This window comes from Erigeron canadensis, chromosome 2, assembly GCF_010389155.1.
Source record: "Erigeron canadensis isolate Cc75 chromosome 2, C_canadensis_v1, whole genome shotgun sequence".
Lineage (NCBI taxonomy): Eukaryota > Viridiplantae > Streptophyta > Magnoliopsida > Asterales > Asteraceae > Erigeron > Erigeron canadensis.
Window position 1 is genome coordinate 6,705,571 of NC_057762.1, and position 70,493 is coordinate 6,776,063.

Here is a 70,493-nt window from a genome sequence, read left to right on the forward strand (position 1 = left end):
TCCTATAAACCTACGAACTCACCAACATTATGTTGACATTTTCGAGCATTCATTTTCAGGTAATAACAATGCTTAAGGAGATTGAGCATAAGGACTTTAAGAAGACTAATAAAGAGATCCTTCATGGACTCTTAGTTGCATTTAATCATTGAACTCTATTTGCTATTTGTTACATCTTTTGCTATTTGAGGCGTGTTGCGTAGACTTATCCCGCTTGTGGGAATTACATTTATTTGGATTTCATTTAGTATAACTCTATTACAAATTCCATTTGCTATTGCTATATCTTTTCGTCATATCCTACGATTCCGCCTAAGGTGGGGTGTGACAGATGTAGATAATGCATTAGCTTTTGAATTTTTAATCTTTGAATATGAAGTATAAAGAGTAAAATAGTGTGTGTTTTATACGTTTAGATCAATCTTCTTTATAAGATAATGAGTATTTTTTGAGTGAAGAATCGGTTGGTAAAAAAATGAAATATGTATGATCTGATCTGATTTGGATTTTATTTTATTTATGAATATCAATATGAACATTATATCCGTAATTCTAAGTTGGATTGGCTTCTAAAGTTCATCTTAGTGCTATGTATATAAGTATATTGTTACAACTACTCTTAAGCAAAACATGAAAAAATAAAACCTATTTATTGAATAAGTTTCCTATGGTCAGTTTGTAGCGTATAGGCTCGCATGTAACTATGCATTTTATTTGATAACTTTAACATTTGACTGTATTCATGGTCTTTAATATAGACATTAACTTTTAATAAACTTTATAAAATGTTTGAAAAGATGTAGCTTAAAATAATCGTGTATCGTACGGGTAAAAAGAGCTGGTGACATATATAAAGTTTTCCCTTATATAAGGACATTTGATGCAAAAACAAAACGTCATGAATTAAAAAAAAAAGAAAAGGAAGGATAAATGCATGGATTTAAAATTGAATGACTTTAAAATATTTTAATACTAGATTATTTTTCCGCGTAATACGCGAGATAAAATTAATTTAAAAATAATGATATAAATTAAAATAATATAAAATTAATTTAAAACTGATAATAGTTATTATCAAAATTATTTTGTTTTGATGTTTGTAACATATAGTTGTTATTTTGCTATACAACAACAATGTAAAATTAAATATAACTATTACATGTTTATTTAGTGTAATATATAATTTTCCAAAAAAAATATTATCTTCTTATTTTATAAAAAATCAAATATCAAATAACCACTATAAAATACAACAATTATCTGTTTAATAAATCAACATAATATTACAATAACCGAATGACATTAAATATTACCTAATCTGTTTTAAACTAAATGTTAACTATAAAAATCAGACACAATTATTAAAAAAAAGTATAATCATAATATACTATTTGGTAAATGGTAAATTTATCATTAAATTTTAGAAAAAGACTTTTAAAATATATTTGTGTGGTTACGACAATTATAGTTTAACAACATGAACATGTGATAATATCGGTAATATAATTAAGTGAACATTGTTTATATAAATTAAATGAAAATGAAACAGTAATTTTGGGGTTGACAAAATAATATATATATGTATTTCTTTAATATAATAAAAATAATATTTGTATTAGTGATGCTTAGTAATAAAAGTTTAGTATGTATCCATTATAAAGGCTTAAATTTTTTATTTTTCTTTAAATGTTTGCTTTCCAATCATATAAGTGTATATTAAGTCTGGATACTTTTAATTTTATAAGTCTCAAGAAACTTATGTATAAAATTATGCGGTTTCAATAAAATTTACTTTCTAATTTGAATTTCATATTAAAATAGATGATACCATATATATATACCCTTTTATATCACAATTAACAAAAGATTAAAATGCTCATTTATATGAATTGTTTAATTTACATCTAAAGTTTTAATATAACTTTAACTTGTTAAATTTAAGGTAGTGAATAACATTATATGTCGACATTTTTTTTGAATATTCGATCGTAGAACCGTTCATCCTTAATGGTCTCTACGTGAATGCCACCATATGGATTATGGGGAAATCCCTTTAATAACCCGCCAAAGAGCACAACAACTAATTAAAGGTAAAATCTTCGCCCTCTTCGGTTTGAACCAAGGTCTCCCCAAGCCAATCCTTCACTGAGGGACTTAGGATACCAATGGGTATTGCCACAATGATATTATATATATAGGGTAAAGTTATTTTGAGAATCCTTTTCAAATCTCCACATAATTGTATAACGGATGATAATCCATGCCTCCACACAATTATAAACTTCAAATTTACACATAAGTTATTCAGAAAACAGTCAAAAAACAATTTTCATGTAAAGAACAATCATCGGTTGGGCTTGATTTGAAAAGTTCTCAAATGTTCTCGCAATAAAAAAAAAGTTTCTCAAAATAAATTTTCACGATATATATATATATGTAAAGATATTGGCATTTTTTCACTAACATTACATTTTAAAAGATATATGTAATATAGGTAATTACTACTTACCAAGTTATTTAATAGTAGGTATATCACATGAGAGGGTGCTTAGCAAAGGAAGATTTTTTAAGGGTATTTTTGTCTTATCAGGTTCTTAATTAAGCTAAGGGGAGGAATCCAGATTTTTTTTATAAGGTATTAGAATTATTGGGTAAAAAGTGTAAATTCGTGATGGAAAATCAAAAAGTGTAAATTAAATATAAAGGGGGATTTTTTTGTATAGTTATAAAAAGTATAAGTATTAATATTGTCATTTAATAAAGATGAAATAATTAAATTTGATCTAATGGTTCTAAATCAAAGATGAAATCTATCCAAGGGTTCTTGTTTGTTTAGGAATGAATTTAACACCTTGGTATATATATATATATATATTGGTAGATAGTGAAAAAAAAAATAAACCAACAAATCTTGTTTAACAGTTAGGAGGTTTCCGTTTTCCTTATAATTTATTTTAAACATAATCTAACTAAGTAAGTAATTTATTTTACAAAAATCTAAGTAATTTATATGTAGACAGCCTTAAAACCTCTGTTTCATTTTAAACATAATCTCCATCCATAAAATAACCCCGCCATTACGCCAGCGCGAAACCACTGCCTTCGTCGCCGCGGCTGCCCGCCCGCCACCTCCGCCACACCTCCCGTCATCACCATCATTGCCGTCATCACCGCCATCCCGGGTATTTTTCTGGTACGCCCTAAATCAAACCGATTGTTGTATCTATACTTGGTAAAAACCCTACCCGTTAGTTGTATCGCGGTTTTTAGTTAATCAAATAAGTACAAATACAAATGGGCAGAAGTAGCAGCAAGAGACAAGAAGAATCATACAGAAAAAGCAGACAACATATATCATCATCTGATTCTTATTCTGATTCTGCTGATGATGATTCCGTCAAACGACGTCGTTCTTCGAGCAGCCGTTATCGGGACGCTGACGGCCGCAGAAGAAAGAAGAAAAGTACCGAAATTAGTGAAGAAGATATTGCTAAATATTTAGCCAAAAAAGCAGTGAAAAAGGCATTGAGAGTTGCAAAGATATTGAAAGCAGAGAATGTTCATGTTTACGCCGATGACTCCAATCCTTTCGGCGATTCTAATCTTAATGAAAAGTATGTTTCTTGAGCTTTTCTTATCATTCTTTTTTCACAAAATATATCCGTTTTTGTTTCGATTAGTGTTGTTTTAGTAATCTGTTTGATTGGGAAACTTTTGTTGCTTATGTGGAAACGTAGGTCGATTAGTTAGACGTATGTCGGAAATAACGTTGGTTTGTTGGAAAAAAAAAAAGGCATCGAGAGTTTTTTTGGATCATGACCCTTTTTCTAGGAGCAATCATAGGCAATGAGCAGCAGCTAGTGAACTTATGTGATGATGAAAGGGCCGGTTTCTATTAGTAACTGACAACTACTATTGGCAGTAATTCCCTTTAAGGTTAGGTGTTCCAGGAATTCTTATTATAAGCATGCTAACAAGTTATTTCTTGGAGAATGGTAAATATTTTGAATACATAAATATTCTTGACATCATGGGTAGGTGTATGTATAAATTAGTTTAATACATTTAGTCTTTTAGACTTGTGAATGCATTACTTAGACCCAGATTATCTGAAAGTCCTTGCGTTTTTAAGTTGACTAGTGACTTGATCATTGGTTAAAAGGTGTTAACGCTAATTAACTTTTTTGCCTGACTAGAGATGGCAGATCACATGGTTTATATGTAACAATTTAGTATGAGAATGAATTCTCAACACGTCACATGCTATATATTTGTTGTGTTAAGACTCCTCAAATACATTTTTAAAATGGAACTTGAACTTCTTTGGTTGTTCTTTGATTTTTCTTTTCAGTTGGGAAGTTTTTTTTTCTCTGCTGTGATTATATTGGCATGGATAGCCTTTTTTTTTTTGAACGTTAAAGAGATTTTATTTATATGAAACTAGCGAGAAGCTAGGAGTACATATAGAATGGGAAAATACATTCGAGAGATTAAAAAGTAAAACTATCCCAGAGTTTCCAATCCATAGTTTGGGATAGCCTCTTTTACGAAGCCATTTATTTCAGTCAGCTTCCTTTCTTAACACAAGTATCGTATCCTCCCAATCTTTTGAAATTAGGGAATTCTCTAAAAACTTTAAGATATTCGGGTAACTACTTTTTAGTTAGCTTTGGAAACCTTCAACGATTAAACCACTCCTACTCTGTCTGTGATGCATCATTCAATTGTTAGCTAGTCATCTAACTGCATCATTTCCTTTACTACAATAAATTTCTCCCTTTTTCTCTCTTTTTGTGGTGGATCTGTAAGCTCTTTATCCCACCATATCACTAGTTATATTTGTCAGTATACCTTTTGATAAGTTTTCTAGGAGGTTCCTTGGCATATTTCCTACTCTTAACTGTCTTCTTCGGCTTTTACTGAATGTTGATTCACGACTTCAGCTCTTCTGGACACAAATATTCACAATTGAAAACTTCAGAGAATGGCCGTTCTACATTTGTATTAACTTGGTGGATGATCATCGCCTTGATATGCCACCTCTAAATAAGAGTATTTAGCAAGTAGGGATTTTGCTACTAATTTCATAAGGTTGGTAGTGCTGTTGTGGAATGAGAGGATTTAGGGTGATTTTAGGTTTGTAGTCCTGAGCTCTGTATAGGATACAGATTTCCAATTCCTTGGAGTCTCAGTTTGATGAAAATCTCAATGTTAGTGCTGTTGAGAGGAGTGATATTATTTGTATATATTTTGTTTATAGTTTTTCTGTAAATCAAGGATGGTGGTACTTGTAATTTCATGCTTATGGACACACACATCAAATTATTTTGTGCCGTTTTTAACTTAGCAATGTTGATCGGTTAATCGATTACATGAGGCAATGGAATGGGTCAGTATGTTTGTTATCATGTTTGACTGGTTTGTCATGCAGTGGGTTTTCATATGGGGCGTGTGCTTGTATCAATTTTTTAAAGTTTAACAAGTATTGAGATTTTTTCCCTATATAATTATGCTATTAAAGAATCACATCACGGAAAATTGATCAAACTGTACTTTTTCGTTCTAATTTCTCGGTGGAATGGTAGAAACACATCCAATTTTATTAGATTGAACATAACAAACAACTTCTTAATTTTGACCATTAGAATCCTTCTCCCTGCTAGGAAACACTATGCAAGTGTAATATTATTGAAAAAGAGTAACAAACTACTGCTAGGATCACTACTCATCAATGGAAATGGGCAGTAACATTTAATCCCCAATATTCTCTGTAACGCTCTAGCACCCAGTTGAGGGTGTTGAGTCACTGTATTATGACTTAGCAATCAGTTTTAATCTTTTTTGATACCATTCTTTATGCATTATAAATCTGCAAACAAACACCCCTTAAGTCTGAAAATAGTCCCATTTCTGTATCCTTCTCAGAATTTCCTCAGGTTCTTACGATACTTCGTTATAAATTATTCTACTTAAAAAACTGTGTAGCAAGTAAAATAGTTAATGATAGCCTATATTAAGTAATCCCTTTGTTTTACCCACTCATTTTTTGCAACATAGGGAATTAAACTATGGCAGGTTTTCTACCCACACTGGTATAAGAATTTTTTAGGGAAACCTTTAATCTTAAAGTCGGTAGGCCCAACGAATGCTACTGATCTTATATAATTTGCAGGTTCGTGTGGGAAAATAAGATTAAGCGTGATGTTACCCAAGGAGTTCCTCTTGACATGTTTTCTCTTAAAGCTGAAAAAAAGAGACAGAAAGAAAGGATTGTATGTAACTACTTGTCCTACTATACTTGATGTAGGCTTCTTTTATATTCCTCTATTATTCTTTGTATATATTCTTTAGTATATTGATCAAGTGAAATCTATAGTAAGAAGAGAATATAGAGAATGGGTATGCGATATTACTACTTTTAGAAAATATTAAGTAATTCTACAACTTAAGTATGTGCTCAATCTGTTTCATGCAAATCAAACTTTAAAGATCGTATGATGTTTATTAGTTGCCTGAATTGTTGAAGCCTGTTCATTAAACCAAATGTAGTGGCCCATTCACGTATATGTCTATATTTTACTACCTGTTCATGATACTGCAGGCTGAAATCAAAAAAGTTAAAAAGAGAAGGGAGGAAAGGGCTATTGAAAAAGCACCACATGAGGAGGAAATGGTAAGTTTAACTTTGTACAACTATTCTTATATTTACTCCATAAGTTTATGATGCTTAGAAACCTGAATCCAATATATATTAATTATCAATTGCTGTTTGACTGTTGTACTCAAGTGACAATGTATAACTTGATGCTAATTGTATTGCAGGCCTTGCTGGCTAGAAAGCATGCTCGGGCCGAATTCCAAGACTGGGAAAAGAAAGAAGAAGAGGTGAGAGTGCTTTATTGTTGTTTTCACATTGAAGTACTTGGAGGTGATGAATTGAGCATGTTAGGAAGGTTAGGTAGTGGGTTCAAGTTTAAAAGGAACTTTTTTCTCAGGTTGTGTTGGTTTGACCCAAATTACCTTTTCTGTCCCATTTATTTTAAATTTTGTAAGTACTCAACATGTCAAAAGTGGGTGTTTTTCAGTTAAATTATACTTGGGATTATTAAGTGTATTCTTTTTAAGCTATTTCGTTTTATCTAGTATGTTGACTTGTTACAGATTCAGTGTAGCCTAAATCAGTCAAAATTACCTTCTTCAAAACTACAACTCAGTTCAGCTGTAAAAATTTCAAGTATTGACTCATGTTTTCACAGTTTCATTTTGATCAAAGCAAAGTTCAATCTGGAATACGGCTGCATGAAGGGCGTATGAAGCCAATTGATATACTGTCTAAGCATCTTGACACTTCTGATGAATTTGATATAGAGATAGAGGAGCCATATATGGTTTTTAAGGTACAGATTGTAGTCCTTTCTGTTCAGATTCTTGTTTTTTTTTTTGTTTTTTTTTTTCATGCTTCTCTAAAATATTTTTCTATGTCTAATTTTTTTTCTTACTAATTCAATAATAATACTCTTGCCAATGGTTGGAAATTTTGATCCATCCTATATGAATAGCTCAAATTTGGTAATGTTTTATCTAATTATCTCTAATGGGTCAAATAGGTTAAGCTCAAAAAGTCAGATTAGGAAAGGGACAAGTCAAGTGGGCTGAGTGGATCAATTGGTTGAAAGTCATCTGAATTGTATACAAGTTCATAAAACTTTATAAGTTGCATTGTTATAAAAATTTGTTTACTCATCTGAATTGTATACAAGTTCATAAAACTTTATAAGTTGCATTGTTATAAAAAAAAATTTACTTTATTGTAAGAATATATGTTTGTATACATGTTACAGAACTAACAAAATATAATAGAGTAGTGCTTATAGGCCAGTTGACCTTCAAAGCTATAAGATTTGACTAAATAGGAAGCAATATATATGGGCTTTGCGGGGTAAATGATATCTTAAATGTAATCAAATGCTTAAAATCTTCTATGTTACTTTCAAAAAAGCTCAAGTAGCTACTGTAAAACTGTAGTTTTGCAATTGCCTTAGATGAAAAAGGGATTAAAAAAGCTGTTTACATGTAACCCAACCCGTGGCCCATGCTATAAACTCTGTTTTAACTTATTGTTAAACTTGCCTGACCTTCCATAATGCCACCCTTACCCTCGCCTCGTTTTATATACATCGACTACTTTCTCTAAAAAAGCTGCTCTCGTTCCTTAGGATAATGGAAAAGGACTTTCGATACATAATGGTATTAGATGCTTTTCTTTTTTTTGATTTACTTCTTTTGTTCTGATTTAGGGCAGTTTGTCAGGGGATTGTTTTTAAGACGTCTTTAGAGAATATAAAAAAAATTAAGACAGGAAGCTCCAAGAGCTCTTTGTTTTTTTGAATGTGGTTTGGTTTTTCATGTATCTACTATCAATTAAAACAGGGTTTGACTGTTAAAGAGATGGAAGAGCTTCATGAGGACATAAAAATGCATCTAGACCTGGACAGGGGAACACCCACACATATACAATATTGGGAGGTAATCTCTTTCTCTATCATTTTATAAACATCTGATGTTTCTTTTCTGGCTATAGCATTTTTTAAAACTAATTACATATTTTTCATGCTCCCCACTTTCATAAACATAGATATTTAATGACTTGTAAAATATGTGTGTGTAATTTGTCGATTTGGGTTATATTTCTTTAACGAGTGAATTAAATAAATAAAAAATCAGCTCAAAAGAGATATGTGGGTCGAAGTTTGCCTAACGTTTATTGCTATTGCATGAAGCATCTTAAATCATCAACATCTCAAAAAATTCTATTCAAGGTACCCCCTTTTGCTCGTAATAAGTATCCACTCGTATAATTTCACCCAGTTTTAATAATGTGCAACGTTGATTACACTTTTAGAAAGTCAACTGTCCATTTTATATACATTCTTGGGATCATTTATGCGATCATGGGTAAATAAGGGTAGAACAGGAAACATTTCTAAGTAGTATAATTTTGGAACAAATTAAAATAGTAGGGTGGATAATCATTTTGAGATGGATAGAGTGGTTACCCAAGATATCAAGGTTTTAGATGCCATGACGACGTCACAGCAGCAAAATTAAACGTGGTCAAAAGGAACCATCATTGTCAATTGCCATGTCATCAGCTCCGGTAACCGGGTCAGATTACCTTTAACTGAAAGTTTACAAATTTGGTAATATTTAAGAAGATAACTTGAACTGTGATGTATTTTTCTAGCCTCAAAATATATTTGTTATTAATAGTTAAAATTTGGCAAATGGCGGTTCCTTGGCAGTTTACTATCTGTTCGTAGTGACTAATATGTGTAAATGGTATTTATAGTTCATTATACTCGGAGAAGTGCTAACCACCATCAAAGTGGCGTAATGGTCAGGTGTCTTGAGGTTCTCAGAAGAAGTCTTATGTTTGAACCTCACTAGGTAAATCTTAATGTTGGGGGTGGCCGGGGTAAGGATTCAAAAATGTCGCGGGGATAGACTGAACAAGGAAAACCTCCATTTTTATATTCGGAAAAGTGCTTTTGAGCAATAACTGAAAAACCCTTCAAATATCGTATTAATCTTATTTATCTAGTTATTTGTTTTATTTTATTAAGAGTAATTTTTCCTTTTAGAAAGGCATATATCTTATACATTCACACATATATACAATTTTTCCACCATGGGACTTGAACCCACAAGGCCACAACAGTAATCCTTTTTAGAAAGTAGAAAATATGAAAAAAATTTGTATGTGTTGACTAGTACTTACAATATATGTTCTTCCTTGTTCCCTCCGGTTTTGCCACTTATGTAGATTTAATGTGTATAGGGTCATCTCTTAACTTACATGCATGTTGTTGCTTACGTGATCATGATGCTAAATAATTTTTGTAGGCACTTTTGGTTGTGTGTGATTGGGAATTAGCGGAGGCTCGTAAAAAGGATACACTAAATCGGACTATAGTGAGAGGTGAACAACCACCAGCTGAATTAGTTGCAGAGAAAGGGGTATGCATTCGAGTATTGAAGTAGACGTAAAGAAACTTCTTGATGGAAAATCATTTGCCGCACTTGAACAGCTTCACTCTGAAATTGAGTCACAAATGAGTTCTGGCAGGGCCAAGGTCGTTGAGTTTTGGGAAGCTGTTCTGAAACGTGTTAACATTTATAAGGCAAAGGTATGACTTATCATTGACACATTTGGAATCTTAAGTATTTGCTAAATGGGGGCTACTCAAAAGCAGTTCTGATCGATATGGGTATTGTTTGTGCTACTTAAAACGGTTATGGGGCTGTAAGCATTTGATCACATATTGAATGATCTCTCACTCTTTTAGCGAGTCCGACCATCTGAGCTCTTCCCTTTTAGCTACTTCCGGTTGTACCTGTTTGGCCAAATGAATACAACAGGGTGTAACTTCTACTTATAATTGGATTGAAACTGCCACCTCCAATTTTCTTTTAAATGCATATCTGGCTGCAGGCTTGCTTAAAGGAAATTCACAATAAGATGCTGCGAAAGCATTTAAAACGTCTTGCGCAACCGGATGGGAGTTGCAGGGCCATGGAAAAAGACAAAACTGTTTCACCTAAAGTGGAGGAACAATTTGATCATGATGGAAAAGGTATATATAGATAATTATTTCCAGTAAAGCATCTTAATATTACCATGTCTCAAGAAAAAAGTTATTAAACAGTTTCCGTTTGTATATAGACGATGAAATCCCTCTCTCTCCTTAGTTAATACCTAGACACGAGCCAATGGAGGAAGAAGAAGAAGAAGAAGCCGGTTCATTTTCGCCAGAGTTATTGCACGTTGATGAATTTGAAGCAGCAATTGACCCTGATGAGGACAGGGCTCTACTGGTGAGTGACACTGGCACTTTCCCTTTAAATTATCTTTTAGAGGTTGCAGATATCCAGTTGGTTAATGGGCCAAACTGGGTTTGGGTTGAGACAGACCGGAAACACTCTGCCAAAAAGTTGTCTTTTTGCATTATATAGTGTGTGTAGTATGATTACAAAGATATAGTTTATTTATTACCATGAATCTTGTGTTGTAATAAAAAAATAATGATTCATGACGCTTTGTATTTTAAAAGCACAATATGAGTTACCCTTGAGTTTCACGTACACGAACCTTATATGCTTTACTTTAACTTTTTTTTTTCCTCTTAATTTTTGTCTCTGTTTGACTCAGTAATAATATAACAATAATTGTAAGGGAACTATATGTGAGTAAACGTGTTGGATGTGCGACATCTAAGTTGTTTTTTGAAGCTATAGGTGAGTAACCTATTTGTGTCTTGTAAACAGGAAAGGAAGCGTACGGAAGTTGTGAAAGAACAGCAGAGAAAGTTCAAAGAAGCAATGGCTTCGTGCCCACCTCCCTCTGAGAATAATTTGGAGATGAGGGCTATCAAAGCAATGGGAGTGATGGATAATGGTGATGAAGTGTTTGGAAACAGCGATGAAGTCAATGTTGACTCTCAGGTTATTCTCTTCTCCTTATATGTCCTCATTTTATTACTACATGGCTTTGTATACATAGTACAAGTACTTTGTAACATAATGAACATAAAGTAACATAATTAACATGGTGAAAGTTGTCATACAAGGAATCATCCAACTTCATGTGCCTACTAAGAAGTAATTTTGTTTAATGGTCAAATATCCAGTTCCATGCCAGATACAACTAAATAATCATTGGAGTAAAATGAAGTTACTTATGTACCTCTTATCCTAACCTAATTTTAGATTTCTGATTTCATTTAACAAAGGCACCACTCATTCTCTTACTAGAATGTCCTTTTTGTTTATTTGATCTATTAATTCCTTGTACACTTAAACATTTTCACGTACAAACAACACTTTTTGTTCCATGTTTTACTACATTTGATTGTCTGATTACTATTATATTGAATATTGCATAATCACTTTTTCGTACTCAGATGCCCACTTGTGGGATAAGTCTTTTAGATTTAAGGGAGGCAAAAATCTTTATTTAGTAGGGGTAGGGTACCAAATTGATCATCTAGTTATTGTTTACATGACATGCATGCATCTGGATTTGCAGGTATACTGGTGGCATGATAAATATCGGCCAAGAAAACCCAAGTATTTCAACCGCATGCACACTGGATATGAGTGGAACAAATACAACCAGACTCACTATGATCATGACAATCCACCTCCAAAGATTGTGCAAGGCTACAAATTCAATATCTTCTACCCAGATCTTGTTGACAAAGTAAAAGCTCCTAATTATAAGATTGAGAAGGATGGAGATAGTTCTGAAACTTGCATCATTCGGTTCCATGCTGGCCCACCGTACGAAGATATTGTAAGTTTTAACCCAATATTTAGGATTAAAGTATAATTTGAATGCATACTTGTAAGATTGATATTTAGTACTTGAACATATCACATAACCAACCTATAAAAATCAGTAGAAGAATGGACTAATAATGGGTTTGCAGGTCGACACAGGCCGCCCCATTATGCCTAGTAAAAATGTTGCCTTTTTTGAGCTTCTACCTGACATGCCCATTAACCACCTAACCACCAATGCATGCAAATCATTCTAGAAGCATAAACTGCTTAGTGAAGTTCAATTAAGCAGTTCAGTTAGACTTTAGATGGCTAATATTATTTTTGGTTAGTGACAGTTGCTGGTATTGTATTCGGTATTAACAATGATTTCTAAATTTGAGAAATATTCATTTGACATCATAAGTCAAACTCTCTCTGTCCTGCAATGGGGCAGATTTAACGTACTGGGAACATACTTTGGGTAATTTTATGAATGTTTGGGTCCTGTGCTGTAGGTTTGTAGCCCTTGCCCAAGTAATTAGGTCTATCCTGATATTAGAAACTTGTAAAAGTAATTAGACATCGATTCTGAAAGTTCAATTATTTAAAAGAAATTGACTGGGAAGTAATTGTTTTTCACACTGAATTTGCCTTTCTTTCCTCTTTCTTTTAATAATTATACATGTTGCTGCATATGTGTTTTTTAATGGTACGCATACTGAAGAGGCCCTCAATCATTTTATAACAGGCATTTCGCATTGTCAACAAAGAATGGGAGTATTCACACAAGAAGGGATTCAAATGCACATTTGAGCGTGGAATCTTGCATGTTTACTTCAACTTTAAGCGCTACAGATACCGCCGATGAGTCATTTGCATCCATCATGTAGATATATTTTGCATCCAATCAAAGTTGTATTGATATGATAACTTCTTATTTTTAAGGTAACATATTGCTGTTCATCGGAAGAAAAAAGGTATAATGTTTTCTTTAACCATATAACATGAATGTGTGTTTATTATCATTGAGTAACTTCAACATTAACATGAGTTGATTATTAGAAATTTGAAAAAATAAAAAATCATACTCATATTATTTAGAAAACATAAAATACATATTTACCAAAAAAATCATTATATATAAAACATATTTATAAAAACCGTGCATCATGTACGATATTGAAACTATAATGAAAATATAATGGGAAATACTTTGGTTATGGAAGAGTAAATTGTCATAACTCATAACCACTTTTATTTGTATTTAGTAATTGATACTGTATAATTTATATATTTAACTAGCGTTGTATCCGCGCGATGCAGCGGGGAATAAGAAAAAAACGTCGGTGGTTTGTGGGGCGGCGGCGATGAAAAAGGAAAAAAATAAGCCGGCGGCAGTGGATGGTGGTTTGATGGTGGTTTTTGGGGAGGTGGTGGATGGTGTTTATGGGGGATAGCGTACATAGAAGGTGGATTGCGGCGGTGGATGGTGGTATTTGGGGCGGTGGTGGATGGTGTTTATGGGGGGAGAAAATCAGAGAAGGGGGAGGGAGAGAAAATCAGAAATCGGATGAACGTATGTGTGTGTAATGAGCGCGATGGAGAAAAAATATGGTAGTATAAATTAGGAGGGCATAAAAGACATTTTAAAGGTAGAGGTGTTAAAAGGGGGGTGGGGTAGTTTGCTTATTAATGGAGTATAGATAATATTTTATTTTATTATTTTTTGACAGAGAGCTAGTAGTTAGTATTTGAGACACCATAGTAACATTCAATTGGACAATGCCTGAAATGAAACCTGAACTTTTGAAACTCCCTTCTGGTAATTTATTCCTACAAATGTAAAAAGTAAGATTTAAACTTTGGTAGATTTTTCCAGGGTTTAAGACATGATAAATTTTCCACCAACCCATTGGCAATATTCTATTATTATGAAATTTATTTATTTTTTAAATAAAAAATTGTCACCCTGGTTCATGATGAACTCTATTTACACATGCTTTCTAAACTTTCACTCAATTTGTACAATTAGTGCCTCGATATTAGCCATGTGTATGGGTTGAAACCCTGGCCAAACTGACTTAGCCTGGTTCTCGGTGTAAAAGCTCGTGCCTAATGTAAAAGTAGGGGCTTTGAAAGATTCATTATCCTCTTACAGTCTTACTTGAATATGTTTTTTTTGTGATCATTTGGCAAATATTAAATTTTATTTTAGTTATATTATATATATATATATATATAGAGAGAGAGAGAGAGAGAAAGAGAGAGAGAGGGAAAGAGAGAGAGAGAATCAAAATATACTAAACGCAAATGAATTATGCAAACAAAAATCGGTCGTCATTCTCAATATAGGAAAAAAACAATGGCTAACGGGATTCAAAGAGTATTATGCAAGTACAATAAATATAGTTGAACTCAACTCTTTTAATAAAGATAAGCAAAAGACAAGTTTCTTTGACAAAAAAAACTAGAGACAAAAAGTAGGTGAAATTAATTTCAAAAATGTATACAACAAAAGACAATTAACTTATTTTCTTAAAACACCTTTATAAATTATTCATGTAATATAGTATACTTTTTGAAGTACAAATTGCAACTAATGTATACTATATAATTATATAAAAATTATAAACTCTATGTTGAAAAGTTATACTTTTTGGAATACGAGAAATGACTAATATACTCTTTTTAACCTATTTACATCATTTAATTCTGACTCTTAAAATACATATACTACCCATTTTACATTAATTGCCTACAACTAATTGCCACCGTCACCACAACCACCAGTCACAGCCGCTGTCGCTACCACCATTACAACATTGTGTGAGTGCCTGTAGTTCTTTTCTAACTATATATATATATATATACTCTATTTGCTATGGTTGTATTATTTAATTAATAATTATATAAAAAAATGCGTGATTGAATGATTAATAAGTAACCACGACAAAAACTAGCATTACATTTAAATTACAGATAAAAAAAGGTATTCAGACCATTTATTTACACCAACTTAACTCACTAATCGTTTGACCGACTCAAACCAGTTTGGAAATGATAAGTTCATCTCGCAACATCATCAAAAGAGATATATTAAAACGAAGTGCAAAGGTGAAAGTTTTAATGAAGTGTCTAATTCATGTCGGATTAGCGGGGTGATCATCGGGTATTACTACCTGCGCATAATTGAATTCTTGCCATATTTGACATATATCTTTTAATCAAACTTTTACTATATAATTGTTGATGAAACTACATATTTAACATACATAACAAAGATTTACTTGAATTTTCATACTTGAAACTCCGTAAGACATTTTCATACCACATGTTAAATAATATGGAATATTTTTTTTACGTTGTTATTTCACTATGGTTTCTATGTTACGATTCGTTTGACGCCGTTGGCCCATAGTGCTACCATAATTAACGTCATCTTAAATTTATATTTTACGTATAGCAAAATACTCACATGTTATTGTTTTTGTCATGGTTGCTATGTTATAATTTATGCTAAATATTAAGAGATATTCATAAATCGGTTAACAGTAATATGCACAAAATTATGTTTTGTCAGTTCTATTACAACAACAAGAACTATTTATTTGTTAATGTTTTAGAAATATATATATTCAAAACAAATATTAAATAACTTGTTAATTGAGTTAAATATATCCATCAATAAACTAAAACAGGATTAACATGTCCTTGAAATGACATGTGACGTAATCCTTGATTCATACGTGTCCTTTTAATTTATTTATTTTGTTAAATTCGCTTTTTTAGTTGTATATAAATTCAATTTTCTTATTAGACTTAGAATTAAAGTCTAACTCTTAACTTATTAATACAAAAGACATTATAACCTTATTTAATTGATCATTTTATCATTAATAAATTGTCTCTTTTTCTTCAACTACTATTACTTATATTAATTATAGTAAGTTATTAACATGAAGACTTTAAAAATTGAGTTTACGATCCGAAATCACAATACTGTTTGTCAACATCCAATATGCTTATAAGTTTCGATTTTAACGTGGCTTAAAAATTTAAGATAAATCCAAAACTCTAACTAAACATTTATTATATTTATTATTATAATTTAGCTTCGATCATCAATTTACTTTAACCATAATTTGTTACTTATGAATCATGTATAGTTACCGGACCGGTAGTGGACTATTAATAAAACCGAAAAGAATTTTTTTGTTTTGGAAGTTTAACTTGAAAGAAAGAGGAGATAAGAAAAAAAAGAAAAAAGAAACAAGAAACGGGTACGTGTCACGTGTGTGAGCGAGTGTTAAGTAAAAACCTCCTAAACCTATCTCTATAAATACCTGCCATCATCGACATTACCTGATTCCTTTTTCTTCCGCTTTGAAGCGCGTTTTCCTCTCCGCCACTTGCCTCCTCTTTTTTCTTCTTCTTCTTCTTTTATAATCAAAAGAAATAAAAGAAAAGAAACAAAGAGACAGACAGAGAGGAAAACCTAATTAATAATAATAATTTACAATAATTTTTATATCTATTTATCGAGGGTTTTGTTGTTTATCCCTAATCAAATTTGAATAAATTTTAACCCTAATTGTTGTATCTATCTATATCTATATATCTATACTTACCCTTCCTAATTATTCCGATTTTATTTATTTCAATTCAATTCGCCTTCAGGTACTTTCTATTCTCAGATCTGATGTAAATTATCATATATATATATATATATATATATATTAATTGTATACCTTTGTATAAACCTTAACTTCAATCCCCCATTGTTATTATTGTTATTATTATTGATATTATTATTGTTAGGGTTTTTTCTGATATAAGGATCTCATGTGTATATATATAAAATATTTTGTTATTCTATAGTTTATGTTTGTTTTGATTTTAATTTTTTGAGTTTCCTTCTGTTGAATTTTGTTTGTTTTGTGTGGACTTAATACAGTTAAATTTTGATTTTTAAAATGAACCTTTTTATATATATATATGTAGATATGTATGCTTAGGAAATTTTATAGTCTGCCGTTTTGATTGTGTGCCCGCTTCTGAGTGACCACTCTCGAAAACTCGAGAGTTTAAGTTTGTTGCTTACCGAGATATGGTGTTTCATTGGTGTAGGTTAATCGATTTTTGATTTGGCGATATGTCTGCTACTGCGACTACAACAGCTACTGCTGCTCCCCGTTATGCTCCGGAGGATCCAACGCTTCCAAAACCCTGGAAAGGGTTGGTTGATGGCAAGACAGGGTATCTTTATTATTGGAACCCAGAAACCAATGTTACCCAATACGAGAAACCATCAGGTCCTAAAGGTGCAGATAAACCACATAAGTCGTCTGCGGTGGCTATAAGCTCTGCAGTTCAGGTCCAACAAGAGAATGGATATATTGATGATGACGACGAAAGATATGGTAGACATAGTAACGGAGGATCAAAGCTTTCCTCTGGAACCAGAGGTTACGAAGTACGTGCTCTATCTTGCGTTTTGTCAAGTAAATTATGTGAATTTTTCCGGAACTGTCTATTTTTAATCCATGGTGTCTTGGGATTCAGTTTATTTGTTTCCGCATTCAGGATTGTTGAGCTTTTTTGTTTAGTTTGTACTTGACTTTCTTGAATCTTATTTGTTAGATGTGCACATATTTTTTAGTTCAGAACATAAGTGTTTGAAATAATCTATGGCATTGACACCCAAAATACAGGGAGAGTTGATTGTTAGTTTTGGCATTTCTCGTTGTTGCATCATAATATCGGAAACAAAGATAAACAGCACAATATAGGCAATAAATTGTTATACTTTATGTTAATATTGATAGTTTATTGTTAATATTGTAGTGAATTTGGTTTGTTGAGTCACTACTCTTTGCCAAATTTTTGGTAATGAAGTGCCTGAGTTTGGTGAAATGGGAGATTTGTTATTAAAAGTGTGATGATGTTTTATATAACATAATTTTAATTTTATTAGTTATGTTTTAAGGTTAAGGAAGTTTTTTATTTTTTGCTATTTGCGTAGATGAACTGATCAGTGTCTTGTTTTAATCTTAGAGTACAAGAAATGGTTCACATTATACACAGAATACTGGGGCGCTTGCTACTAGACCATACGGATCAGCAGGTGGTGGTGGCGGTTTATCCCCAGATGCATATCGCCGGAAGCATGAGATAACTGTCACGGTAAGCATCATATATTCTTTATCAGGTGCAAATTTGACAACCTATTGCATTTACTGTGCAATATATTGTGAGTTGTGTAGGATACAACACGAACTTTTTAATTTCTATTGAACCTATTGTTTTGCCTGTGTTATTTTTATCTTTTCTATTTTAACCCTTTTTATCTTAAAATCCACCTCTTTTATGAGCAAACATAAAAATCTGTGGTACTAAGGCGGCCTCTTTAAAGTCATTTGCACTTATAACGTAAACTGATCATTCATGTATATCATTAATGGACAAATCAACAATTGTATGTATAGCACATATATTTTATCTATAATGCAAATTATTCATGTCAAAGCAACTTACATGGATTGTAAAGAAACTGGGTGCATACTATTTTTAGATTTGTTACATGTTATTGTATGTTGTCAAGAGTTCTTATATACCAGTGCATTTTGATTATCAGGGTGATAACGTGCCTCCACCCTTTACATCATTTGAAGATACTGGGTTTCCTTCTGAGTTGCTTAGAGAGGTATATTTTTTGTTTTCTTACAGCTCTTGATTTCAGCATGACGTGCAACTTATGTGAAGTGAAGAAGGCATTCAAGTATTAAATACATGTTACTCTACTGTCATTGCTGAAGTTCCATCAATTTTCAGACTCATGTTCTGTTTTTTTCATTGTTAATTTTTTCCCAGGTGCGATATTTGCTCCAGGGAGGAGCTAAATGTCGTACACTGTGCCACCCTGTTTAAAGGGGTTGCATCTATCTTGGGAGTACTCTTAACGGTGGACCAACTTAATCAACGGGCTTTCCGAATCATCCATTTTCGTGGTGGTGACTTCCGATGGTGATGATTCAGTTTGCCTGCCGCTTGGTCCGACTGAAGAAGAGGCCTCCACCTGGAGGGAATGGATTTGTGGGGATGGTGCTTCTCGCATCTGTCACATGAATTAAGCCCATAACGAAATGAAATCAGATGTAGCTCTGCTTATGGAGGTTGCTGGTTCTTATCTTATTTTAGGTACTTGAGGCAGGGTTTTCTGCTCCTACTCCTATTCAAGCACAATCTTGGCCAGTTGCTCTTCAAAGCCGTGACATTGTGGCCATTGCAAAAACAGGATCTGGGAAGACATTGGGTTACTTGATTCCTGGATTTATTCACCTTAAAAGGGTCCATAAGAATCGTCAGATGGGGCCATCAGTTTTAGTTTTATCACCCACTAGAGAATTGGCTACACAGATACAAGTTGAAGCAGTCAAGTTCGGGAAGTCATCAAAGATTCTATGCACGGTATGTCCCTTGTAGTTCTTTGCAAATTTGCCAAATTGGATTTCAGAAAAATGCGAGAGATGGTAAAATAGGTGAGTCATATGGGTTGTCTAATGATTTAGAATGCTTATTTGGGAAGTGGGGGTCAAAAGTGTTCCGGCCAGGCTGAATCGCTGAAACTTAATAGAAATCACCTATATTCGATTCCCACTTCCCACATTTGTGGTAGTGGATTAACATGGCTTTTTCAGGAGTCCTGGGTTTTATCCAAGACATGCGTGTAATTAAGGAGTTGGAGTAGGCTAGAATGTAGTTCTAAAAAAAAAAGAATGATGATCTGTTTCTTTAGATAAAATGATTTAGGAGGTTTGATGTAGTACTAGACTTCGAGGAACTCTTTTGATCCCTGTTTTTCTTTCAGATAGATTTTGAAACATTTTCAAAGTCAATTAATTCTTTTACATATCCCAGCTTATGCTAATGCTGTATATTTTGAACTGAAGTGTTTGTATGGAGGAGCACCAAAGGGCCCACAACTACGAGATCTGGACCGTGGAACTGATATCGTGGTTGCTACTCCTGGTCGCTTGAATGATATTCTGGAAATGCGAAAAATCAGCCTGAGTCAGGTTACTTACTTGGTCTTGGATGAGGCGGACAGAATGTTGGACATGGGATTTGAACCTCAGATAAGGAAAATTGTTAATGCAGTTCCAGCACGACGCCAGACACTTATGTACACTGCTACATGGCCCAAGGAGGTTCGAAAAATTGCTGCTGATTTATTGGTTAATCCAGTTCAAGTGAACATTGGGAATGTGGATGAGCTTGTTGCCAATAAGTCAATTACACAGGTGATAGATTTATTCACCTTCATATTAGCTTTGGTGTACTATATTAAATCGCTCATCGAGTTGTTTATGATTGCAGTTTGTTGAGGTTGTGTCTCCGATGGAGAAAAATAGACGACTGGAGCAAATACTTCGATCTCAAGAACCGAGATCGAAGGTCATCATTTTTTGTTCTACAAAAAAGATGTGTGATCAGTTGGGTCGCAATTTGACCCGACAGTTTTCTGCCGCTGTTATTCATGGAGACAAATCACAGGGTGAGAGAGATTATGTGCTGAATCAGTTTCGTAGTGGCAAGTCTCCGGTGCTTGTAGCAACAGACGTTGCTGCTCGTGGATTAGATATCAAGGATATTAGGTATGAAATTGTATCTACTTCTTAGTGCGATCTTGCCTGCTTACGATGATTGGTGGTCCAGTTGGATGTTGTCTGCACTCTGCAATTAAAAGATTAAAATATACTTGATCAGGAAATTTACTTATTCAAAATGGATTAGTTTCGGTCTATAACCTGATGTCCTAAACTGGACACTCTGAATGCTTCTTTGTGATTCGTTTTAGTTAAAGAAAATATATCCAGTTTTTGCACCATGAAATGACTAGTTCTCTTCAGGTTTTAGATTGGACTTGCCTAAATGGTGGCTGAGTAATATGTTACAGTTGGTTCTTGGTATTGGTTCCCAAACAACTTTTACTGTCTACCCTTGCTGTTTATGATATGTATCAAGCCCGAAAACAGCAATATATTAAGAACACGACAATATGTTGATAATCTGGATAGGCTCCAGTAGCCTGATTCTGGATTAATGCCCCAGCAGCAACCCTAGTTCCTAAGAACAATGATAATATATTTCTCTACCTAAAAACCGTGGCCTATGGCCTTATTTAAATAGACAGACTTCTTAACCTAACTTGACCCACTAGTAAATAATAATAATAACTAATAATATTTAATAATAATCTTAGACGGCCCTTAATCCCCTGACCCATTTGGCCCTTAAATTTCTTCAGCCTGATTCATATCAGTTTACAAGCTGATGCATGCCCTTTCGGTTTTGCTTTATTTGATATTTGGTTGAATGAATGCTGATCTCTCATTAATTCTTTATACAGGGTGGTGATCAACTATGACTTCCCTACGGGGGTTGAGGACTATGTGCATCGAATTGGAAGGACCGGTAGGGCTGGTGCAACTGGAGAGGCTTATACGTTTTTTGGGGACCAGGATGCAAAACATGCCTCTGATCTCATCAAAGTACTGGAAGGGGCAAATCAGCGTGTCCCCACAGAAATTAGAGGTATGGCGTCACGCAGTGTAGGGATGGGTGGCAAGTCTAGGCGTTGGGGACCTGGTCCTGGGTCTAGTTTTGGAGGTGGCCGTGATGGAGGTCGTGGAGGACGATCCAGTTCAGGCTTTGGTGGACGAAGTAGTTTTGGAGGCCGTGATAGGTACCAAAAAAGAAACCTTTTTGATATTATTTAATCACCACTATTTTTTAGTATGCATTTTGACCCTTGTTGACTACAGTAATAGGTTTTCTTCTGGTGGGTACAATAATCACAAGAGCTTCAATGATGGCAATGTGGGTCCTGGAGAGAGGCGGGGCAGGAGCAGAAGTCCACCCAGCAAAGTTGGTTCAGGATGGGGTAGAGCCCGCAGTCGCAGCCCTGAGAGATTTGACAAAGCACCGTTAGCGGCAAGAAACAATGTGAAACCCTCACCTGATGTGTTTCGCCCTCGTTTTCGTCAACCTGGTGGTGATGAAGAGGAAGAAGGTATGATTCGGGAGTAAGCTGATGCTGGTAGCTGCATAGTAACCGAGTGTTTTTTATTTTTTAAGTCATCGAAACATGGTTTTGAGAAGGTGAAAGAATTCAGTATTAAGTAGGAGAAATGATCTTGGTTCGCTGGTATAATATGTTGAAATTTTAGCAAGCACGATCAATGTCCTAAAAAGGTGGTTGGTTGTGTTTGGTCTCAGACACCTAAACACATTGGTGTCAATGTAATGTAGATGTGTTTGAGAATGAGTGATTAGTGTATTAGTTTGTTGTTGGATGATGGAATCATATGAACTCGTGTACAACATTTAGGTCTTTGTACTATTGGTTTCGTTTAATGTTTGGTCTTATATATAATCTATATATAGAACTGGAACGAATTCTATTATATGTTAGTATTTCGTTCCGTTTGGTTGATGACAGTTGGAGGACTTGAAGACCCATGTTAAACATTAAAAAACTGATTACAAAGCTATAAAGAAATTCCTGGTCTAAAGTTAAATTTAGCACAATGTGCATAGTAGGTTAAATGCCCTCTTCCCCCAACCCAACCCCCCTTCTTGGATCACCAGAGTATCTACAATGTTTAGAAGCTTATGTTTGCTTCAAAGGTTGGTCGTCTGAATGTGCTACACCACACTCAGTTTCTTTCTTAGCACTATTTAGTTTAAATCTTTCTCCAAGACCCCCCTTTGTCTCCTGAACGAGCTCTAGCCAAGACCATCACTAACATTGAAGAGCCCCTGTTCCTCCCATTGGGTGAGGCTGATAGCACCCTCGATGCTAACCAGATTATATTTCTTACAGCTTTTACAGTCTAAACAAGTGACCACATTAACATAATATTAGTAACTCACAAGAATTTATTAGCCTGCATCTTTCATGAGTATGCTGTATGCATAACACAACATCTCTTTATGTAAACCTTCTCATGGAAACTTTTGAGACATTAGAGTGCATATTGAAATCCGCATATTCGGAAATAAATGAAAAGGATAAATTTTTAATACAATCAGCTTTGAAATCATGGAAGGTGTCAACTGTTACGGAAAATACTTTCAGTTATATCCTAAATTTCCTATTTCGCTACCATTTACTAACCAAGATTCTTGCTGTTGGAACATATAATCATTCTTATGATCCATTTAATCCATATTGAGCATTTTCACTTAATGGTTTCTTTAATGAGTTGATCTCTTTAAATGGTTCAACTTCTTGGAGTTGAACAATGAAGACATACAGAGATTATCAGGAACCAATGGATAAAGCGGCAGTTTTTCAACCATTCAACTTTCAGATATTCGGATCAGCCTTCGGAAATTCTCCCAAAGAGGTTTCGTGCTTGAATTTAGTTGAAAACAAGAATCAGAAGACAGGAATCGGCAGGAAAAGCAAGGGCAGAAGGAAGAGTGGGAAAGCTTGGCGGAAACCTCTAATCGTAAAAGGACAGTGGAATCCTGAAGAAGACAGGCATATCTCCTTCGTGTTTAACTTATTTTGCTTATTTACTGTATTCTCAACAGCTATCCATCAAATGTTAATTTTGCAGGTTGTTGGTGCAGCTGGTGATGCAGCATGGAGATAGGAAATGGTCACTTGTTGCCGAAAAGCTTCCTGGAAGGATTGCAAAGCAGTGCAGGGATAGGTGGCAAAACCATTTGAGACCAGATATCACGGTATCCTTTTCAGTCAACAATTTGTTAGCAATAACTCTCAAACCCATAACCACCAGTTTCAAGAAACATGATTAGTGTAAATAGGTTTTAAGGTCTAGTTGCTATTTTTACGGTATTAGATTATGTTCGCAGAATATCGATCACTTGGTTTTATGGGCACCCTTTCTTCATTTGGTCACTTTTGTATACGTCATTATACATCTGCAGAAGAACCCTTTCCAAAAATCAACTGATATGGATGTGAAACCAATGAATGCTTAATGAAGTGGTAGCAATGTTAACGCCTTAAATAAAATTGGGTTGGTTCAGGTTATAAAATATATATGGTGGGTCAAATGGGTAAACTTCTTAAACTATAGAAATACAAAGCATGTCAAATGGGTCAAAAGTGACTTGAGCTGATATACTTGAACCTTCAAAATACTTGATTGAAAATACTGTTCACAAATTGCAGAAATAAGTTGCAAGAAATCATTGGTGGCTCAACTGGTCAACCCAACCTAACCAGTACTTAAAAACAGCTCTTCTGACCCAAACCCATTTCAATCGTCAATTTGGAATCAATTGGTTGTCTTTTTGAATTGTTAAAATTATCTGCAGAAAGATGCATGGTCTGAGGAAGAAGACAAGTTACTGATCGCAATTCACAAAGAAGTTGGGAACAAATGGTCAGAGATAGCAAGAAGGTTACCAGGTAGGAGTGAAAACACCATCAAAAACCATTGGAATGCAACCAAAAGGAGGCAGCTTTCGTCCAGGAAACGTGGCAAGCCTAAGTACCAGTCCTTATTGCAAGAGTACATCAGAAGTGTCCCTTCAGCTTCTTCATCTGAAGATCAACTCAACATCAACAAAAATGACGATAAAGAATATCGGCTTGTTAATGCGCCAAAAGTTCCACTTCAGACAAGCCACTCGTCTGATGTGAATCACTTGTTTCCATCTGCTTTAGAGGAATACAGTTTAGGTCCTGTGTTTGGTTATATGCCAAGTGGGTCAATGGCCAACGAAAGCGGTTTTGAGTTTGACAAGGTGCCGTCTCATTTGACTAGTCAGTTGGAATTTGATTTCAAGAAGGAGATGGACTTTCTGGAGATGCTCTATCAATAGAAATCTTTAATAAGTCTAGTGTTTGTCGGGATTATGAATCTAACATTGGACAATAATTCATGTTTGTAGTAGATTTATGTTATTGTTCTATATGCACTTTTAACGGGAATAATGGATTGTTTATTGGAAAGGCACATGATTTTTGAAAGGTAAAGTGAAGCATCGTTTCATGATGTAATTTAGTTTCCTACTGTAGAACTCTTTTGCTTGTGGGATGATTTCCCCACGAGAAGGTATTAGAACAATGATGGGACGAATTGCTACAATGATATATTCTAGTGCAGTAGTGCTCAATGTAAATTTCCATATTTACTGCTAATGTAAAGAGGCTATCTATCTATCTTTCTTCTAGTTGTATTCCAAAAACACATCAAAACTATGAAATCTTCAATGGTTCGTCAAGTTGCCCTTAGAGCGACTGACCACCATCTCAGTTTTTTCTTAAAGAAAGGCAAGAAAGAATAGGAATGAAGGGAGAAATCTTGCTTAACGACACTGTAACAAGGTATAAGTTTCTTTTCTTCAAGAACTTAGATTGAAAGCCTATAAATATGGTGGGATCAGCTTGCTTTAACAGAATTTCAAAACAAGATGCTTGGAAGTAAACTTTTTGCTAGACATTGTACCTCGTTAAAGCTACAAAAAGACATACATTGAACCAAAAATAACCGGCGCACCAAAATTAGAGTCTAATGCGGACCAAGGGTTTCATCATACGACACATTTAAGTCTAGCAAATGTTAGATAGCCGGTGTGCCCTTTTGCCTCACCAGATGGTCTAGCCATCACAATAGATGCACCAGAACTATCTTGTTGCCAATCACTAGCTTCAGGTGAGTTGTGCTTCCTCTTGTTTGGACGGGAGCCAAGAGTACCTTCCACACTTTCAAATTGGCCCAATTTCACTTCTCGAACTTCATATGTGCGCAAAAGGACCTCAAATGTTCTTATATCTGCAAACCCCCAGCATTGTAAAACATTATAAACCAGTTCCAATAAACCCTCATCATCAATTTAGTTTCATTCCATCAAAAAGTGCAAATTTGAAATGTGAAGCCAAATGCAAGAATTTATACTGGTTCATACAAGCAACTTTTAGATCATAGCACTCATTTGATACTAAAGGTGGCAAAATGGGCTGGTAGGTAATGTACTAATGCTTAGCAGAAAATGTACTAATCTATTTATAAGTGTGGAAATTGAGAAAGATTGAGTAAGTTGGGTTGACCCAAACACATTGTTCTCCAAATAATAGAAGTCTATTTTCTCGGGCATGTCTAACAAGAATTATATTAGTTCAGTCACAATCACACTTCTAGTTTAGAAGAGCTTATTCACTAAGACTTCATTCAATGCAACTTTCGGCTCATTTAGAAGCAAATAGGTCAAAACTGCACATCTACAGGTTTCGGAGATGAAGTTATCAATACAGTGGACTTCATAAGTTCCTAAAATTCAAAAAGAGATAGTTACATTTCTATACATTGAACAGGAACATACCAGTAAAGTTTGACGTGAGAGTTTCAGATGAACGTTGTACTTGTTCAATACAAGGTGAGAATGAACACAAGACTCCATCTGGTTTCAACATTTCTCCAGCTGAAGGAATAGCAAGCCAAGGCTGGGGTAGATCCAAGAAAACCGCATCCGCCATACCACTTAAATCTTTTGGGAACCCCTCACCTTGGATATCTCTGACTCCCACTGTGACCAAATTGTTCAATCCTGTCTTCTCAAAATCTTCTCTGTTGCAACAAAATACAAACACCTCAGAAAAAATCATGTCATGTTTACAACTCATCACTTGTAATAGAAGTGACACTTTATTCTGGTTTTGATATGAAACCTTATCATAATTAACTTTTGAAACACCCTACTTCAGCAAATCCATATTAGGATTAGCAATTTGCTACAGGATACGGTATAAACAGATTAGGACCTAAAAAGGGAATGGGTTTGGTGTGACCCCCCAGACCCACTTACAACCTGCTGACCCGTTTATAAACATATAGTAATAAAGTCAATTTCGTTTCCCAGAATCCTTAACTACTTTATGGTGCCCATGAATACAATATTCTGACCTACATCTACTACTGTAACATTTATCATGTAGCTTTTGATAGCAGTCCAGACTCCAGGCAGTAAACGAGTCAATAGGGCTAACACATTTACTAAACACGTATGGATCAAAGATCAAATTTCGACACAATTAACTAAATGGGTCAGATCAAGTCAGGTCAGCGTTTTAATATATGAACCTGCCTACCCAAATACATACACATAAAATTATAATAAAAGCACACTTAATACACCTTAAATCACAATACAACGGCCAGAGATTTGATTATTATGACAAACAAACAATCTAAAGTAACACATAAAGTATAAATAATATAATCAGAGTGTTTACCTAGCAGCCGCAGCTCTCTGTTCATGAAAATCAAACGTGTAAACGTGTCCAGTAGGAGCAACAGCCCTAGCTAACGAAGTCGACAACGAACCACTTCCAGTCCCCGACTCAAGCACGACACAACCAGGAATCAATTCCAAGTACATAACAACAAAACTAATATCCGCAATATAAAGAATCTGCGTCCGGTGACTCAAAACCAACGTCCAAAGCTCGGGCGTTGGAGCCAGCAAGTAAACAAACCCGCCTTTGTGACTAGACACTTTGGACCCAAACGGTTTCCCTATCCAATCCGAATGCTTAAAAACCCCGAAACGGTTTTCAAGAACAGATTTTTCACTTACTTTTACAGCCTTCATGGTGTCGTGTTTTTCGTATACGATAACTAAATCTCCATCGGTTATGTTCCGCTTAAACGATAGTTTCTTTGTTAAATCAGTAGGTAACATGTTTTAAGATCGAGGTCTAGATTCTGCATAAATGTACATTTGTAAAAGTTTAGATTTCCTTGAGCTAATACAATTTTAATTGCAATAAATTAATCAATAATATTTATATGAATTGTAAAATTTGATATATGTAAGTTTACAATTGACATATGTATATGTATATATGTACCTGAATGAGATTCCGATGAAACGCCGGTGTGGTGGAATTGGGGGTTTAGGGTTTTAGATTGATTTGATTAATTAATTGATGCGTTACTATTTTACTCAAACCTTATATTGTTGGAATTTGGCAAATTAAGCCCTTAATGTATTATTGTTTACGTTTGTTTTTTCTTTAGAAAATAGAGATCTAGATAGGAGAAATTCCGGTTCTTTTCTACGGTGAAGCCATTGAAATAATATCTTTTCAAAGGTAAAAGCATTGTTGTAAAACTCGTCGAGTCGATCCGAGTAATCTCCGAGTACTTGCTACAAGGTAGGGTTTCGAGTCGGCCGATTACTTTGAGTACTCTTCGACATGGCCACTTTGACCCCCCGAGTACTCCCAACTCGCTTGTCGGCCGCCCTGGGAACGATTAACGACTTCTGCAACCTTGGGTAAAAGACCTTCCAGGATCAGCCTTTCTATCTTTGTGTAAAGGTGAAGCCATGTACATTTTACCTTTCCAAACCCGGCTTTCGCCAGATTGGCTACCATTACCGTTGTCGTTTATTTTTTCTTTCTTTCCTTTTTTTTTATAAACGAGATGGATACCCGCGCAATGTGGCGGCGGAAAAAGGTGGTGACGGCGGCGACGGTGGTAACGATGTGGTTATTTATCTAAAAGTAATTGATGTAAATGGTAGTGTAGTTATTTTATGATTAAGAGGTGTATCTTTTGTAAATAATTTTATTAAGAGTATTATAGAAATATTAGGTGAAAATATTTAAATTAATGAATAAAGGAGATAGATAGTTTGAATAAATTTGGTTGGAAAATATTTTAGGGATATATTGGGTATATTTAGTGTGTAAGTTAGGATTGTGTTGAAAATTAAGGGTATTTTGGGTATTTCAAAGGTCAAAAATTGAAAAGAAGAGAGAGTAGTTTGTTTTATAATTAAGTATAGATAGATAGATTTTAAGTTATACTTTTTATTTTGAAGATGAAATAGTTTTTTGTTTCAAAAGGTATAAATTAATCAAAAAAATCTAACATACTTTGTTTCAATCGGGTCCGCACTAAAGAGCTTGTCACAGAATAGACCTTCAAGTTAAACCTATCGATGAGAAACCCTCAAATACGTGGATAAATACTTATGACCACCCCAAATACGCCTAAGTTAGGACTCAAACCTAATACCTTTTTGTGAGAAATCAGACCCCCATTGTCGAGTTGCCGTTAGGCCATTTTGTGATGGTTAAAATAGGAATAGTATTCACATGCGACGATATGATAATACGTACATTATTATAGGTAAATAAACTGAATTCATTAAAATGAATCTCAAACATAATAGCAACGGGTCATTTTGAATCTTGATTCAGATAGTGTGGTGGGTATACATTACAAGAAGTCGGAAATTCAGAAGCATATGAAGCTCAAACACGACAGTAGAGTTTATTGATAGGTTTCGTAGCAACTGTTCTTCATGTAGTTGGCAAAATCAGAAGCATATGAAGCTCCTTTGTATTCCTTATACCCATCCCACCACTTCATCAAACTGCTTCCCTTCAAGAAAATTTCCGGTGACACCGAGAACTCATTCACCCCACGCATCACATAGGCCTCAAAATCCTCCAATTGTTTCTCCATATGAGTTCCATTGTTACTCGACTTACCATCCTTAATCAACTCTTTCAAGGAAATCGCTGCCTCCTCAACGTGTGCCCAAAAGCAAGAATCCTCGGTAAGACTAGCAGCTTTAGTCTTTTTCCCTTTACCTTGATTCTTAATATCTTCATTGTACCACTTCTCTATAAACACATAATGTTCTGGTCTGATCGCTATGTAGTTTGTATTGCCTTTTCTGTAGTGATCAGCTATGTCTAGTGGCTCGACAATCATTCTGTAGTTGTTTCCACTATATAGCCAACGCTTACGCAGCTTTGCTCCTTCTTTTTGTGGCATGAAGTTCTTTTCTTCAATTAACTTCTTGTAATATTGGTTCAACCTACGTTGATCCTTTACAATTTCTTCTCTCCCTTCAATTTCTACCCTGCTTTGTGCATCTTTGAAGCAATCATAGTAACCCCCTTTTGGTTTCCTTGTCTTCATGTACCATTCCATGTTTGTCAAGCTTATCTTCATATCGTTTAGCTTCTTAGTAGGTTCGTACTTATCTGCATTTTTCTTGTTTTTTATCATCTTTGTTTGATTCGCTTCTAACTTCCTAACTAGAGCACTATCAATATTATCTACCATACCAACTTCCTTGACCTGCATTGTGATTCCTGCCCTTAAATAATTCAAGTTAGATTCGATATGATTGGAAGCCCCACGATACAGGGGCTTCCTTCTCATCAAACTCATTAGGTTACCATAATTATACATATCAGCGTTTCCAATATTTGATACTGCCATGCCGTCGAGAACTGCAAGGATTGCTTCTTGATCTTCAAAGGCAGAGTGCCCTCCTGCTTCCGAGCAAAACATGAATGTTCCAAAAGGCTTGTAAGGACTACTTGATGTGAAAAAACTAGCCACATGGTCCATTTTTGCGACCACATTTAGGAAATTAGATTTCCACAACGGGCGTTCTAAGATGGATTTTTGGAGAGCGACATCACCAACAAGAGGGCAACCGAAAGTTATGCAAATTGGCCTTTTTGTTTTCTTAGCACCATTTGATTCTTCGACATCTATAGCTCGTTGCAGCCGCAATGCAGAAAGAACGGCAAGGTATCCCCCAAGACCCCATCCAGTGATAATCAATGGACTATATATATGCTGAAAAAACAAGAACCACAAAGTAAAACAAATAAGATTAGATATTGATCATTCAATCGTGATAATTAAAACTAAGGCACTAGGATTCATAAGGCACATTTATCTACATTATTGTACAAATATTTTCATGATTAGACAATAATTTTAGTTAATAGAAAATGATTTTATATCTGTCATATTTTAATACTTGGTTTGTTTCGACAAGGATATATACAAAATTATATAGGGATAAATATTTTAAAATGTAACAAACGTTGTACGAATGTATCATAAGAAATAATTAAACTTGTGTTCATTGAATGTAATAACTTTCAAATCTTATCTATTCTATGTATCTGACCAATCAAAAACTTACAAATGACATCTTATATGGTTGTCACATATACCCGAATACATAAAATAGACAGGATTTGAAAGTTATTACATACAATGAACACAACTTTAGTTATTTCACAATATAGACATTCGTCCAAAGTTTATTACATTCGAGGATAGTTATCCCAATTATATATGAGATAAATATCCTGAAATGTAACAAACTTTGAACGAATGTTTATAGTGTGAAATAACTAGAGTTATGTTCATTGTATGTAATCATCTCTAAAGTTTGTTACATTTCTGAATACTAATCCGAATTATATATCATTCCAATCAAATGAATACACCCTCACATCTTCAATTTCTAATCATATAAAGAAAAATCATTTTTGTATTATATTCTTCAAAAAAAAAAAAAAATTTAAAAAATCAAATTATAAGGCAATGGAAGATTCCACATTTATAAGAATCCAATTTATAAGAACCCATGTTACGTCTGATATTGATTTCCGGATGATCTGCTACAAACTAAAAGCTAATAAGAAGTTATACCTGGTTTTCGACCTCTTTGAGGTCTTCAGAGAGACGCTCGAATAACTGAATGGCAGTTCCGTTGATGGAGACTTTTGAGTTGACTTTTGTCGAAATGAAGTCAACGGTTTCGTGGTTCTCTAGCGAAACCAGATCGGATTCTTTGGCAAGGAACTGAGTTGTATCCTCTGTTGAACAATGCTGCTTGAAAGCCAAAACTTTGATTCCAGAAGGAGTCGTGTGAAGTTCATAAGCCAAACTCGTCTCCGCAATTGCTCGAAAAGCATCAGAAATGATTTCTATACTACCCAGGAATTTGCCTAGTTCCACTTCACTACTAAACCTGCAAAACACATATAATCCCAAGACAAATCAATACGTTTGTAAATGTGGGTCATTAAATTTGGTTTAAAATGGAAGTAAATAAAGCTTTACATATTTTGGATCATCTCTAATCAATGTATCTAGATTTGTTTGTTGAAGAAAATGGAACAAAAGTGTTCTGTTTTGTAAGTATGTATATATGGGGATGGAATAATCATTTTTATATGGAATAATCAGTTTAAGTTGCAACGAAGGTTCTCATTACTTAGTCGGTGGGTGGTATTTTCATATTACTTGCAAAGAAAAAGACTTTGTCCACTATCAAGTCGTTTTCATATTATTTGCTTAAAAGAAAGACTCTGTCCACTATCAAGTCGTTAATTATAAGTAGGTGGGTATTTTCATAGTATTTGCTAAGAAAAGGTTTATACACTATCAAGTTCTTATTAGCTAAAAGGGTTATATTCGTACACACCATTTGATTTACTTACTACAAATTAAACATATTTTACTGTATATTTTTTAATAATTGTACTATGTGATAACTATATCTAGTTTGTAATAGGAATCATTAATTAAGGATGACTATAATGATTCGTTACTTCACTTCTAACATGATTTATGGTGGTCCAACCCCGCTCTAAAAAATGAGGTACGGTTCGAGTCAATAAGTCGAAAATACATGACTCTAACTTGATTGATTGTGCACCGAACCACGTAGCCTTGACAAACAAAATTGTTGGGTGGGATAATCCCATGAGATTTCTAGGATTTGCTGGCGATTCCCCGAAGGTAGGAACGATGTTCCTTTACGCCAACGAAGGTAGTTTGAAGTGGCGGTTGAATTGTATTCAACTAGGGTTTTTTGATCGGTGATCGTATTTGTGTTGGGTCTATTTGGCGAGGTTCCGAATGTATATGAATATGATCGAATGTAAAGGAGTCCTCCTCTTCTATAGGAGGAGGTTCCGAATGTATATGAATATGATCGAATGTAAAGGAGTCCTCCTCTTCTATAGGAGGAGGTTCCTTGTAGGAGAAGGTTAAGGTTTCCCTATTCCTTCTTTGAGTCAAACTCTACTTACCATGTTTATCCGATCTAGCTTCCTTAGGATGGTATCCTATAATATTCCGGACTAGGTAAGTGATTGTATTTATCTTTGGAAAGGATTTATATTAATCCTTCGATTGGTCGTCCGTGTCAAGCATCTTCGTGGTGATTTGATAAACCTTCGTATGATAACTTGGAGGGGTACCACTACAAGAAAAATCGCCTTTTGCAACGAATTTTTTCGTTGCAAAAAACATGATTTTCGTTGCAAATTCTTTTTTGCAACGAAACGATTTCATTTCAAAAAAGTGGTTAAAAAAAAGAATTTGCAAAGAAACTTGCAACGAAAATTTTGCGGGTCCCATTTTTTTTAAAGAAAACCGAAAAGAAAATAAAAATAAATTTGCGACGAAATTTTCTGACGAAAATTGCAACAAATATTCGTTGCAATTTTTTTTTCAAAATTTCATGAAAACTTTTGGTGGGAAAAACAAAAACAAAAGAGGGAAATGAAAATTATTGAATTTTATAAATTAATTTCTGTCAAAAAAAAAAATTTTTAAATATATATATATTAAAATTATATATCAATAAATTTACTACTTTTTATCAACAAAATCACAAAAAAAATATATAAAAACTATAAAAAGCCATATATCTCTAACATAATCAAGAAAAACATATAAAAAATATAAGTAAACAAATGAAGTGTATACTAAAATTAATTTCATCAACAACAATAACATCAAAAAACCAAATAAATCATTAAATTACATCAAAAAATATAAAAGAACACAATAGCTATAAAACATATTGAATATATAATACATTAATTTGTACAACAATTATATATGCAATCCTTCACACTTTTGATCCTTGAAGAAATCTGAAATTTAAATAAATTTAATGATTAATAAATCAAAAAACATTTGATAAATCTAAAATATTTATTATATATTATTATGAATAAAAAAAAGTAAATAAAAATAAAAAAACACAAAGAAAGAAAAACATGGTATGATGCGCGACGGTTGATGGCCGATGGTGTTGCGGTTGGTGCGGTGGTTTGTGGTGGTGGTGGTGGCTACAATGTTAAAAAGAAAAGAAACAAAACTATACTAAATAGAAAAGGAAAATCAAAAGAAAAGAAATCAAGAAATCCTTTACCGTTGTAGTGGTGGTGGCTGTCGACTGCGGCTGTTTCCGGCAACAAGAAGCGGCGGCGGTCGGTGGAGAGCAGTGGCAGTAGAGAAGTTTATGGAGAAAGGTTGTATTGTTTAAAGATAAAGAAGATGGAGATGGTGATGTTGCGGTGGTTGTCGGTTATTTCCGGCGAACAAAGTGGCGGCTGACGGAGGAGGTTGGCCAGATTCGGATTTACCAAAGAAATGGGGGGGGGGGGGGGGTGTATAAATGGGTTTATATAGGTAAGGTTTATTAGTGGGGTGGGCTTTGAGTAGGTTGGGCCAAACTTTATGGATTAAAATTTTGGGTTTTGGCCTTTTATTTTTGTAATATTTAGTTATATTTATATAAATTATTTTTCCTTTAGAAAATAACGAGATATGTCATCCGGGCGTTGCCCCGGGAGACATGACGTTTGTGGATGTCTTTCTTTTTAAGAAAATTATCTAAATTTATTAAGAAAATGGTATTAGGAGAAATGACGAAATATGATACATAAACGACGCTCTTATAAAAATGACAAAATGTGTTGCGATTATAATACAAATAATAATAGGAAAAAGATGACTTTGATATATTAATTTCTTTCTACCATTTTCTAACCAAAATATTACACGTTTCCTTAAAAAGTTTGTTTGGAAACAAAAAGGGTTTAATGGATACCTACAATTTAAAATGGAATCCTTAGTACAAAATGTAAGAGATCAAAGTTTTTGGTGTAAATGTATATTAAAGAAATAAAACTAAAAAAATTTACAAAATTAAAAAAATTTACAAAATTAAAAGTTTTTGGTGTAAGTGTATTTTAAGCATGTAAAAAATATAAGTTAAAAGTAATAATTAGAAAATAATAGACATGTGAGGCTTACAAAAAAAATAAAAGAAAAGGTTATTATTCTTTGCACAAATCCCAATACTCCCGGGCCAGGGAGACATTACGTATGTGGATGCTTTTAAAAAAAATTACTTAAATTTATTAAGATAATTGTACTAGGAGAAATAACGAAATACGTTTATAAAATTACCGAGACGACGCTCTTAAAAGAATGGAAAAATGTGTTACGAACATACAAACAATAATAGAAAAATATGACATTTTTTGCATATAAATCCAAAGTTTTGAATTAACCTGACATACTAAAATGTCAGCACAAGGCCCAAGATTAAGTATAAATAAGTAGCCCAAAAGTTAGAATATGGAATAGTAAAGCACATTAACGATAACTATATTAATACCGATAACGACGGTCTTAGAAGATTGGTATAATATTAAAAACAATAATAGAAACAAATGACAATAAAAATATATTTAATATTATACGATGAGTTTATGTTTTACAAATAATTATGGGTTCATGAGCCAGGAGTTAAAAGACACAAATTTTTTAAGGGGAACATGTAGTATTCATCTGGTGGTTAAAAAAAACAAATGGTAAAAATAAATGAAGGTGACATGCCCATGTGAAAAAAAGAATATTAAAACTTTTGTGTGAAAGTGAAACCTGTACAGATTAAAATGAAATCCTTACTATAAAATTGCAAGAGATTAAATCTTTTCGTATAAATGATTTTAAAAGAAAATAAAAAATAAAAAACGATAAAAAAAAGTTAAATAAATTTACAGTGGAAAAAACTTAACCATTTTTTTAAAAAGGGTAAAAATTACTTTTGTATGAAAACGAAACCCATACAGTTTAAATGAAATCCTTAGTGTAAAATTGTAAGAGATCAAAGATTTTAGTGTAAAATAATTTTAAAAGAAACAAAATAAAATAAAAAGGTTTGAAAAAGTTACATAAATTTGTGGTGATAAAAATTTAACAGTTTTAATAGAAAAAGGTAAAAAATAATAGTATAAAAATCAATGAATAAAGTTACATAAATTTGTGGTGATAAAAATTTAACCGTTTTAATAGAAAAAGGTAAAAAATAATAGTATAAAAAACAATGAATATGTGGACCTCACCAAAATAAAATTAAAAAAAATAAATAAAATTACTATTATTTACACGGATTACGAGACTTTGTTTTATATATATATATATATAATATAAATACTTTTATTAAAAATTAAAAAAATGAATAATAAAATAAGTAAAGTTTAAAATGTTTTTAATACATTATATAAATATGACAATTGTATTTTTTTTCTTAACTTAATTGTTTTTCGTAAAAATTTTTCTGTTTGTATATATACTAATATTTGTTTTTTGTTAACTTAATTGTATATATGGTATGTATGAATTTATGTGTCTCTTAGCCATCAAAAGCTTCGTTAATTTATATCTCTCTTATCAATCAAAAGCTTCGTTTATTGTGTTTATATAGTAATTGGGCCTAATGGGCCCAATATATATGTTTGTTTGAATGTATGTCTCCATTAGCGTTCAAAAGTTTCGTTTATTGTATTCATCTAATTATTGGGCCTATATATATGTATGTGCGAATATATATCTCTCTTAGCTTTCAAAAGCTTTGTTTATAGCGTTCATTTAGTCATTGGGCCAAATGGGCCCAATATGTGTGTATTTATGCACGTATGTGTTGCTTAAGTATCAAAGCTTCGTTTATGGTGTATAACTCGTGTACTTAGGTTTATTGGATGAAATACAAGTTTGTGTATATATGTATGCATGAATGGATATATGTTATTCAAAAGTTTCGTTTATTTTGTTCGTATAATCATTGGGCCTAATAGGCCCGATACACTTCTTAATCATTCGTTATATATATGTATGTATCTCTTAACTATCAAAAGTTTCGTTTATTGGGGATAATCTTATAATATGTCTCTCTTAGCTATCAAAAACCTTTTTTGTCGTGTTCATCTAATAATATGTCTCTTTAAGTTATCCAAAGCTTCGTTTATTGTGTTCATCTAGCAAAATGTTTGTATGTTTGTTTGTTTATTGAATAAATAAATAAGTTTATTCCTGTTTGAACCTAGATTGATCGGCTCAGTGACGGACTAAGATTAAGACACAATCACCACAACTCCTGATAATTCAGTGCGAACCTAACAAGTTCTTGAAAGTCATATATTAAATATTCCTTTTTATATAACTAATTTATTATATAATTAATTTATAATAATGAACTATTTTATTTGTAAAATTTTTATCAAAGTATTATTTTTTATCTTTATTTAATAATTTAGATTGATTAATAAATACAAATATCTAGTTTTAATTTTTAATTTATATTAAATAACAAAATTAACTAATTTTGAGAATATATTTTTATGAAACCTTAAAGTTAAATAATTATTTGTTAAATAAGAAAAGTCAAAAATAAACTTTCTTATTTGCAACGAATTTTCGTTGTAAAAAAGTTGGCGGAAAAGTGAAAATGGTAAAGAGGGAAAAATGAAAAGTTAAAATTCTTTCTTGCAACGAAATATTGTTGCAAACTTAAATAATTATTTGTTAGATAAGAAAAGTCAAAAAGTCAATTTTCTTATTTGCAACGAATTTTCGTTGCAAAAGAGATGGCGGGAAAGTGAAAATGTTAGAGGGAAAAATAAAAAGTTAAAATTGTTTTTTGCAACGAAAATGTTTTGCAAAAAACATGGCGGGAAAATTTTTTCATTAAGGCGGGAAAAAGTAACAAACAAAATAATTCGAGAAAAAATTTGCGATGAATATTTTTCGTTGAAAAAAAGAAAATATATAAAGAAAATGAAAATTAAATTTTTATTTCTTTTTCGTGATGAATATTGGTAGCAAAATAAAATTTTTACCCAAAAAGTCAAAAAACAAATACTTTTTGTCATTTAGCTGGTTTTTTGCAACAAAAAATTTTCGTTGCAAAAAAAGTTGTTGCAAAAAATCATTTTTCTTGTAGTGTATACATCGTCATTGATTATTCAAATCAGTATAGTATTGGCAATCATACCTTTGATCTTGAGACAAATGTAACCGTCTAGAATCCAAATCATGTGTAGTAAGATATTGTTTCGAGCAAGGGAGCCCTAGAGGAGGGGCAAACCCGATTCTCGGACAGGGCATAATTTTTATCGGGGCATAGAAATTTGAATTTTAAATATGTATTATGTATAATAATGCATAATATGTTATATATGTATAAATAAATATGTATTTGATTCCATTTTATTAGTTAATAAGATGATTTTGTCATGTACAAACTTCATTGCTATAACATTAGTTATCACTTGCGAAAAATTTTATTTATATATTTGAATTAAAGTTATTACTTGCGAAAAATTTTATTTATATATTTGAATTCGTTAGAACTTAGGGGCATTTTAAACCACTTGGAGGGGGCATGTCATATCTCAGGGACACCACTGGTTTCGAGAATGTTGGATTTGCTTCTAAATCGTGAAAACTTTCACAATAAAGTATTCCGTCTCATATGTTGCACAGACCCCCTGCCCTTTGACCCTTCAAGAAGACCCAATTCTCTTGACCTATATCATGTTAATGGATATTAAATTGGTTTAAATGAGACTGCATCTCTACTCATCAACTTGTATTTGAGATTAATTTATCCAAAATCTTGGTCTCTGATAAGTCACAACTAAAGGCCTGGTTAACTTTTTGAGGTTTTTTTCCCCCAATTTAGACTTAGTTAAATACTTCCGCTGTCTCATTTTCATTCTTTTTATTTTCTAACTTTGATTGTAAATGTTTTTATTTGTGTAATAAAAAATAGATTCATAGAAATGGCCTAGAAATTGTGTAGAACTTAGCCGAAATTTCCTAGAAATTGCCAATGGATGTAATCAAAACTAAGCTTTAAAGCTTTGTTCTATCGTCTTATGCGAAGGGAAAAAAAAAAAACAAGAAATAAAAGAGCCAGTACATCTAAGGCTTCATATACATATAATCTTGAAAATGGGTTTCAAGTATCTTATACTTGTATGATAAAGCATTATACTATAGGTTTATAGCTTTTTTTCCCTTAAAAGGTGAATTTCGCTTGAAATTTCGTGGCGTGATTCGACAGCGAGAGGAACAACGAAAGGTCTAACATATGTTGTTTTAACTGAGTCCGGTTTAAAGAACTCTCTTAAAGCAGAAATGTCAATTTCAGATGTGCGATGAGGAAAAACCCCTACTAAATTTAGCACAAGAATTTATTCAAAAGAATTAGGGCCCATTTCTTCTTTTAGTCATTAAGTGCTAAGTGTATTAAGTGACTGATTGCATTTAGAATGTCTGTGTGTATTAAGTAAAATATAAGTAATTGACGGTTATTTTTTTGTATTAAGTCAAAAAGGAAAAATGAAATTTGACCGAATGATTAAGTTTTTAACTATTAAGTTTATTAAGGGGGTGTTTGTTATTGTGATTATAAAACAGATTTTGCGTTTTTAAAATAAATTATGCGTTTTCAAAACTGCGTTTTGAAAAAGCAGGTAGGTACATGCTTCTTCAAAACTGCATTTTCATAGTAGATAATCACTTTTTCACACAAACACTTTTTTAGATTATTTGCGTTTTACGAATGTAATAACCAGATAATCACTTCAAAACGCATTCCCAAACACCCTCTAAGTAAAAAAGAAACAAGGCCTTAGTCATCTAAATTCTAATTGGACTTATATTAAAATATGTCATAGGCTTTATGGATTATGGTTTATAGTCTATGAGTCATGGATTACCAGTCCATAGTTATAATCAGCCCATCAAAGTAACTGTCCCACTAAAGAAAGAATAGGCTTATCACAAATAAGATTCCCCATGCTATTTTGGCCCTTCAAATGGATATCCCTATGTAGTATGGATAACTAGATTTTATATCACTTTATTTTACTAAAATAAATTAAAAAAACAAATATCTACCCAATAAATATCTTAGTATTTGCACTTTTGGGGATATCCGTCTAGTTACTAGATATTTTACTTGACACATATATAAAATCGTGATATATACATACCAAAAAAGAAAGAAAAAAAAAAGAGAAGAAGATATGAGAAGAATTCAAAGCCATAACTTATCATGCTTACATTGTCAAGGGCATAACCATAAGCTACCATGTTTACATTGTCAACCTCAAAGCTTCATTAGGATGGTAAGCCGAATTTTTTTTTTTTTTACATTCTCATAGACGGTTCTGTTCATATATACAACAAAAAAAGTTTTGTTTCGCATATTTTGTAAATCTAAAAGATTTTGCACTTGTGTTTCACAAGCATTATGCATTTTAATCAGTAGAGCAAGAACGCGACGAAAGCGTGTGTATTGGTTAATGGTTTGTATCGATCAATATATAGGTGCATCATTTAATAGAAAGGTGCATAATATTTCGAATGGGTCGGGATGACTGCATGAGAACACTAGCTAAGCACGGCATACATCCCATGGTCAGCTTTACAGGTATAATTAATTAATTTAGTCGTTTGCTTTTACATTTTTTTTTTTTTTTAATTTACACATGTGGATCAGTCTACCTAGCTAGCTAGCTACATACTAAACTATCTTATCTAATGTTACATTCAAATAATGTGTGTCCGTATTTTTTTTTTTGGATATTTTGACAGTTTGGGAAGGGCTATTTAAAGAGAACAAGTTCTTTTTTCAAGCTTACTCCCGCTCTATTCTACCTAGCCATGTGTTCAAAGGTATATCTATCAAAACTACTCTATTATGTTAAGTAGAGATAAGCATGAGAGTGATATCGGTCCTCGAGACAATGTCCAGTCACGAAAATTAATCACCAAAACATGGTACTGATTTCAGTCCCATATGAACCGGTATTGATACATAACATATTATTTTCTCTGTATTTTTGGTAATCTTCCCGTACGAATCCCAGAAACCACTACAAGTGGATAGTGGACGCCCGGTCCCACTTATAATTAGGTATCACTTTCTCTTACCGGGAACAAATCAGAACTTGATCAAAATTCTACTCATCGCTAATTTTAATAGGTTTTTACTCTTTTTAACCATTAGTTTTTTTCCGCTGTGTTTAACTATAGGGAAATGATAATTGTACCACAATTTTTGATTTATGTACCATACACGTGCTTCACTGGTTTGTACAGTATGCTTTAATAGTTATACAATGTGGCACACATACAAATATTTGTGGTACGAATATCACTTTCCTTAACTATAATGTGACTATATGTGACAGGACAACAAGAAACTAGGAATATGAATCTTGATGGAAGAACAATGACATCTTTTAGGAGATGACGTTTGTTGGTGTTGTTTACTTAAATTTGTAATAGTTAGGCTCAAGAAATTTGTATCACAATTAATAACATCAATACAGAATTGTTATTTTGCTAGTTATACAGTACAAGGGGTATTTGATTCATAAAATATTTTTGAAAAGAAAAAATTATGTTAAAGGAATTCAAATCTGAAAGAATGAAATATATGAAGTAAATGTTTTTTTTGTTTTTCTGAAGATTTAAGTGACAAATCAAATGAAATTTTTTTCTCATAACCCCAAAAAATGGGGAATGTACACATTTCAATGGGGCTTAAATTCATTCATTTTTGAACAACTGAAAACTTATAAAATCTATTTAATTCTAATTTTATTAGATTTTGTATTAGATTTTGTAAACCAAAAACGACTTAAGTTACTTGTTCATTATTGTCAATTAATTAATCTCGATACAAAATGGTGAATAAGATGCATTTGAACTTTTATTCTCTTTTTATATTAATCAAGGATCAAAATCATGACCATCAAGATTAGGATTTAAAACAATATAGTGAACTCATCGATTTACATGGTAGAAGCCCGTAAATGATGTCTCTCGGAATTGACAGTACAAATATAGATAAAAATTAGTAATAATTACACAAAACGTTCTGTCTATACATATATGAATTATCAGTGTTGGCGATATATATAAAATATGTTTGTTTGTTAAACAAAATTAGTAAAAATTACACAAGAGCGCTCCCGGTAACAAACTCGGTAAAAGCCAAAGCAACCAAACCCAGCATGGCAACACGTCCATTCCACAACTCTGCATCTGAAGTCATCAGCCCATTCGCTTTGGCGGCCTCATCAGCTCTCACCCCTTTAAACAACGGCACTAACGACGCTAACGTCAAAACAACGCTCGTCCCAACAAACACCGTTAGTCCTCCGTTAGATATCTGAGTAAACACGTCTTGACCATTGGTCAACTCCATTGCCATTGCTGACACAAACCCGATCATAGCCAACCTCCCGTTTATCCTTTCGGGTGCTGGTCCACTAAAGGCCAACAAGTCACTAAACTTGGTACTACTGACTTTAGTTGAGCCATCTATGGTGCTGTTTTTCTTGAAACAATAATGTTGTGAAGAAAAGTTGGTGTTAATTTTGTTGAGGCTTGTTACCACGGGGGTTAAAATGATGTACTAGCCATTTTTTTGGAATTAAATATGAGAAAAAGATTTGGAGAGAAAATTTAGTAGTACTAGCTAGGAAATTAGTTATAAAAATGTTTGTTTTATTGTTGTGTTGAGAGAGTGAGTAATGAGAAGAAGTATGGGTTGGACTTGGTTATATATGGGAGTGGGCTGAAGACAGAGGAGTGGATACTTATTGGGCCACTTTAGTGTACTTTTTGGGCCTGTTCACGTGGCTTTCAAACTAGTCGACAAATTTTCTTTTGAACGCTAAGTGGATAGAGGTTAAGTTGTGGTGAAAACAGGCTCTATGTGTCTCATTGATTATGGCTGGGTTGAATTGAAGAGTGTGAAGTTGTTTCAAATTTGACTAGTAGTCGGGTACGTGGTTATGATACCATTCATGTTTTTTTCAAAGTTAGCACCCTAGTAAGTTTTTCCAAATTAAAAATTACTAATGGTGTAAAATAATACGTGTTTATTTCTTTTATCTATTAATGTACCCTTAAATCATATTTTGAATAGCAACTTCATTTATCTATCCCATAAAATATTCTTTTTCATTTTTATTAAGTCGACATATAGAAGATTAGCCTAAAAGACCTTTTAAGGCAACATCGTCAATAATTTAACTTGGAGAATTATAAGCGGCTTCCGGTTAGGCTATATATGGCTTGATTATCTTGGTATTCATCATCATTCCACGCATGGCCTGTGTTGTGGTGATAAATTGAAACCCTCGACAATTAATTGTATTTGTACATGTGAAAGAGTGAATAAATTAGGGTAGATCAATATTTTCAATTAATTTTTAATTATAACCAAAAAAAAGAAGTTTGGAAGGCGTCTATGCTTTATGTTACGTGATGAGATTACGTGTAACAGAAAGATATTTGAAAATATAGCAACGAGAACCTTCACAAAGTTTGTGATGAAGTCCAAGAATCCAAGTCATTTCACATTTTTGGACTTAATTTTAATAGATTCAAAAAATCACATCGCCAAGTGGACGGAGTGGTGTCTAAACCCTTGGAAGATTCAAGATTAATTTGGGGACGTTTTGGATGCGAATATGGCTACTGATATGCTTCCGTTTGCTGGTTTGGCTACTGCCATTTGCTGTTGTTTGTGTTGCTCTACATTTTTGCAGTATAGTGAGCTTGTGGTTTACTGGGCTGCTGATCAATCGGGTTTGGGCTATTTGGAAGTCTTTTGACATGTAGGGCCCAGTTTTGAGTTTGCTGGCGTTAGACTCTTTCTCGTCATGATTGGTTCCCCTAATCTGATTATTACGAGTAGACGTCCAGTGCCTTAGCTGATGGTTTCCGAGTTCACGGGTGCAGCCAACGTAGCAATGTACGTTCTGATATATCCTTTCGTTTTTCACTTACTGACAAAGCTGGTTTGCATCTTGCAAATTCTTCAGTTAGTAGAGTAGTTTTACTTGTATATATTTTCTTTTAGTTACCACATATTTCTGCCTTCAAAAAATTAAACACAATACAATTTTATTGTCTGGTTATTAGAAAAGTAATAGGCAAAGTTTCTCAATCAAACTATATGTCAAGATTAGACGTTAAGTTGTAATTATTTAAGAGTAGTTTTGACTTTCCAAAGAAATTAAAGAAAACATATCCATAATCTATATCTATACTATATTATAAAGCAGATCTCTCCTGTTTACATTTTAAGTTTTAATATTTACTTTCCCAAAATGCCCATATTTTAATTATATATTTACGTAACACCCTTTTTCTCTCCTCAAATCTTAACCAATCATTTGTTTTCTCTCTCATCCATAAATCATTTCTTCCTTCAATTCATTCAAAATCTTTTATCTCAAAAACTGTACATCGATAAATTATAAAAATTATATGGGTGTTCTTAAAATTTAATGCTCTTTCATTAGAGATGTCATTCGATATACTTTCGACGAATTTTTAAATCCGAGGGCGGAGCCTGTACGGTTAAGGCATTTGGCTATCACACTCTATGACCTATCACCCCCATCATCTCACCGCTGCAATGCGCGGGTACTTGCTCTCGTCCATAATAATCAAGAGTCAAGTAAACTAAACACATCAAGTATGAGAAATAAACAACCAAAATTGACATATTTGACCATGTACTTTTCTTTTTCCATGCATGGACCATTTCCTACATTTTAGAAGAAAACACAAGAATAATTTGCATATAAATATATATTTAGTCATGAATTAGTACATATCAAAATAAATGGCAAACCAGGTCTCCCTCATTTCAAATCTCTGCTGTCTTGTGCTGCTTCTGTTCAAATCGGTTCAGGCTGTTCCTGATGACCATAGAAAGGTTCGATCCAAAATTTGTTCTTTTGTACTGTCTTCCTGACCAGCGCTAGCTAAAAGGCCCGTAAAGTTTCATGACTAACACGGATTGATTGGACAGGGGTCGTTATGCTTTCATGCTTATTAGTTTTATTGATCTAAGAAGAACTCGTTTTATGCAGGTGTATGTTGTGTATATGGGACACAACACTCTAGATGACACAGCTGCATACAATCTTCATATGGGCATGCTACAAGAAGTCGTTGGCAGGTCGCCTACCTCACATTTACATATAATGTTAATACAAGGCTAAGAGTGATCACTTTCCGAGTCTGAATTGTTATGACTTATGACTGTAGTGTCCTGATTTATGCAAAAATTTTTAAATAGACAAAATCAACTAGTTCATCCGGTTTACAAAAGTTAATTTATCAATGCAGGGATGCAGAGAACCATTTGCTTCAAAGATACACTAAAAGCTTCCATGGATTTTCGGCAAGACTTACAAAAGTGGAGGCACAAAAACTTTCGGGTATAGTAAATGTTAACATATACAAGTGTGTGTGTGTCTAGAGTCAAATATCATGACCCTATTCTAATTTTTGATATTTCATATGTAGAAATGGAAGGGGTTGTTTCAGTGTTTCCAAGTAGACATAGCAAAGTGGCAACAACCACTTCATGGGACTTCTTAGGGTTCCCACTTGTAGTCAATAGATCAACAACCGAAAGCGACATCGTCATTGGAGTGTTTGACACCGGAATCTGGCCGGAGTCACCCAGCTTTTCTGACCTTGGATATGGTCCTCCTCCTGCAAAATGGAAAGGCATTTGCCAAGGAAATTTCACTTGTAACAAGTAAACATTCAATTTATTGGCTAACATATATTATACTTGCTGTTTTAAATCACAAGTAACATTTTGTTTTATAGTTATGATTAATATTAGTTTCAAAAGTGTTGGTTTTTTTTTTTTTTTCCTAGAAATGCTACTAAACAAATCGACACAAATTTTACTCATATTTAAAAAGTGTTGAGACTTGAAGGCTTGAAACCACAACCTATAAGTTGATGGATTATCACAGATACCACAAGAGCCAAAGCTCGGAAGTAATAATAATGATTTGGTTTAAAGTAATCTAGGTTTTCTCTGTAGATTTTGTTAGAATCTGGTGTAACGTTCATTGCTCTTTATACAGATTAGGAAGTAAGAAATGTACATCTATATAAAGCAATGTATGTCCAAGACCAAAATGTTGGGTTCAAGGGGCACCCTTGCAGAGTCTGGGGGCAGCACAACTAGCTGGGCTTAGGGGCAGCATCCCTTGTGGCATATTTGATGATATAGTCTTTTACTTGTGAGTGATAAAGTCTATTGATTAACCAACCATGGATATACGGATTGGTACTTGGGGGACTTGAGACTTAGAGGTTTTGAGTTCAGATCTTGGTGTGAGCATTCCCTAAATGGGTTCCCATTCCCCTGGAATAAAAGATACAGAATTTTACATACACAACATCTGAAAATTTCTTTGCAAACAAGTTAATTACCGGTTTTACAGTTAGAAATAATAACGCCCCATACATATTATTCCTACAAAAAATGTGATATGTAGAGACGAATTGTTGAATACGGAAAGTGATTACACGATTTGTATTGAGATCCAGTCCATTAAAATATACCCGAATACTTAGATTTTCCAATAGATTTAGTGTTCTCCTCTGGCTAGATACATAGTTCTATAACAAAAATCATTTCAAACTGCTGACTCATGTCCATTCCGAATACAGCAAAATAATTGGAGCAAGATACTTCAAAGCAAGTGGAAGATATGATCCTAAAGATATACCGTCGCCAAGAGACTCTGATGGTCATGGAACCCACACTGCATCCATCGCAGCCGGAAACATAGTGAGGAATGCAAACCTACTAGGTCTCCGTGCAGGAACAGCCCGGGGGGCTGTGCCCAGGGCCAGGATTGCAGTCTATAAAGTGTGTTGGACAAGTGGGTGTTCAGATGTCGATATACTTTCTGCTTTTGAAGCTGCAGTTGCTGATGGTGTTGATATTATCACTATATCAGCGGGCCACAAATATGCTTCATGGTTTTTGGGAGACGTTATAGCTATAGGGTCTTTTCATGCCATGAAGAATGGGATACTGACTGTACAATCTGCTGGGAACGATGGACCGAGACCACAAACAACCAGCAGTGTTGCTCCATGGATTCTTTCAGTGGCTGCTAGCAGTAAAGACCCGGATTTAGTTACCCCAGTAAGACTAGGCAATGGTGTGGTTATTGATGTGAGTACTATAATTATTATAACTTTTTGTTTACACAGAACTCGCACGCCCTAACTTGTAAACATGTTGTTGAGCCCAAATTTGCTGTTAAAAAAAAAGATACAGGCATTGATAGGGCTAAAACTTTGAAATTGTTATTGGTTTTCATATATTTTTTAACTATTTCGCAATTTTTATATCAGGGAGTTTCAGTAAACTCATTTAAACTTGACGGGATGTATCCTTTAGTTTATGCTGGAGATGTCCCAAATACAAAAGCAGGTTTCAATAGCTCGATATCAAGGTAAACAATGATTTTCTTCTACATTTATATATATTTTTTTGAATAGCGATTTAGCATTACTATTAGAAGTCCTCTAGCTTCCATTCATTTGTCAATTTATCATAGTTCTTATGGGTGTATCACGGAACATATATCAGGCTTTGCATCAAAAATTCATTGGACAAGAATCTAGTGAAAGGTAAAATAATATTATGTGATGCTATATCTACCGGAGAAGCTGAGATATTGGCTGGTGCTGTTGGGTCTTTAATGAGATACCCGGGACCTTTTTTTGAAATTATTGTTGCATATCCTCTGCCTGTTAGTGTCGTGAACATCGATCAAGCAACTTCTATTCTTCAATACATACGATCAACAAGGTAAATAAACATGAGCTCTCAATGAAGCTGATAAAATGTTAAATACCATTATTAATCTAATTAACATAAAACTTTTTTTTCTTAGAAATGCAACTGCAGTTATAATGAAAAGTGAAGATGTCAATAATTCGTCTTCCCCATATGTTGCTTCCTTCTCATCAAGAGGTCCAAATCCGATACATCAAAGCATCCTTAAGGTGATTCACGTAGAATTTGGATTATGTATACATGACTTACAAACCTGTCTTGGAGAGCAACACTTATAACAGTTTTTTTAATTTTCGTAATACAGCCGGACATAACTGCTCCTGGGGTAAGAATTCTTGCAGCATGGTCACCTGTGTCTCCAATTACCCAACTGGAAACAGACCGCAGAGAGCTGCCTTTCAATATGATATCAGGGACCTCGATGTCTTGCCCGCACGTTAGTGGGATAGCTGCATATATAAAAACAATGAACCCAACATGGTCTCCTGCAGCCATTAAGTCTGCTCTTATGACAACAGGTTTGTTACTGCAAGGATTATACATTTCTAAGACATTGTACACTTATCATATATTCTAGAGACATTCATAGAACATACATATGCATACAGAATGTTGATAATACGTGATTTCTTGTTATTGCAGCGTCCCCTGTAAATGCCCAGATCAATACAGACGAGGAATTTGCATATGGATCTGGCCAGCTTAATCCAATGAAATCAATGAAACCTGGTCTGGTATACGATACTGATGAGATCGACTATGTTAGCTTTTTATGCCAAGAAAGGTATACCACCGGACAAGTAAGAATCATTACCGGGGATAACAGTAGTAGTTGCTCTCAGCTGACAGAGCAAACCATGGATCTAAACTACCCTACCTTTGTAATCCCTGCATTGCGTAGCGAACTCATTGATGTGAGTTTTAACAGGACTGTCACAAATGTTGGTTCTGCAGCATCTACATATCGACTTCTGATAACCCAACTACGTGGTAGGAATTCACAGATAGTTGTTGAACCAAATGTGCTTCGGTTTAAAGAAGTTGGGCAGAAATTGTCGTATACATTGTCTGTGCAAGCAACCATAGGGCCACTAGACAATCCAATTGTTTCTGGGGCTTTGACATGGGATGATGGAGTGCATCAAGTGAGGAGTCCCATCGTTGTGCATGTTCCATGATACCTATCGATCAAACATCTGATGTAGTAAATGATATTTTTCCACATTAATCTTAATCTTGTCTTATATCGTGTCGGATATGCTAGTTTGTTCAATTCGTCGGATAATCGTTGGTATGTAATGAAACCAACTAAACTACAAATTTATTTCTATTGAATCAAATCAGTGTATATGTATCCTACAATCTGTTAGTTGTTCAAAATGAAATTCAAAGTAATGTTTTTTTTTTTTTTAAGATTCAAGTGATAGAATGAATTTTTTTTTCTCATCACCGTAAAAATAGAGAATGTTTACATTTCAATGGGACTGAGACTTATTCATTTTTAAACAACTATACATATGAAAAAATGAAATTTAATTTTAATTTATTAGATTTTGTGAACCAAAAGCGTCTTAAGTTACTTGTTTTATTGTCAATTAATCTCCATACAAAATGGTGTATAACATTTGAACATTTTTATCTCTGTTTTATATTAATCAAGGATCTATATCAAGGATCGAACTCATGAAAATCATAATTAGGATTAACTAAGTTAAAGCAAATTGTTGATGTTGTATGAAAGAGTAATTAAAATGAATCCATAACCAAAAAAGTAACACAGTATATATAATGGACTCATCGATTTACATGGTAGAAGCCCGTAAATGATCTCTCTCGGAATTGATAGTATACATAAAAATAACAACTATTACTAATTAGTAGAGTAATTACACAGAACGTTCTTTCTATGCATATAGAATACACAAGACCATTTCCGGTAATAAACTCGGTAAAAGCCAAAGCAACCAAACCTAACATAGCAACACTTAAATTGCACAACTCTGCATCTAAAGTCATCAACCCATTCTCTTTAGCCGCCTCATCAGCTCTCACCCCTATAAACAACGGCACTAATGACGCTAACATCAACACAACGCTCGTCCCAACAAACACCGTTAGTCCTCCGTTAGATATCTGAGTAAACACATCTTGACAATTGGTTAACTCCACTGCCATTGCAGACACAAACTCGATCATCGCTGACCTTCCGTTTATCCTTTCGGGTGCTGGTCCACTAAATGCCAACAAGTCACTAAATTTGGTACTAGTGACTTTATTGAGCCATCTTGTGGTGAAGACATGCACCTAATGGTATTGTTTTTCTTGAAACAATAATATTGTAAAGAAAAGTTGGTGCTAATTTTGTTGAGGCTTCTAACCACAGGGGTTGTTGTGAAAAATGATGTAGTAGCCATTTTTATGTTGGAATTAAATGTGAGAATGTTTTGGAGAGAAAATGTAGTGGTACTAGGAAGTAGTTATAAAAATGTTTGTTTTGTTGTTGTGTTGAGTGAGTGACTAATTGATAAGTCATAACTGGATATATATTAAATGGTCTAAAAATGGTTATATAGACTAATATTTTATAGAGTAGACCTACTTTAATATATGTTTCATGAATTTCAGGTTTGAGCTAAAATGGACAAAATACGCGTTAATACAGTGATTTATTAAAGTTAACATGACATAGTTATTTTGTCTTACAATCACTAGTGGGTGGATCTATGCTCAAGGAAAAGAATTTCTTATTCAATGTTGTACGTGGGATTGTGAGGCAAGAAAGATTAAGATCCATAATTTGACAATCGTGAGGTGAGAAAAGTGGGTGGACCCTGTGGCTTGTCATTTATTCCCAGACACCTTACAAGGTTATGCCTTAGAGTGGTTCACTAAGCTTCCAGAAAAAAACATCCAAGACTATGCTGACTTGAAGAGGAAGTTCATAGCTCAGTTTGTCCAACAGAAGAAGCGTCAGAGAAGCCACTTGGAAGCTCACTTAATTAGACAAAAAGAAAGCGAGTCATTGAGAGATTTCATCACAAGATATACTAAGAAGTGTCAGAAAAGACTGAGTCTCCCTGACAGTCAACAAGTCTCGGGTTTTACTTTGGCATTACTTCCTGTTGATCTCCAAGATGATCTAAGCAAGAGAATCCCATTGACGTTTGGAGAAGCTACCGATAGGGCGTTCGACTTCATTCGTTCCAGGGAAACTACCCTCCTTGTGAAGGGAGTGGTTAGAAGAGATAGGCCTCGAGGAGGTCCTGGGACATCGGGAGGCTCGGGTGGTGGAAGATATGATGCTAGAAGAAATGATAAAAGTATTATGTCCCAGAAGTGTATCAATATACCAAAGTATAATGTACACAGAACAGTTGTAGAGAGGGTGAATACAACTTTTTCTTTTCCTTATCAAACTTATAAACTCGTTTTAAAGACTCAAATTGTAATATTAGCAATGTAAGTAATAAGAATCAATAAAATAGTAAAGCAGTAAATAAACATTCTTGAACACAGATTGTAGTTTGAAATGTAATTCTTTATTAAGAAATAATCTATACAAAGAATTACCAGGTTGTTGCGGAATAAAGATAACCTAGAAATATCTAAACAACCATTTGAAATGACAAACAACAATCAGAAAGTTCTACCTAGCTCAAGAGAAGCAGCCCAAGCTGACTTCTTATAGACTAAGCTATGTGTAAGAGCAGAGAGAACTTTGTGTGAAGAATGATTCAAAGGAATGTCACACATATGCCTTCAAGGATTGGAGCTTTTATAGGCGAAAGCTTCAATAACTCTTGGTGTCCAATTTTGCCACGTATTGTAATTCTGGTGGAGTGACTGATATGTCCATTTATATATACATTCCCATATCGTTTTTAAGTCGTTTAAGCTTAATTAATTGCAATTTATGTATATTTTCGATGCTTTGATGGTATTGTTAGTGGTTTCAGGCTTAGAACATGTACAATGGTTAGAAATGGCATTTGGAAGGTTAAAAGATGCATTAGGATGTTTCTTGGACGAGTACGAGTGAAGACGGATTGGAAAATACAAGTTTCGCGAGTTCTGGCAAGTTGTGCGGCGCATAGATGATGTATGCAGCGCACAGAAGTAAAGAATTTTGATCAGAGAATTTGGCAAAAGTCCATATGCGGCGCACAGGAGGGTGTATGCGGCGCATAACGGGGCTCAAATATTTGGAAAGTTCATTTTGTGCGGCGCATGAATATTCTGTGTGGCACATAAACTAGGTCGGCTGAAACCCTTCTAGTTTTTCACTATAATTACAAGACCAAAACCCTCCTATTCGATACACATTCACTTCAAGTAGATTTTAGGGTTCTTTGAGGCAATATTCAGCAGCTTTTATGTCCATCAAGATCTAAGGGTTGCTCGTGAGTTTCAAGGCATTCGGTTATCGATTTTCTTAGATTTCAATTGTTTTCTGGTACAATATGTCTTCTCATACTTTTACTCTTTGTGCTATGTTTATGATTATGAGTAGCTAAATAATTCATCATCCACTGAGATGAAGTGATACAAAGACAATGGTTGCATACTTTTTAATCCAAGTTGATTTTCATTAACGTTATGTCGTGATTGTAATGAATCGTTTTCTTGTTCAATATTATTATGCTTGTTGGTGATATTTATATGCTTTGTCGATTGTGTCAGAAGTACATAAGTATGATTTCAATTATTTGTCTATGAGTAATTGGTGCTAGGTCATGGAGTGATAGTAAACGGCATAGTAATCATAGGAAACGAAATGTTAATTGGGGTTAATAGTTGATGGTGTCACATTCATTTCAAATAGACATAATTGTTAATATTTAGCCAAAACAAATTAATTAATTAGGGTAGATCTTATTAAATGTTGGTGGTGCCGGTTTTCTAGGATTGATCTAGTTAGTTAATGGAATTGAATAGAGTTATAAGCTTGTTGGCCACCAAGTGAGCTCCTTTGTTCGAATCTAGGTTACTTGTCAACATACTTGAATTGGTTCTTGATTTAAATGCAACCGGAGTTAATGTATCACGGAGTCGAAAGTGGATGATCCTCTCATCCTTAATGATATAAGACAATTTTCTCTTCGATTGAATTCTGCGGAATTGCTAACCATTACTTTCTTTAACTAACTTTTAACCAACTAAAATTAATATGACGTGGAGTCTTTAAAATCCAACTCTTTCTCTAAATTACTTAAAACCCGCTTGCTCTTGTTGGTCTCTGTGGAACGATCTTGGACTTACTTTAATCTATATTGCATACGGACGGGTCCACTGCTCGATTGTGTGTGGTATTCGATTCTGAAGTGTTTCCTGATTTTAGTTTAACTAGATTTTCACACATCAAGTTTTTGGCGCCGTTGCCGGGGACTAATTTAAGAGTTTAAGTTTGAGATTTCGTAGTTGATCCTTTCTTGTACTCACGTGCAAGGGAGTTACTTGTTTTCTTAGTTTAGTTTGAGATTTTTGTGCTTAATTTTTTGTTTTGTTTTGCTTTTGTAACCTGGGGCGTTTGACGTTTTTCCTTGTTTGTGTTTTTCAGGTTTTCTTCTTCGGTGGATGTCCACAAGAGCTTCTGGTGTACCATTAGTGAGCCCTCAATCTAATCTGGGAAAAACCAAGAGACGCGGGAGGAAACCTTTTAAAATCGTCACCTCAACACTTAGCACAATAGAGCCGTTAAACCTTCAAGTAGGAACTCCTTCAAATTCCAAGAAGACGGAAACCAATACCCCACAGAAAAAGTCACCAAATTCCACACCACCCACTACTCCACCTCTTTCATCCAAAAACATGAATAATAACAGAAAAGGAAATGACAATGGAAATGGAGAAGAGGAAGTTCATCCCTTTGATAGGACTATTGGAGAGAGTACTCGAGTCATTGCACCTAATAGGGGCTCGGCTATTCGTCTTCCAACCACCGCTCCGAATTTCAATGTCAAAGTTAATCATTTGCAATGGGTAGATGGTAATCAGTTTGATGGGGTGCATAAGTGGGATCCATACGATCATGTAGAGAAGTTTGAGAAGGTGTGTCGATTGTTTAAGTATGGCGAGACTCAAATGCCACATGTTAAGCTTGAATTGTTCCCTATGTCTCTCACGGGAGAGGCTGCAATTTGGTATGATAATCTTGATGAAAACATTTTCGAGACTTGGGATGAATTAAGGGAAGGTTTCATTGAGCGGTTCTTTCCGTCTCAATTGATTGAAACAATGAAGCTAGAAATTCAAGCGTTTAAGCAAAATAGTGGTGAACATTTGGTTGATGCTTGGAAACGGTTGAAGGAGTTGATGAGGAGATGTTCGGGACATGGTATTCAGTTGAATGAGCAAATTCTTATCTTCTTTTGGGGTTTAGCTAGCCGCACTCAAAGGGAATTGGATTGGGCTTGTGGAGGTAGCCTTAATAATGTTACCTACAATGAAGCTTATCGAGTGATGGAAGATATGGTTAGAACTAGTGTGATTCGAGAGGCGGGTAGGACTAAACCGAATCTTGTCAAGGCGGTTAGGAAGAATGTTGCTCGGGTTGATAGTGGAGGAAATGATGATGTTGTGGCTGAGCTTAAGGCTTTGACGAGCCATATATATAAGCAATTTGCTAGTATGGATGGTAGATTCGGGATGATTGAGAAGGATTTGAAGACGGCGGTTGTGGGCTATGACATTTGTGGTGATAGACATTATACGGAAGATTGTGATAGAGCACCAAGAAAGGAAGAAGTTGATTATGTTCAAACCCAATACCAACCTCCGTTTGCAAACTGAGGGTTGTTTCAAAGGAATGGAGCTTATCAAAACTGGTACCAAGGTAGTTCTAACTCTAATTCTAATTTTTATTCAAATAGTGCAGGAAATTTAAGGTCTAGATTGGGAGCTTCATGGGAAGGAATCAATCAAGGAGGTCCTTCGGTTCAACCGGTTGAAATTGTTGATCCTAATGCCGAGCTTAGGGATCTTGTGAAGAAGTTTATGGTTGATCAAGAGAAGAAAAATGACAACTACTGCATTGATATTACCGCTTGAATGAGAAGATGAATCAGAATATCAAGAATCAACAAGCGGTGATCAAGGATTTGGGTGTGAGGCTTGATAGGATGGGTAATTCAAATCGTCAACACGGTTCTTTGCCTAGTAATACCCAACAAACTGCTAAGCCTCCTGCTTCAAATGATCAAGGTAATAAGTATCAACACTCGAATGTTAGGAATGAGCATGTGAATGCCATTACTACTCGGTCCGGTAAGGTTGTTAATTCTCCTATCTCCCCTCCCATTTCTAGTGCTACTAATGTTCATACGCAGGTTGATAGTGAGGAGGAAGATGATGAACAGGTTGATAAAGAGATTGAAGTGGAGCTGAAACCCAGCCGTGAAATCACCGGCCGTTCCACCTAAATCTACTCCACTGGCAGTCACACCTACACCAGTAGTTAAACCGACTGTTGTTGAGCCCGAAGTCAAGCTTACAAGCCAAGTTTATTGATATGATTAAATCGGTTCATATTAACGTTCCTTTGGTTGAATTGCTTTCAGGTATGTCAAACTATGCCAAGTTTATCAAGGAGCTTGTGATGGACAAAAGGAAGCTAGAGGAAGCTAAGGCTACTTTCCTTAACGCGGAGTGCTCGGCGATAGTGAAGAATCAGATTCCTCCTAAGCTTGAAGATCCAGGGAGTTTTCTGATTACTTGTTCTCTTGATGCTAAACTTACTTGTGATGCTTTAGCCGATATTGGTGCTAGCATTAATTTGATGTTGTTTTCCTTTTATAGAAGGATATCTTTAGCAGCGTTGAAGCCAACTCGGATGAGCATACAGCTCGCCGATCATTCATTTCAGTATCCCATGGGGATTGCTGAAAATTTGTGTGTTAAAGTAGGCCACATTGTCTTTTTGGCCGATTTTGTTATTCTTGAGATGGAAAAGGACACCAAGGTGACTCTTATCTTAGGCTGCCCTTTCTTGTATACGGCCGATGCCATCATTCGTGTCAAGGATAAGGTCATTTCGTTAGGAATAGGAAATGATAGAATTTCGTTTTCAATTGATAAAGCTTTGCAACATCCTTACTCTAATGATGATTCATGTTTCAGGATTGATGTGATTGAAGAAGATGAAGCTTTGGAGACGGAGTTGATGAACTTTTTAGACACGGATGAAGGAGAAGCTTTGCTTGCATGTAGTGAAGAGGAGCAAGTAATGGTTGCCGAATTGGTGAGAGAAATCATGGAGCTTAGCACTGATGAGTCATCACCAGAGGATGAAACTTTTGAGGAGATTGAAAGGGATTGGCATGAAGATTGAAACTTCGGTGGATAATCCACCAACCGATTTGGAACTCAAGCCACTTTCCGTGCACTTGGAATATGCATTCCTCGAAGGTAAGTCACTTCTCCTCGTTATTTCATCATCACTTTCGGATGATGAGAAAGATAAGTTGATGATTGTTTTGAAGGCTCATAAAAGAGCCTTTGCTTGGCGTACATCAGACATACCTGGAATTAGCCCCGAATTTTGCAAACATAAAATTAATTTGCATGAAAATTGTAAACCGAGTGTTCAAAGACAAAGGAGGCTAAATCCGAATATGAAAGATGTCGTTAAGAAAGAGATAATTAAACATTTAGTTGCTGGAATTATTCATCCTATCTCTGATAGTCCATGGGTAAGTCCGGTCCATTGTGTACCAAAGAAGGGGGAATGACCGTTGTGACCAATGAACGTAATGAACTAGTACCTACTAGAACGGTTACTGGGTGGCGTGTGTGTATTGACTATAGGAAATTGAATGATGCGACCCATAAAGATCACTTCCCTTTGCCTTTCATTGACCAAATGCTGGAACAGATAGTCGGTAACAAGTATTTTTTTTTCTTGATGGTTTCTCCGGGTACTTCCAAATACCCATTGACACCAATGATCAAGAAAAGACGACCTTTACATATCCTTTTGGCACATATGCTTATCATAGGATGCCTTTTGGAGTATGTAATGCTCCCACCACCTTCCAAAGGTGTATGATCGCAATATTCCAAGACATGTTGGAGACATCTATGGAATTTTTCATGGATGACTTCTCAGTGTTTGGTGACTTTTTTGAAAAATGTCTTTCCAACTTGGATAAGATGCTTGAGCGATGTGAGCGGGCACACCTTGTTCTTAATTGGGAAAATTGCCATTTCATGGTTAGAGAGGGCATAGTTTTAGAGCATAAGGTGTCTAGTAGGGGGATTGAGGTAGACAAAGCTAAAATTGATGTTATTGCCAAATTACCTCCACCTACTAATGTAAAGGCCGTTAGGAGTTTCTTAGGTCTTGTCGGGTTTTACAGTAGGTTTATTAAGGATTTTTCTAAGATCACTCGACTTATGACTCATTTGCTTGAAAAAGATGTGCCTTTTGAGTTTAATTCGGATTGTTTAAAGGCATTTGAATTGATTAAGGATTGTTTGACTCATTCACCCATTATGGTTTCTCCTGATTGGTCCAAACCTATTGAACTAATGTGTGATGCGAGTGATTTTGCAGTTGGAGCTGTTTTGGGACAAAGAGAAGGTAATCATTTTTGTCCTATTTATTTTGCTAGCAAGACTCTTAATAGTGCTCAACAGAATTACACCACTTTCTTGCAGTCGTGTATGCATTTGATAAGTTTAAATCATACTTAGTGCTTAGTGTAAAAACGTGTTTTAGCACGTTCCCGGATCAATTAACACGAGATCTAACAATCATAGATGTGCGGAATCCATCTATAATCGTCTTTAGGGTTAATTAATGATTATAATGATAAACACACACGAAGATAATGACAACAGGATATAAACACAAAAATACTATCATTAATCATATGATTACAAGATGAATCCGTATGAACAACATATACAATGATTACGGATTACAATCATTGAGATGAATCGTGATAGTTTGGGCGGTATCTCGAGGTATAGATCTCTACCTCGAGAACCTAGTGAATGACTCTATGTTGCAACTAAATCATCAACCTAAATTCGTGACCTAAGACTTATATTTATAGGCTGTACAAACAGACTGGGCCTTATTAACTTAATAGTTCTTAGCCTTTTAGAATTATTGTATCGGACAACAGATTGTGCACTTTATGTGCTCTAACAAACTCCCCCTTGGCCGGTGCAATCAATTCTTCACAAACCGATATTAATTATAGAAAGTCTAAATGAATAGCCTCCCCCTTAACTTTGAGATATCGGATCTTCAATGTTGAGACTCGATCTTCTGAAACTGCAATCTCATCTTCAACCTGCAAAATCTCTATATCTTCATGAAAACTAACCAACCCAACACTTCTCGCTGTAGTTCTCCCCCTCAGTAGTAGCACCTCCAAATTAAACATCAACAATCTTCCACCCTAGGATTTATTGCCGGAGACTCTGCTCATCTTGCTTAATTGGCATGTAATGGCGGAGTTGAATTTCCAACAATCAACATCAAATCAATCAGCTCTCACAAAAATAAGAAACTCTGTAGCTTGAATCACAAACTGTAGTATCATGAATCCTGTCTCAACTAGCAGTGTCTGACTCTGTCTTGTATCTTCACAACTCTACCAATCACCCGAAGCCTTTCTAATCAGATATCCTCTTCAGTTGTATACGCTGCCATACACAAAGATCTTTATCTTCGTGACTGCTCCTCTCAGTCACCTGATATCATCTTAATGTCTTGGAATATAGATAAGATTCAATCTTCAAATACTCAACAACAAGTAACCAACTTCATTGCAGCAACACTTCAACAGTTCAAACCGCTATATCAAAAAGATCAACTTCTAATAATACTCCAATAATAACATGATGATCTTCAAACTCGAACATTATAATACTTTAATCACCATCAACCGTTAAACTGAATGAATGAACAGAATAACCTTTGATCTTCAATGAATGTCGAGTAGTTCATATTTTTGCTTAGAAATACCGAGGACTGAAAGTTTTATCCCCCCCATTTCTCTGCAAAAATCTTGAACTTCAGCCTGTCTTAGGTATCTCCTATCCTGTATGAGGTTCCAAATGGCCTAGAGCATATAACAACTGCAAACTCTTCGCCGATAACAGGGTACACCATTTTCCCTCCAAATTTTCTGGGAAAAACACCTTTACGTGAAACATTGGTATTCACGTAAATTATTGAATCTAAGATGGTAGGAAAAATTTGATGATTATCGAATTTTTGTACCGAAACCGTGCCAAATATGCGCGAAAACGGACCAAAATTTTTCGACCATTACCAAATTTTGAATCTCGCGTAAAAATCCACTTCTAAGACCATAGAAGAAATTAAATTTTACTCAAGATTTCCCGCCTTTTTACTTTTTTTTTTTTTTTTTTAATAACTACCCTGTTGTGTGCTTCCATGTAATTGATCTTCTGATGTTGAAACACACTGAACCTCTAAAGTAGCTTGAGAACATCTTCGTCGTCTGATAAGAACCATATACGAACTTGTCTCAGCTAGAACGACTATCTTCGTGATGACATCAACTCTCAGTTAAACTAACTTCTGGATGACATCAGCACGAACTTAGATGTTATCTTCGTAAGAACTAAATCTGCATGAAACGAAGTTTAAGTTCGTAAGAACAACTAACTTCGTAAGTGCAATCTAACTTCGTAAGAACAAAGTTACTTTGCAACCAAATGCTAAGTTCGTAAGTGTAAGTTCGTCAGGTGAAAAGGGTTAAGTTCGTAAGGTGTTTTTGGCTATTTTGGGTTAAGTTCGTAAGGTGAAGACCTCATCTGTACGAAGTTAAGACTTAAGTTCGTAAGAACAACTAACTTCGTAAGGTAAATTCGTTTCCTATCTTCGTGAGATGAACTTAGAACGAATTTAAAGTTAAATTCGTTTCCTATCTTCGTGAGATGAACTTAGAACGAATTTAGCAGATCTGGTCGAATTCTTCATCAAAAACCTAATTTTCAGATCTCGTTTGAGGAAATATCATCCTCCAAAGCTCTGATACCACTTGTAAAAACGTGTTTTAGCACGTTCCCGGATCAATTAACACGAGATCTAACAATCATAGATGTGCGGAATCCATCTATAATCGTCTTTAGGGTTAATTAATGATTATAATGATAAACACACACGAAGATAATGACAACAGGATATAAACACAAAAATACTATCATTAATCATATGATTACAAGATGAATCCGTATGAACAACATATACAATGATTACGGATTACAATCATTGAGATGAATCGTGATAGTTTGGGCGGTATCTCGAGGTATAGATCTCTACCTCGAGAACCTAGTGAATGACTCTATGTTGCAACTAAATCATCAACCTAAATTCGTGACCTAAGACTTATATTTATAGGCTGTACAAACAGACTGGGCCTTATTAACTTAATAGTTCTTAGCCTTTTAGAATTATTGCATCGGACAACAGATTGTGCACTTTATGTGCTCTAACACTTAGCAAAACCATTGTTTTTACTGATCATTCAGCCCTTAAGTACTTGTTTTCTAAACAAGATGCTAAACCTCGTCTCATACGTTGGGTCTTGCTTTTGCAAGAGTTTGACATTGAGATAAAGGACAAAAAAATGGCTGAAAATTTGGTGGCTGACCACTTAAGTAGGTTAGAGATTCCTCACCGTGAGGAACCAAGGGACAAGGATATTGATGATACCTTCCCGGATGAGTCTTTGATGGGTATTGATTCTAATGTTCCATTGTATGCAGATTTTGCTAATTATCTTGTTGCAGGGGTATTTCCTAAAGGATGGATGGATCAACAACAGAAAAAGTTCTTAACCGATGTTAAACATTATTTTTGGGAAAAACCACATTTGTTTCATCAATGTGCAGATGGAATGATTAGAAAATGTGTTTCGGGAGGTGAAACTCGATTGATTTTGGATGGATGTCACCGAGGGCTAACCGGTGGTCATTTCGAACCGCTAATAAGACTCCAATTGGGACTACACCCTATAGGTTGTTGTATGGAAAGACTTGTCACTTGCCGATAGAGATAGAGCATAAGGCATATTGGGCTCTTAAAAATTGTAATACGGATTTGATAGAGGCGGGTGAGTTAAGGTTCTTACAATTGCATGAACTTGATGAACTTCGATTGCATGATCGTAAGCTTAGGATGAAAGATTTTAAGGTTGGTGATAAAGTGTTGTTGTTTCTTTCTAGATGGACTGGACCGTTTGTTATTAAACATGTTTATCCTACAGGGTATGTGGAATTGTTTCGGTCGGATGGAACGTTATTTATAGTTAATGGTCAAAGGTTAAAAGTGTATCATAAAGAAGAGGATCTAATGGGAGTTGTAGTGGATGAACTCCCTTTCTTTGAGTTCAATGAGTGATTGTAGGAATGAGTCTAGCTAACGACTCTTAAATAAATTAAGCGCTTCTCGGGAGGCAACCCGTGTGTTTTTATTTCATTTTTAGTTTATCTTTCGTTTCTTATATTAAAAAACCCAAAAACATTTGAAAAGTCAAAAAAACCAAAAAGATTTTTGTTTTGTTAGTTTAGTTATGTTTAGTTTTATTTTTTATAGCTTTTTGATGAGATGTGCAGGTCCCGAAGTGTCCAGAAGTGTTATGCAAAACGAACCAAGGTAAGTTTTTCGTGTTGGGAATTCGATCTGTGTGCTGCATGGAGTTTACGTGCGGGGCATATGTAATTTTTGAAAATTTTCTGTGATAATCTGGATGGAAGTGTGCGTCGCACAAATGAGGTATGCGCCGCATAGCGGACATCTTAAAATTTTTGAGGTTTCTAATTTCGAGTTTGTGCGCCGCACAGATCCATTGTGCTCCGCATAAGGGTTGCGTTGACCAGAGTTGACCCGTTTTGATTTATTTAAACTTTGAAGATAGATTGTCTTTGGATAGATGGGGGCCCACGAAAATCTGGTCTCTTCTTTTGTTTGAGTCCTGGGTCGATTAAAAACACACACACAAACAAACATTCAAAACATTTAACTAGTTTTCTTTATTCTCTCAAATACAAACCGATCTCAACCCTTTAATTCGAATTTTCTTCTAGTTTACTTGTATTAATCATCATGAGGCGTGGATCAAGGAGAGGAAAGGAAGTGGCTTCTTCATCAAATGTCCCAGCCTTTGTTCCGGGAATTACCGAAAGAAACAATTACACGAACCCGGAACCAAGCGATCCTTAGAAACAATTACACGAACCCGGAACCAAGCGATCCTTTCACCTATAAGGATGTTCCATTGGATGCTAGAGTACAGAATCTTCCATCCGATACTCCTGTATGGTTGACATTCCTGGGCTCTGAAGGCCGTGAACGAATCCATTTTCTTAATAAATTTCAAGAGATATGTTATCATGGGGTGATGCAACCAAAGATTGTTAATTGGAGAGAGTTTGCTAACTTGGGGATTGCTGATGACTTGAAAGGGATGTTAGAATGCAAGTATAGGAATTCTAACGTTTGGATAAAAACTTATAGGATGTGGGAAGAGGCTTTTGATTGTGATTATCCACCGGTTCGAGAGTGGTGCTTAGAGTTCTTAAGTACGATTCGGGTAGACACTAAGTTGAATGGGAATGAGTTTTATATGAAGAAGATGATTCACTTTAGGGCTGGTGGGATTCAAAGGCACTATACTGTGCCTAAATTTTCTTATTTGACGAGGATGTTGGGTGAGAGATCTTTGTCGGATATTGATGGCTATGACTTCCTTCTTAATGGGGTATTTGATAAGGGAGTTTCGGGATTTGATGATGATAGTACTGTTAATGATTATTAGAGAGCGCTTGGGGTTCGGGAGATGTTAAGTCATCTACTAGTCGGCATACAGAGATTGAGGATCCATTGTTGCATAAGATGATCACGCACTGTTTTTTGTAGAAGGGTGACGATGCTGATAAGGTCACACCTCAGGATGTTTGGCTCATGAGATTGTTTAAGGAGGGAAGAGTTTTCCGATATGCTTGTGCTCCTTATGTTTTGGCACGATATATGGCTACACACCGAGATCCCGATCTTTTCTGCGGGAACTATATTTCTTTGATCTACATGATGCTGAATTTGGATGATGTGAGGTTGAGTAGAGGGCTTAATAGGACATCATGTGTGCTATTTTGGGTGGACGATCTTAGACGGGCAGGTTTGGTTATCACGATATATTAACCGTGATAAGCGTATGTGTATAGTTATAACACTAACAATATAAATTTTTTGTTAATTTTATTAGGGAACGACAGTTAAAAGTAGGTGTATGATCCTTCACCTAAATGGGTTAGATATTCCAAGGTGGTTTGAACATCGACTGGTTAGAGGGCGGAGATGTAGAGTTCAACTTTCAAAGAATTGGTACAATCACTATTCAGGATTTTTATTCTGCACGGTTCACGATGATCCTGAAAAAGGTCGGAGCATAACTATTGATATGAAGCATGAGAAGTTAATAGTTGATTCTACGAGAATTGGAGATTCTCACGATTACGTGGTGTATTGTGTTAAATTTATCTAATATAAACTTAGGGTTAATATTGTATATGGTTCTTACTTCAAGGTTAAGAGTTTGTGCAAGAATATAATTTTACATTCTTGAAGGATTGTTTCTGTACAAAGCTAAAGTTAAGGATAAAAGAAGTAAAGAAAGTTGAAGCTACTTGTATATATAGAAGATTATAACCCTTTTTAGGGTTATCGATCATATTCTTACACACATACATATTTGTTATTTTTCTCTGTATTGATTATTCGATTTAAGGTTTCATTCCCTTTGTTCTTATGTTTACGATTAGATTATCTTGATCTAATTCGTATTTTGATTATAATAAATATACTTGTAAGTCGGGTAATTGGGCCGACTGATTTATTCATAATAATATTAATCAACAATAATAATAATTGTTGAGTTTTATCTTAGATTCAAGTTCGTTCATGGTATCAGAGCCAGGTTCCTCTGATCGGTGATTTCTAGTTTAAAAGATTTTGGATTTAGGGCGTAATTCGATTTCGAAACCCTAGATCTAAGAAACCCTAATTTTTAGGGTTTTTTGGTTTACGATCTTGTTAATTCCGCTGCTTATCAATTTAGATCCTTCTTCTTCTTGACTAAGTGAATCAAGAAGAAATCTAGGGTTTCCTCATATTCAGATCCTGATTGTTCATCTTGACTAAGTGAATCAAGAAGAAAATTAGGGTTCCTCTACCTTCAGCCGATAGCACTGTATTGTTGATCTTCTTTCTTTTAAATCTTCATTAATCTCATTAATATTTTTTTAAAATATTTTATATTTCTATTTCAATTCTCACAAAAGCATTTGTGTTAATACTTGATCGGTCCCCGTGAGAGGCTTGGAATCCTGTCACTGGCACATTTGATAGATTGAAATTATTTTCTAATTTTATATATATATATATATATATATTAATCTGGTTTAAGTGTTTTTTTTATTATTATTCTTATTATTGAGTGGTTAGAGTTTGTTTGTTGGTTAAGTATCTGTAATTTGGTTACTTGTTGATAATTTGTATTATTTGCTATTTGCTTACTTGATATCTGATTGATTATGGCTCCTGAACCTCCTCCTAGTAGTAGTTCTAAGCCTACTGCTGTTAGTGCTCTTGATTTTGGTGATCCTTTATATCTTCATCCTACTAATACTAGTGGTGCTTCTATTTTATCTTTCAAATTAACTGGTACTGATAATTACAATGTTTGGTCATGTGCTATGATGTTTGCTTTAGAAACTAAAAATAAAGTAGGTTTTATTGATGGTTCTTGTGATAAAAATGATGATGATCCTATATTGGCTAAACAATGGGATAGGTGTAATTCTGTGGTTTTGTCTTGGATTTTAGGATCAATTAGTCAAGAATTATACATGGGACAAATATTTTATAAAATTGCTAGTGAAGTTTGGAAAGATTTAAAAGAAACTTATGACAAAGTTGATGGTTCTGTTACTTTCAATTTACATCATAAGATTAATACATTAAGTCAAAATGGTTCATCATTATCCGAGTATTATCATAAGTTGAACACATTCTGGAAACAGTTTGATGTTATGGTTAAATTACCTGTTTGTACTTGTAAAGCTGCTAAAGAATTTAAAGATCATCATGACTTGATAAGGTTAATGCAGTTTTTAATAGGTTTAGATGAAATTTACATGTCTGTTAGAAGTACTATTCTTACTAGAGATCCATTACCTAATGTGAAGTCTGCATATGCTCTGTTATCTAGAGAAGAATCACATAGGAATGCTAGTATTGTGAATCATGCTAAACCTGTTAACTCTACTTTTGTGTCAAAATATAATGATCCTAAAAAGAAGTTTGTAAGAAATGATAATCTTGTTTGTGCTAATCCTGCATGTGGTTTAAAAGGTCATACTATTGATAGATGCTACAATTTAGTTGGTTATCCAGATTTTAATAAGAAAAAATCCAATTTTCAGAATCAAAATAGAAATTATACAAGTAACAATGTGATGAATGATAAAACTAAGACTTGGTATGATAAAAATAATAATGTTGTTTCTGAAAATGGATTTAGTTCTTCTTCTGTGACTAATTCTGGATTACCTCTTATTAATGAGCAATTTGCAAAACTCATGAGTTTACTGAATGAGAATCAGGATTCCAAAGGAAAAGCACAAGCAAATATGGCAGGTGCATTTTTTAATGCTTTTATTTCATCAACTTATTTTAATTCTAATGTTCAAATTGACACATTAATTAGTTTAATTAATTGGACTATTGATTCTGGTGCAAATCAACACATGTGTGCTTCTGATAAAGATATGATTAATGTGATTGATGTTTCTTCCTTAAATTTAATTGTTAATCATCCTAATGGAACTTCTGCTCAAATTACAAAAATAGGAGATTTAAGAATTACAGATAAAATAACTTTATTTGATGTTCTTGTTGTACCTGAATACAATGTGAATCTTTTGTTTGTCCATAAGACAAATAAAGATAATAAATTGTTCTTTGGTTTTTCTGGGTCTGCATGTTATATACAGGATTTGAAAACAATGAGAAGTTTGGGGACTGGTAGAGTTCATGGAGGTCTATATTTGTTAAATCTTGGTAAGGTTTATGCTAATAATATCAATCTAAAATGTGTGTCTAGTTGCAATGTTTCTGCTGAAATGTGGCATGCTAGATTGGGACATCCATCTTATAATGTGTTACATGTTTTAAAAGATAAACTTAAGATTGGTTTGATTGATGATAGTGTGCCATGTGATACTTGTCATAAAGCTAAACAAACTAGACAACCTTTTCCATTAAGTGATCATAAATCCTTATGTGTTGGTGATCTAATTCATCTTGATGTGTGGGGTCCTTATAGGAAAGTAGTGAAGGGTATAAGTATTTTTTAACTATTGTTGATGATTTTTCAAGGGCAGTTTGGGTTTACATGTTAAAAAATAAAACTGAAGTTTTTGATAATGTCAATTGTTTTATTAAACTAATTAATACTCAATTTGCTAAAAATATAAAGATAATCAGATCAGATAATGGTTCTGAATTTGTTAATTCTAAAATGGACAATATGTGTAAAAACCTTGGAATTATTCATCAAACCACTTGTGCTTACATTCCCCAACAGAATGGGGTTGCTGAAAGAAAGCATAGACACTTGTTAAATATTGCAAGAGCTCTTCTCTTTCAGGGAGAGATTCCTTTGTATATGTGGACTGAATGTATATATACTGCTGTGTATTTAATTAATAGGACTCCATCTTCTGTTTTAAAAAGGAAAACTCCTTATGAATTAGTTTTTGGTTTTGAACCTACTTTGTCACATCTTAGAAATTTTGGTTGTCTTTGTTATGCAACTATATTAAATAATGATGATAAGTTTTCAAAAAGATCTGAAAAATGTGTTTTACTTGGATATTCAAATTCTAAAAAAGGGTATAAGCTTTACAGTTTAGAAGATAAAACAATTTTGTTTTCAAGAGATGTTAAGTTTTATGAAGAAATTTTTCCTTTTAAAATGGGTAAAAACTGTCAGTCTAATGAAGAGTTATGCAATTTTTTTGATCGTAGTAGTGAAGTTGTTGGATCCACTGGACCCAATGATGATAACTTAGATAAAAATGATAGTGATGGCAGAGCCACCATTGACATTGGTAGTACATTTGAATCTGCCAATGACAATGGAGGCACAACAACACATGATGACAACATACATGAGATGTTGGAAGGTGGGGAAAATGATAATAATTCTGAGGATGTTCATATAGATGATCATGTGATCACTAATGACAATATTCCAATGGATACAACTAATCTTAGGAGATCAAATAGATCTACAAATGTGCCTAGAAACTTAATGACTATGATTTAGATGGTAAAGTTAAGTATGGTATTGACAGAGTTGTTAATTATTCAAACTTGAGTTTTGATGTGTTTAGTTTTTTGTCAAATATAAATAAACATGTTGAACCATCTACTTATAATGAGGCTGCCAAAAATCCTAAATGGATCGAGGCAATGAATCTTCAAATGGAAGCATTGTATAGGAATAATACATGGGTCTTGACTGATCTTCCTTTAGGAAAGGAACCCATAGGGTGTAAATAGGTATATAAAATAAAATACAAGTTTTCTGGGGAAATTGAGAGATATAAAGCAAGATTAGTTGCTAAAGGATATAATCAAAAGGAAGGTATAGATTATGAAAAGACTTTTTCACATGTTGTTAAAATGGTAACTGTTAGGTGTATTATAAATGTGGCTGTGCAAAATGGCTGGGATTTATACCAGTTAGATATTAATAATGCATTTTTATATGGAGATTTGTATGAAGAAGTTTATATGACATTGCCTCCTGGTTATTTTTGTAAAGATGATAAAAGGGTTTGTAAACTTGTTAAGTCTCTTTATGGACTTAAGCATGCCCCTAGACAATGAAATCATAAGTTAACTAATGCCTTGATTGAATATGGATTCATTCAGAGTAAATGTGATTATTCTTTGTTCACCAAAACCGATTCAAAGTTATTTATTGCCTTACTTGTTTATGTATATGACATTGTCATTATTGGGAATGACAATTCTGAAGTTGAAAAAATCAAAAGTTTTCTGAAAACTAAGTTTCTTATTAAAGACTTGGGAAAATTAAAATATTTTTTGGGAATTGAAGTAATTGATACCTCACAAGGGGTGTGTTTAACCCAAAGGAAGTATTGTATGGATCTTTTGTTTGAATATGGTATGCTTGGTGCCAAACCAATGAAAACTCCTATGGATATGAATCTTATTATCGCTGATAGATATGATGAAACTGATCCATTCATTGATAATATTACTTTGTATCAAAAAATCATTGGTAAGCTTATCTATCTTACTATTACCAGACTTAGGGTTAATATTGTATATGGTGTATTATGTTAAATTTATCTAATATAAACTTAGGGTTAATATTGTATATGGTTCTTACTTCAAGGTTAAGAGTTTGTGCAGAAATATAATTTTACATTCTTGAAGGATTGTTTCTGGACAAAGCTAAAGTTAAGGATAGAAGAAGTAAAGAAGGTTGAAACTGCTTGTATATATAGAAGATTATAACCCTTTTTAGGGTTATCGATCATATTCTTTCACACATACATATTTGTTATTTTTCTCTATATTGATTATTCGATTTAGGGTTTCATTCCCTTTGTTCTTATGTTTACGATTAGATTATCTTGATCTAATTCGTATTTTGATTGTAATAAATATACTTGTAAGTCGGGTAATCGGGCCGACTGATTTATTCATAATAATATTAATCAACAATAATAATAATTGTTGAGTTTTATCTTAGATTCAAGTTCGTTCATATTGGGAGGAGACCGTTAATGATACATGTATGGACGAGAGTGTTACTGATTATTGGACGAACGATGATAGAACGAAATGGACATGGGTGCGGTATATTCCATTTGCTTCATTGAAAAACACTTTATGGTGGGATCAAACATCAACTGCTATTCGCATTTGGTTTGAAGGACCCAAATCAAAGTATGTTACTATTGATGGGTGTGGATTAAAACTTATTCCAAAGAGAATTGTCACAGATTCCGCTTCCTCCTCTTCTGACGATGACGTTTCTAGTGATTATAAATGTGGATTGAATATCTTACATGATTCCAAGTCTGCTTTAAAGTGCTATATTGAATGTGTTAATTAAATTGAAGTAGCAAGTAAAGATGATGTAACCTTTTTATCTTTAGTTTGTATTGATTAAAATGAGACGTTGCAATGCACCTCGTGTCTGTCCTGATACGGGATAAGCTACTTTTAATCTTACTTGGTAAAATATTTACGAGTACCATTTTTCATGTTTTTTGTGGTACATTTTTTTTTAACATGTGAGGTTAATTTAGTTGATTAAGGCAAACAAAAATTTTTTGAGTACCATTTTTCATGTTTTTTGTGGTATATTTTTTTTTAACATGTGAGGTTAATTTAGTTGATTAAGGCAAACAAAATTTCATTCACGTGCTTGCAGGGTATCACAAGAACTTTACAATGCTTGCATACTAATGTAGTGTAGGTTCAGGCCCAATTTTAAAATTTCAAAGTCAAAACTTTATCAACTTTAAACATTAACATTATTATTTGTGTTATATAATAATTGATGAAAGTTATATAATGAAACACACATCTAAACACAGTTAATTCATATAACTTTTATAATACATTATATAACACAAACAAAAACACATATGGTCAAAATTCGTAAAGTTTAAAATTGAAAATATAAAAGTGAACAATTTTGGTAGGATGGAGGGAGTATATGTAAAATGTGAATATGCAGTCTAGAAGTATAACATGGGAAAAAGACTTACACTTTCATTAAACTATTGATCCCACGATAATGCAGACGAAACTTTCCTCTGCTTTTAATCCATAAGAAGCTCATCACCTTGATTGCTTTTGTTCAAGTTCCCCACAGATATAGACTTTGTTAAACACGTGCTTGTTTCTGACCCTCCAAATTACTCAAATTTATGAGCAAAAAAAATACATGGATAAGTTTCTTCCCGAGAAGGAAGAGGCTTTGTAGTCTACACCTACTAGAGATCAAGTTTCAATGTTTTTGAGCTAGTGAGCATTAAATGAATAATGATATGCTGTCTCATACTGCAACCCGCATATTTGACAAGTAGTGGACGGGATAATTTACAAAGAATTAGAGTTTCTTATCTTAAATATGTTTACAAATTAGGAATACAAATGGTTTAGCTACTGCCATTTGCCGTTGTTTATGTTGCTCTACATTTTTGCAGTAATGTGAGCTTGTGGTTTACCTACTGCCATTTGCTGTTGATGTTGCTCTACATTTTTGCAGTATAGTGAGCTTGTGGTTTACTGGGCTGCTGATGGGGTTTGGGCTATTTGGAAGTCTGTTGACATGTGAAGCCCAGTTCTGGGTTTGCTGGTGTTAGACTCTTTCTCGTCATGATTGGTGTTAGACTCTTTGACGTCCAGTGCCTTAGTTGATGGTTTCCAAGTTCACGGGTGTTAGCCAATG

The 70,493-nt window shown here is 34.2% G+C and overlaps 7 protein-coding genes and 1 pseudogene across 8 annotated transcripts; 5 read left to right on the forward strand and 3 right to left on the reverse strand.

Annotated features, from left to right (window-relative positions):
• Nucleotides 1-3,050: 3,050 nt before the first annotated feature.
• On the forward strand, nucleotides 3,051-13,321 carry LOC122586334 (annotated as a pseudogene).
• Nucleotides 13,322-16,956: 3,635 nt separating this feature from the next.
• LOC122586558 (DEAD-box ATP-dependent RNA helicase 14-like) lies at nucleotides 16,957-22,787 on the forward strand. The gene is made up of 9 exons (XM_043758541.1): nucleotides 16,957-16,998; nucleotides 17,449-17,794; nucleotides 18,376-18,504; nucleotides 18,956-19,024; nucleotides 19,519-19,788; nucleotides 20,271-20,621; nucleotides 20,698-20,975; nucleotides 21,731-22,066; nucleotides 22,146-22,787. Exons 2-9 carry the CDS (start codon nucleotides 17,474-17,476, stop codon nucleotides 22,408-22,410), a joined length of 2,019 nt encoding a protein of 672 aa, XP_043614476.1. The 5' UTR covers nucleotides 16,957-16,998; nucleotides 17,449-17,473; the 3' UTR covers nucleotides 22,411-22,787.
• An 840-nt stretch (nucleotides 22,788-23,627) lies between these two features.
• Nucleotides 23,628-25,185, forward strand: LOC122587610 (transcription factor MYB98-like). The gene is made up of 3 exons (XM_043759785.1): nucleotides 23,628-23,869; nucleotides 23,949-24,075; nucleotides 24,676-25,185. The coding sequence occupies exons 1-3, from the start codon at nucleotides 23,628-23,630 to the stop codon at nucleotides 25,183-25,185; spliced, it is 879 nt and encodes a 292-aa protein (XP_043615720.1).
• Nucleotides 25,186-25,693: 508 nt separating this feature from the next.
• LOC122589202 (tRNA (adenine(58)-N(1))-methyltransferase catalytic subunit TRMT61A) lies at nucleotides 25,694-28,302 on the reverse strand. The gene is made up of 4 exons (XM_043761452.1): nucleotides 28,214-28,302; nucleotides 27,596-28,067; nucleotides 26,686-26,930; nucleotides 25,694-26,138 (listed from the first exon to the last, which is right to left on the reverse strand). Exons 2-4 carry the CDS (start codon nucleotides 28,042-28,044, stop codon nucleotides 25,897-25,899), a joined length of 936 nt encoding a protein of 311 aa, XP_043617387.1. The 5' UTR covers nucleotides 28,045-28,067; nucleotides 28,214-28,302; the 3' UTR covers nucleotides 25,694-25,896.
• A 1,176-nt stretch (nucleotides 28,303-29,478) lies between these two features.
• Nucleotides 29,479-32,343, reverse strand: LOC122588514 (senescence-associated carboxylesterase 101-like). The gene is made up of 3 exons (XM_043760647.1): nucleotides 32,259-32,343; nucleotides 31,845-32,166; nucleotides 29,479-30,974 (listed from the first exon to the last, which is right to left on the reverse strand). Exons 1-3 carry the CDS (start codon nucleotides 32,270-32,272, stop codon nucleotides 29,646-29,648), a joined length of 1,665 nt encoding a protein of 554 aa, XP_043616582.1. The 5' UTR covers nucleotides 32,273-32,343; the 3' UTR covers nucleotides 29,479-29,645.
• Nucleotides 32,344-40,230: 7,887 nt separating this feature from the next.
• LOC122590095 lies at nucleotides 40,231-41,656 on the forward strand. Its single transcript, XM_043762428.1, has 4 exons — nucleotides 40,231-40,420; nucleotides 40,623-40,725; nucleotides 40,890-40,970; nucleotides 41,489-41,656. The coding sequence occupies exons 1-4, from the start codon at nucleotides 40,319-40,321 to the stop codon at nucleotides 41,548-41,550; spliced, it is 348 nt and encodes a 115-aa protein (XP_043618363.1). The 5' UTR covers nucleotides 40,231-40,318; the 3' UTR covers nucleotides 41,551-41,656.
• Nucleotides 41,657-42,258: 602 nt separating this feature from the next.
• Nucleotides 42,259-43,827, reverse strand: LOC122587611 (early light-induced protein 2, chloroplastic-like). Its single transcript, XM_043759786.1, has 2 exons — nucleotides 43,792-43,827; nucleotides 42,259-42,642 (listed from the first exon to the last, which is right to left on the reverse strand). The coding sequence occupies exons 1-2, from the start codon at nucleotides 43,825-43,827 to the stop codon at nucleotides 42,259-42,261; spliced, it is 420 nt and encodes a 139-aa protein (XP_043615721.1).
• Nucleotides 43,395-49,308, forward strand: LOC122589288 (cucumisin-like). Of its 2 annotated transcripts, none has more exons than XM_043761564.1 (10): nucleotides 43,395-44,067; nucleotides 45,197-45,285; nucleotides 45,456-45,547; nucleotides 45,636-45,873; nucleotides 46,806-47,319; nucleotides 47,502-47,602; nucleotides 47,740-47,961; nucleotides 48,047-48,158; nucleotides 48,254-48,467; nucleotides 48,592-49,308. In XM_043761564.1, exons 2-10 carry the CDS (start codon nucleotides 45,212-45,214, stop codon nucleotides 49,125-49,127), a joined length of 2,103 nt encoding a protein of 700 aa, XP_043617499.1. In that variant the 5' UTR covers nucleotides 43,395-44,067; nucleotides 45,197-45,211; the 3' UTR covers nucleotides 49,128-49,308. The 2 variants fall into 2 exon arrangements, with proteins under 2 accessions (XP_043617499.1, XP_043617498.1); XM_043761563.1 differs by lacking the exon at nucleotides 43,395-44,067 and adding an exon at nucleotides 44,801-45,039.
• Nucleotides 49,309-70,493: the final 21,185 nt, after the last annotated feature.

Bases quoted from the DNA above. Each gene is read 5' to 3' on its own strand.
- LOC122587611 (XM_043759786.1), bottom strand. From the start codon at position 43,827: ATGGCAGTAGCCAAACCAGCAAACGGAAGCATATCA. The intron at 42,643-43,791 runs GTAGCCATATTC...TATTGTTTCAAG, and splicing joins CAGCAAACGGAAGCATATCA to AAAAACAGCACCATAGATGG.
- LOC122590095 (XM_043762428.1), top strand. From the start codon at position 40,319: ATGAGAAGAATTCAAAGCCATAACTTATCATGCTTACATTGTCAAGGG. The intron at 40,421-40,622 runs GTAAGCCGAATT...ATCAATATATAG, and splicing joins CTCAAAGCTTCATTAGGATG to GTGCATCATTTAATAGAAAG. The intron at 40,726-40,889 runs GTATAATTAATT...ATATTTTGACAG, and splicing joins TCCCATGGTCAGCTTTACAG to TTTGGGAAGGGCTATTTAAA.
- LOC122587610 (XM_043759785.1), top strand. From the start codon at position 23,628: ATGAAGACATACAGAGATTATCAGGAACCAATGGATAAAGCGGCAGTT. The intron at 23,870-23,948 runs GCATATCTCCTT...TTAATTTTGCAG, and splicing joins TGGAATCCTGAAGAAGACAG to GTTGTTGGTGCAGCTGGTGA. The intron at 24,076-24,675 runs GTATCCTTTTCA...AATTATCTGCAG, and splicing joins ATTTGAGACCAGATATCACG to AAAGATGCATGGTCTGAGGA.
- LOC122589288 (XM_043761563.1), top strand. From the start codon at position 44,947: ATGGCAAACCAGGTCTCCCTCATTTCAAATCTCTGCTGTCTTGTGCTG. The intron at 45,040-45,196 runs GTTCGATCCAAA...CGTTTTATGCAG, and splicing joins TTCCTGATGACCATAGAAAG to GTGTATGTTGTGTATATGGG. The intron at 45,874-46,805 runs GTAAACATTCAA...TTCCGAATACAG, and splicing joins GGAAATTTCACTTGTAACAA to CAAAATAATTGGAGCAAGAT.
- LOC122588514 (XM_043760647.1), bottom strand. The intron at 30,975-31,844 runs GTATAACTTCTT...TTGTTTTTTCAG, and splicing joins TCAAAGAGGTCGAAAACCAG to CATATATATAGTCCATTGAT.
- LOC122586558 (XM_043758541.1), top strand. From the start codon at position 17,474: ATGTCTGCTACTGCGACTACAACAGCTACTGCTGCTCCCCGTTATGCT. The intron at 17,795-18,375 runs GTACGTGCTCTA...TTTTAATCTTAG, and splicing joins CTGGAACCAGAGGTTACGAA to AGTACAAGAAATGGTTCACA. The intron at 18,505-18,955 runs GTAAGCATCATA...TTTGATTATCAG, and splicing joins AGCATGAGATAACTGTCACG to GGTGATAACGTGCCTCCACC.
- LOC122589202 (XM_043761452.1), bottom strand. From the start codon at position 28,044: ATGTTACCTACTGATTTAACAAAGAAACTATCGTTTAAGCGGAACATA. The intron at 26,931-27,595 runs GTAAACACTCTG...TTGTTGCAACAG, and splicing joins CAGAGAGCTGCGGCTGCTAG to AGAAGATTTTGAGAAGACAG. The intron at 26,139-26,685 runs GTATGTTCCTGT...GGGGGTTTGCAG, and splicing joins TCTCACGTCAAACTTTACTG to ATATAAGAACATTTGAGGTC.